Source organism: Narcine bancroftii, chromosome 1 (genome assembly GCF_036971445.1).
Source record: "Narcine bancroftii isolate sNarBan1 chromosome 1, sNarBan1.hap1, whole genome shotgun sequence".
Taxonomy (NCBI): Eukaryota; Metazoa; Chordata; class Chondrichthyes; order Torpediniformes; family Narcinidae; genus Narcine; species Narcine bancroftii.
In genome coordinates this window covers 395,827,030-395,899,118 of record NC_091469.1, presented here as the reverse complement: position 1 = coordinate 395,899,118, position 72,089 = coordinate 395,827,030, and the positions used below count along the sequence as shown (strand labels likewise).

At 39.5% G+C, this 72,089-nt stretch overlaps 1 non-coding gene across 1 annotated transcript; it reads right to left on the bottom strand.

The window, feature by feature from the left end:
• Nucleotides 1-45,856: 45,856 nt before the first annotated feature.
• On the bottom strand, nt 45,857-46,021 carry LOC138752041 (U1 spliceosomal RNA). The gene has a single exon (XR_011350333.1). It is a non-coding gene; the product is annotated as a U1 spliceosomal RNA (small nuclear RNA).
• Nucleotides 46,022-72,089: the final 26,068 nt, after the last annotated feature.

Here is a 72,089-nt window from a genome sequence, read left to right as displayed (position 1 = left end):
GTTGCAGCGGCTGCAGGGGAAAATTGGTTGGTTGGGGTTGGGTGTTGGGTTTTTCCTCCTTTGCCTTTGGAGTCTCAATTAAGAAGTCTTACTCTGCAAAATAATTTATTACTGAATATTTTTCCTGTACTTACACAGAGAGTTTGTTTACCTTTAGTTCTTTTATACACATATCATTTTCTTGAGTATAGTTTACACTATTGGTAAGTGGAAATTCTGCCTGATCTGCAGGGAAAAAAATTCAGGGTTGTAAGTGATGTGTATTCTGACAATACATTTAAGCTTGACAATTAATCAGCTTGGAGATTCAAAAAAAGCCAGAAGAAAAGTAATTTTGACCTTCTTTTATCAGATTAGCTGATCACCACACGTACAATTCACTTGTTGAAACTATGCACCAAAATCAATGTCATTAACAAGAAGATCTGCACTCTTGATCAGAAAATGTAAAAAAAAAATGGGTTGGATTGTCATTGGTTGGAATTAACTTAATTGAGATTTGTACACTTTAGGTCAACATCCATTTGACCTGATAGGTTCAGATAGTCTTCAGCCTTACTTAAAATGAGAAATGTTGGAGGAACTCAGCAGATCTCACAGCATCTACAGGAGGTAAAGATATATAACTGATATTTCAGGCCTGAGCCCTTCTTCAAGGTTTATTTAATCATCCAATCAATCTGATTGGTGATGAGTGCCTTCAATCTTAAATTATTATTCAATTTGAATTGAATAGTCTTCAATACTCTCCAGATGAGTTGATTGGTTCTAATTATTTCTATTTTTCTCTTGCGTCAAGCCTAATTATTAAATGGAAGCAACTACCAGTGTTCGTGGTGAACTGTCATCTTAAAAATGTCACATTAGCGGCAATGTTTCAATGGAATGACATCAAATATGTGGAACAAATTAAGTAATCTTACTTCAACTCCTTTTAATGATTAATCTTGCAGGGCGTTTTATTAAGAAGGCCAACTTGCTTCTAGCAATTATTCAAATAGGCAAATTTCAAAGGATATTCATTGAAAATTAAACAAAAGCAAAGCTTACATCTACGGAAAATGGATGATGAATATTAATAAATGGAGACTGACTGAGCGAAAGAACAAAAATAATTAGTTGATGAAAAGGTGCTGAAAAATGTAGGGTTAGGATCTTAGCACATTCCAGAAAAGCATGATTGTTGTGTACATTTAACCCTTTGTGGAAGTCTTGGCCACCATTATTTTAATATCATAGATTTCAAAGGTTTCCTTACCTTTCATCGTTCGCTCCAAAACATTGACTTTTTCCTCCTCATGTCTTTATTCTGGTCTTTTATTTCATTTTGACTAATACTTGTTCAACTTTTAAAAAAAAATTCCTCATTCCTTTATCATTTGACCATGATCTTCCTATCTTATCCCCAGTTCCTTGATTTCAACATGCTGAGAGGCCAGTTTTTCATAATCCTCTGGAACAAACCACCATCTAATACAGAATGACCCTCTCCTCGATTTTGTCTGTTTCAAGTGACCAATGTGTTCCTTTACAACTCCATTGTCTGACAGTAAAAAGTTGATGACAGTCACAGCATTCTTCAGAACCAATGCTGAAAATGTCTACACATTTAAATGGGATTAGTGCGAAGTGTTAAAAATCATTTTTTCAGGAATCAAATAAGATTTATTTTGGGAATGGAGCGGGAACACAGACAATGTAAATACAGAAATCAGGACTGACAAAAATAGAAATCCTATTCCATGTGCCACAAGGATAATTTGTGCTCTGGAATCCCCACATTCAATGACCAAGCTAATCCCTCTTACTCTGTGGATGGCTAGAGGGACCTTGCATTTGAAAGAGCTAATGAGCTGCATTGATGAGTTTATTTAGCACTGACCCCGATAGTAATGAAGTCAGTCGCTCGATAATCTCAGCTACTCTTTTGCTATTCAGGCAGACGACCTTCTCCACTGATCAGAAAATCAGAAATTATTATCAACATTACACTGACACCAAAAGGTAACTAAGCTTAGGTATAAAAAGTCATTTGGATGAATGAAGTCTTGCTCAGAGTAGGAGAGAAAGTAACCAGGGGAACTAGATTTAAGGTGAGGCTGGAGAGAGTTAACAGGAAATTGAGGAGTAAATATTTTACAAGGGTGGTGCGTGTATGGAACGGGCTGCTGGAGGAGATAGTTCAGGCTAGTACTACTTCAACATTTAAGAAATATTTGGATAGGTACATGGATAGGATGGGTTCAGAGAGATGTGGGCCAAATTCAAACAGGTGGGACAAGTGTGGATGGGGCATTTTGGCCAGCATGGGCAAGTTGGACTGAAGGACAGGTTTCCATGTTGTATAACTCTATATCTCAGAAGTCATCAGCAGAATGCTCTTTCTTGTCCTAAAGTCCATCTGGGATAACTAAAGATGTGCATCATTAACTGGGAAGCAGAAACCCTGTTGAGTGCTAGTGGTTAAGATTTTGCCAACATGAATAGGTCCTTAAATATTTTCACTTTTCCCTCACTGCACATTGATTTGGTTTGTGGAATAGGTATTGCATTGCAATATTAACAACAATCATATTTATTTTTTAATAAAGCACAGACATGAAGCCATTGTGCAATGTTCAAATACTGGGAGGATGCACAATTGAAGAATACGAATAAAATTAGAACAGGAGATGGACACCAAATCCTACAAACCCTCTTTGCCATTTAATGTCACCTCTACCAGGCCTCCATTCTTCCTCTGTGCTAAATTCTCATTGCCCCGCCCCTGGTTTTATTGGTGTGCAGACCTGCATCCAGCAATATCATCGAGGAGAGCAAAGTTCAAGCGGTTTCCCAATCATGTTAACAGTGTGTATTCATATGGCAAGATGGCTACTTTTCCCAATGATATTGCTATGGGCTTCTGGCAACTTGCAGTTGAAAGACTCACACCAGGCTGTGGGCTGCAGGAGACTGGCTCATGGGAACTAGATATCGGATCCAGGATTCACAAGGGAACTGAGGGTAAGAAAGGTCTCCTGAATGGCCTTGGGCATTGAAGGCTACCTGATCATATTGGAGGGTTGGACCAGGATCTCGGGTTGCAGGCATACTGGTGAAAAATCCTTGGACACTCAATGCCTCTAAAGGGAATCTCTTTTCCTTCTCTTTCTCTTTTTGTTAAGGACATCAGGCAATGCTCATAGTGACTCTTTGTTTGCCTTACGGCAAGCAAAAGTTGAAGTATATCATATATATTACATTTTTTATGCATTATTATGTGACAATAAAATGAACCTTGAACCTTAATATTAACAATGTGTACTTTTGCATCATAAGGCAAGATGGCTACTATTTTTACATTTGGAGTTTGTGAGCTTTCATCCAATAGTTAGAATCCTTTCCTTTGTATATTGTGGCTGCAGATGCTCTTTCATGCCATAATATGAGGGAAGCAGATGTAAATGCATAAATGCTTAATGAGGCTATTCAAGAGAGAAGCAAAGCAATCCTCTTTGTAGAAATGGAACCAGAGACATGCAGTGCACTGACCAATTTATTTATACTTCAAAAAGCAATTGATGTGTCCTTTGTGGAGGACAAAGAGATTAAAGGTGCACTTTAATCCAGCATCATCAGAGTTAATTGAAAGCTGTGGTTTCAGAATAGAAAATCAAGAGCATGGTGATTTGATTAGCAATTATATTGCAGCACTAAAGGACCTTTCCTTGCATTGCGACTTTGGTGACTTCCTTAACAGAGCTGTAAGAGATAAGCTTGTTTCTGGAACTGATTGATGAGAAGATTCAATTCATATAACTCAGCGTCCGAGCTTTTGTTTGAGCAAACCTGTAAGACTGTAACTTTGATGGAAATAGCAGTGTCAAATGTAAAAGTGTGAAACACAAAAGCCAACAGACACTGTGATTGTAGTAAAAATACAGAAATGCTGGAGGAACTCAGGTGGTCTCGCTAAAAGAGCTTTATCCATGCCAAATGGACAATGAAGTATGTAGTAATTGAGCAATTGTGCAGACAACGTGGATAAAATATTCCTAAATCATTTTTTTGTGCAAATGAAATGACAGTGAATATTAATGTAACTTCAATCTGGCCATGTGTTAGAAATGATTATAAAAGGATCAGATTACAACAGCTTGTAAGTTTTAATTTTAATGATATAGCGTCATAAAAGGCCCTTCTGGCCTATGAAACCCATGTCACCCAATGACACGCAATTAACCAACCAACTCCCCTGTATGTTTTTTTGTGGGGTGGGAGGAAACTGGAGCACTCAGAGAAAACAATGCCGGTCACTGGGTGAACGTACAAACTCCTTACAAACAGTGCTGATTTCAAATAGGGTTTAAATGCACTTAAATGAAGACATCCAGCAAAATAACAGGCTTTTTTGACCCATGAGCCAATGCTGTCCAATTAACTTACAACCCCAGTAGAGTTTTGAATGGTGTGAGGAAACTGGAGAACCTGGGGAAAACCCATGCAGACACCCAGAGAATGTACAATCAAGTCATGTTTATTGTTATCTTATTGTACAAGTACAACCTGATGAAACAGTGTTCTCCAGTCCTCGGTGCAAAACACTCAGATATACATAACACACATGCAGACAGCAATACATATTGCAGGACAAATATACTGAAGGGTTTTTACAAATATGTAAATAGTAAATGGAGAGTGAAGGATAAAATCGGTCCCTTAGAGAATCAGGGTGGACAACTGTGTGCGGAACGAAAAGAGATGGGGGGATATTGAACTAGTTCTTTTCTTCGGTATTCGCTAGGGAGGGGGACATTGAATTGTGTAAGATAAGGGAAGCAAAAGGGGTAATTATGGAAAATGTAGGGATCAGGAATGAGGGGGTATTGGAGCTTTTGAAGCATATAAAGATGGATAAGTCTCCAGGTCCCAATGGGATTTTTCCCAGGTTCTTGAGGGAAGTCAGGGATGAAATAAAAGAGGTTCTGACAGTGATTTTTCAAAAGTCATTAGAGAGGAGTATAATGCCAGAGGATTGGCGTATCACACATGTTGTTCCTTTGTTTTAAAAGGGTTCGAGGAGTAAGCCTAGCAATTATAGGCCTGTAAGTTTGACATCGGTGGTTGGTAAGCTAATGGAAAGTATTCTTAGAGATAATATATAAGTATCTAGAGAGACAGGGTCTAATCAGGAATTCTCAACATGGGTTTGTGCATGGAAGGTAATGTTTGACACATCTTGTTGAATTTTTTGAAGAGGTGACTAAGAATGTTGATGAGGGTAGATCAGTAGATGCTGTCTCTGTGGATTTCAGTAAGGCCTTTGAAGGTTCCACATGGAAGGTTGGTAAAGAAGGTTCAGGTGGTAGGTATTAATTTTGAGATAGTCAAATGAGTTCAACAGTTCAACAGGTAGATGCCAGAGAGTCAAAATGGATACTGTCTGTCAGGAAGGAGGCCAGTAACAAGCAGTGTACCTCAGGGATCGGTGTGACAATGCTTGTCCTTCTACCGAACCAGACAGACTGTGGTCTTTCGACTAGGATGTCTAGAATCTAATTAAAGAGAAGGGTGTGAATTCGAGTGAGGACACCTTCTCCACTAGCTTCTGGGGATCTATCCTATTAAAAGCTAAGCTGAAGTCAATGAACAGCAGCCTGGCGTATGAGGCATCATTCTCCAGGTGGGTCAGGATGGAATGAAGGGATAAGGTTACAGCATTATCTGTGGAATTATTTCTTCTATAGGTGAATTGAAATTGATCTCTGGGAGGCATGCATTGATGCATTCCATCACCAGGTGTTCAATGCATTTCATAATGGTGGAGATCAGTGTCACAGGCTGTAGTCATTGAGACCTGTTATTGGGTATTGGGATGATGGTGGCTATCTTGAAACCTGCAGAAATGATGGACTGCTGTAGTGAGGTGTTGAAGATGTCCTTGAAGACCTCTGTCCATTTCTCTGCACAGACCTTCAGTATCCGACCAGGTATGTTTTCTGGTCCCACCACCTTGTGTGGGTTCATCTTGGATAGAATTCTCCTCACCTCGGCTGCGGCACAGAATTTCTTTGGTGTCATTCTGTTTTTCTCATCAAACCATGCATCGAAGATGTTCAGTCTGTCAGAAGGAAGTGCGTATTCTTAATTCACAAGGCTGACATGTATTCCATTATAGTCTTGATCCCTTGCCACATGTGTCTCGTGTTGCCGGTGTCGCGCAGCAAACTGTGAAACTTCAGTGCATACTCCTGCTATGCCTTCTGGATTGAAAGGAAGAGATCTGCCCAGCTGATCTTAGTGCCATCCTATACCCTGTCCTGAAGGCAGCATCTCGAGTTCTGAGAAGGGCTTGGACTTCTGGATCCAACCAGGGTTTCTGGTTAGCCCTGGTTGTGAAGCATTTGATCTCGGTGACATCCTCAATGCTCTTGCTGTTGTAGCCAATCACTGAGCTTGTGTACTCCTCTATATTTACATGTATTGTAGGTGGCTGCCTTCCTGTAACAGCTCCAGTCTGTGGTCTCAAAGCAACTTTTCAGGGCTAACTGCTTACAGAGACTGTCAAATTTGAACCCTGATCGCCGGTTGTGCTAACTACATTGCTAACCATGCTGCTGGGGTTGTAATAACACTAAAACCAAACCAATGAAACTGCCCACTGAAAATATTAAATTTGAGTGCATGGAACTGGATAATTATAAAGGAACCGACTTTCGTATCATATACTCTGTTAATGGGCAAAAACTAAACTAGGTGGACACAGATTTCAGGACAAATACTCTAATTAGAATATCTGTGACATATCAGAACATGGAAATGAGGAACTTCCAATCTCTTTGCTTGACTCTCCATTATTCTCGAAGAGTTGACTCCCTGATTGTCATGAAAGAAAACTCCCCACTATCAAGAAAGTCAATATTGAACTCTGCTGTTGGAGAGCAACAGCAATCATCAAGGATCCGCACCACCCAGGACCTGGTCTGTTCTTACTGCAGCCATCAGTGGAAAGGCATAGTGCCACAAGACTCATGCCATCAGTTTCAGGAACAGTTGCTAACCCTCCATCATCGTACTCCTGACAACAAACTCAATCTTAATCTCATTTAAAGACTCTTATTTTGCACATTTAGTTTTGATTTTTTAATATACATTGCACAGTCAGTTTGTTTACATTTTTCTTTGTTTATATTTCTCTCTTTTGTATTCATATATTTCTTATGTACAGTTTACAGTTTATTATATGGAGAAATTCTGCCTGGCTCATGGAAAGAGAATCTCAAGGTTGTATGTGATGTCATGTATGTATTCTGAAAATAAATCTGAACTTTGTGTATTGATAGGAATATGGACACAACTGTGGGCTGCTCAATTATAGCCAAGCCACTCATTCACACTACAAATACCACATGCCCAGCTACCTAAAGCAATGGTGTTTACAAAGCTGAACCTCACTATTTACCAGAAAACCAAGAATACTTGATGAGCTGAGTGCTAGCTTACAGTTCCATAAACGGTTGTTTCTTGAAATATTCCACCACAGGTAATCTTTTTTACAAGGAATCTTGAGCAACAACAAGAGCTTTCTTCTTTGATTATTTTTAATTTTATTAATTTTTTTTCATAGTAGCAGGCTGTGACTGGCCAATGCCAAGTGTCATGGACAAGAAGAATCAGAATCAGAATTTATTGTCATGAACAAGTCACAAAATTTGCTATTTTGTGACAGCATCATTGTGCAAACATTCATATTATAATCATCTTACCACATTACTCTGAATTTAAAAAAAATTAAGTCCACGAAAAGTAAGGCAGTGTCTTTGGTTCCTCGATTATTCAGGAATCTGATGGCAGAGGGGAAGAAGCTGTTCTTGTGCCACTGAATGGTTGTCTTTAGGCTCCTGCACCTTTTTCCCGATGGTGGTAGAGTGAAGAGGACATGGCCTGGAGTGATGGGGTTCTTTGAGGATAGAGGCTGCTTTTATAAGACACCGCATCATGTCGATGTCCTCGATGGAGTGAAGTCTGGAGCCTGTGATGTCGCAGGCTGATTAACGACCCTCTGGAGTTTATTCTTCTCCTGAGGGATGGGGTCTCCATACTAGGCAGTGATGCACCAGCTAGCTACATTTTTAAATTTGAGAGACTGAAGAAAAAATTCTTCAAATGATTAAAGTACATCAACACCAAGACTCTAAAGAGCTTCATCAGAACAATTGTTCACTTTCAGAAGGACATCGCTTTACTTATGCTGATTGGTCAGAAACACTGGAAATCAGTCACAATAAATCTGCCTTTCCATATTTAACATTTATTCTGCACAGTCCTCACACTGAAGACCAAGACTTTTGGTTAAAAAAAAGACTGATTTATGAAGGCCTTTTTATTCAGGCTAAATACTTCTCTTTATGGGTGACATAATTTTAAGCCTTAGTAATTTAAGACATCCCCTTTTCACAGTTCTTTTTTCCCTTCCCATGCAAGTTTATCTCTAACTTAATTTTTAAACTTCGATAATCTTTCCAAATCTCATCATTGCAAAAGGTCAGAACAAGGAACAAGATGAGTTCTTGTTGCTTCTCGAAAATGTTCTTTGAGCACCCTTGACTTTATAATTCAACGATCAAATCTCTGATGAATCATCTGACACAATTTTCTCCTTTCATTGTGCCATCCTCATCCTGTTTGCTTGCGACAAGATCGCAAACTATCCAATATAGGGATGTGTGATGTCCAATCACTCACACAATAAAGATATTTTAATGGTGTAGGTTAGATTACACTGGACAATGAAGATTTTACTTCCTGAACACTTTTATGTGTATTTTATTGATTTTGGGCTTCTGATCATAAAAATCACTATAATTTTTCTATCACTTACCTATTTTTGTGATTTATTGTCACATTTTATCATGCATCAAGCATACAAAACCATGAAGAGCAACGTCATTGAAAATTTATTTTCTGCATTCGCACTTGGACGTCTTCCCTGCTGATCTTGATGGAGTTAATGATGAACATGGTGAAATGATTCACCAGGACAATCGCAACCATGGAAAAGCAATGTCAGGGTAACTAATATTGGACACTGACACAACAGGCATCAAATGTGGAGTACAAACAAAAATTAGCAGCAAAATATTTTTAGATCAGTTGAATTAATGTAATGTGTTTAATAATCGCATCATTATGCGATTAAACATGCTAAATTCATTAAAACTTTATTTAATGTTTCTCCAATTTAATACTTGATTCAAATTATCTTTGTGTTCAGCTTGAAGTCGTCTTCAATGACTCCCAAATCTTTTTCAGGAAGCAAGCCTTTTCGAAAAAATTGCTGTCCAGTGTTGTCAACAATTTTTCCTCTGCTGGTTAAACTTGAAAACATCTGATGTGCACAGACACAGCTACACCAGAACCATATTATTCTCTATGTGATGACTTCTTACATTGTTACATAGTAGGGGTCCAGAGCAAAAGCTTATGTTTGTATAAATGTTGGCTTTTGGATCATTTTTTTCCATTTTACAGTGTGTTTGAAAAGTTCAGCACTGACCCTGGGTGCTCCACAACACATTAAATGATTTTTTTTGGTAATTTTGTTTCACCATGAGTTATTTGTGCTTGTTTAAGGCTTAACTACAGTCTGGGCTCAGCACAAGGGCTGCCCCCGAGCAGGGAGTTACTCATTCACATAACAGTACTGGCAGCCAGTGAAGTTCATTTTAAGACTCACTAGCAATTAAAACTGGAGCTACAGACATTCACAAACGATTACCACACCCTCTTATATGCTTACAATACTGTGTCATGGTCGTGTACTTACTTTCGTCTGGAGCGGTGCTATCTGCCGCTGATGATGTAAGTGATGGGAGTAATCGCGTGCATGCGCGGGTGTGTTAAGTGTCAATATATGGGTGATGAATCTCAGGTGCAGGAGTGAGAGTTTCCAAATCACCATGAGGCAGGAGCAAATGAGAAGGTGAGAGATGTTTAGTTGGGTGGTGTTTTGGGGAGTTGTGTCTATTGAATAATAAAAGTAATTCAACTTCATGATGTGCTGAAAGAAACACGTGAGTGTATTCCTCATTTGTTTGCAGGCTGTGGTAAATCAGTACTGTTACAACTGCAACATTTGTGAAAAATGAAAACACATTTTTTGCATTTAAAACATTATCATGGTATATAACAGGTTAGAAACACTTGAGACTTGAATAAATAATAAACAAAAATTGGTCTCAGCGATATTTGATTTGGGACAGCTGTTCTCATTTTAGTTGTAACTCAGCTCTCGGGCCTATCTCATTGGCCTGGAGACTAGGTGGCGGCCTGATGGCGACTCGAGTCTCCGCATCGTCTTCTGGAGACTAGCCGGGTCTCCGGGGAGTCGCAGGAAATTCAAAGATGTTCGATTTTTTTGGAGACTTCTTCCAGTCTCCAGCAGGTCTCAGAGACGTCTCTGCGACTTCTCCATAAGTTGCAGAGACTTTGTGGAAACTAATTTTGTCCGCAACTGAGGAGACGTCTCTGCTACATGTCTGCGACATCTCCGTGACATCTCCGAGACCTGCTGGAGACCAAGAAGACTGAGGAGATGTCGCAGCGACGTTGTGGCGACAATACGGCGACGTCTCCACGACAGTGCTTGACTTAGAGACCACGTGATTGAGCACATGCTGGCATCATCGAGATGCCTTCACTCCTGGTCCAAGTCACAGGTACATCCCGGTCAAGGTCTTCATCATCTGGTACTTGTTCCTGTTGCTGCTGCTGCTCCTCCTAGTACTGCCTTGGAAGAGGCCCCACCAACTTGTCTTGCCAGGGGACAGCTCCAACCCCAGAGAAGTACTGGGTCAGGTACTCTCTCTGGTTCTTGGCAACAGACGGCATGTTACTTCCTCCTCTTTGCATCCCCTCCAACTGGTTGGTATGCTGTCTCAACTCTCCAGGGCCAACTTCATGGGTGTGTTGGTCCTCTCTGTCAGCTGAGAGTTTGATGTCTGTCATCATGTTGTGGAGTGTACAGGCAGTAAGGACCACCTTTTCAACCATCTGTGGGTGGTTTATCATCATGGTATGGAAGCATCTGAATCTGGAAAGAAAAAAATGTAAAATTATTCATTGTATTTGCTGTGTTTACAATCTGGCAAATATGACTGTCTGTGTGGCAGGAAAAGAAAAGTGCTGCACACCTGTTTGCCAAGATGCCAAAGCTGTTCTCCACAATAAACCTAGACCTGGACAGCCTTTATTTGAAGATTCTCTCTGCATGGGTCATCTGGCGCTTGGAGTAGGACTTCATCATCTATGTCCTCAGGATGAATGCATCGTCACCAACCAAGAAGTAGGGGACATCTTGATCTCCACCAAGAAAGGGTTCAGGAGGTGGCAGGTTGGCTTAACCTTCATCCAGTGACTTGAACAAACTGCAGTCCCTGAAGATGCGAGCATCTGAGTCAACCCCAGGAGTACCAACATTGAGGTACAGGAACTTATAGTCAGCATCTACAATGTTGAGGTACATTAACTTATAGTCAGCATCTACAACATGGGTGCAATCTTGCGGACACCCATGGCGACCTATCGGCGACATCGCAGCAACTGCCAGAGACGTTGCGCCAACATCCCCGCGACTTCTGGGTGAGTTGGTTGTCACCTTGTCTGGACACATCTCAGGTGTCGCCCTGGCGTCGCCTTGGTGAGACTGCAAGCCATTTCTTGGTCTCCCGAGTCACCCAAGTTGCCGCGACTGATTAGTCGCGGCAGTCGCGGCGACGTCTCCGCCAATGAGATAGGCCCTTTAGGCTCAATCAGTTGATTTTCCAGCCTGAGTTGGAAGGCCTAAAGAGAATCTGAGAGCTTTGTTCAATTTCAAGGAGATTATCAGAAGGTAGGGCCCTCAAGGCAGGAACACCATCACCTGCATGTTCCCTTCCAAGTTGTACACATTCCTAATTTGGTAATATATCACTGTTGCTTCAGTTCCTGAATATTGGAGCTTGCTATTCGATGATATTGTCAAAGGACCCTCACCAAGATTGCTGCAGTTAAGGAACGTGGCTCACCACTATCTTCTCGGAAGTAGTAAGGGATAGATATGGAGTGGTGAAACTAAAATAGAAAATACTGAAAAACTCAGGAGTTTAAAGCTCATCTGTATGCATTAATGCTTCATGCCATCCTGAAATGCTGAGTGATTTCAGAGCTTTTTGATTCTGTTTTAGATTTCCTGCACTTGTCATTCTACTTTTGATTGACAGGCCCTTACTAAATGTACCCAAATCCTGAAATATGAATACATTTTCAAAATTTGTGATTGTGTGGTCAGGAAGGGTTAGATTGTTGTAGAGTCAGTTTACATCAGTTAGCACAACATCGTGGGCCGAAGGGCCTCTTTGGTGCTGTAATGTTCTATGCTCTCTGTCCACGCCTGTGGTTAAGTTCTGGATTTTCAAGTGGAAATGTAGGTTTATCCTGGCATTAATGTTTATTTGGAGTTCAAATTTCCAGGACATTGCAAAAAAATATTGAGTTGATTTTGAGAAAGCTTGGAAGTTTGCTTGAAAATAATTTTGTTCTCTCACTGCCTAATTTATCATCTTTAGTTGTTCTTCACAGAACCTGTCAGGTTTTCATTCTAGTAAAATCAATGATTTGAGCAGCAGTCATGTTCAACCATGGTTAAGCTATTTGTTCAGCTCAACCGCATCACTTCTAAGCACTGAAGATATATTAAAAAAAAACCTCCTAGAATATCACACGTTACTGTCACAGTGGAACAATCCTGTGGATCACTTGGGCTAACATTTTGACTGTAAAATACTGCATCTATTGGAATGTGTGAGCAGAAGTAAACCAATGATACATGAACTGTGCTCTGAAATCAATCACAGTTAATTGGTAGTTTAATCTCATTAGAAATAGGAAGAGAGGACACAACCCCTCAAATATGTACTGTTAGATCATAATGGTGTGTGATCTAATTTTATATATCTGCTTTTGTCTAATTTTCCTTTATATATTTTAGTAAAAAAAAGATTAATTGATCTTATTTGAAGCTAATGATCAGAAGGAACAACAGAAGTTCAGCAAGGCAATTATCATCTGTGGAGAGAATTGACATGTCAATGTTTATGGTATTGATTCTTCATCCTGAAATAGAGAAAGCTTATGCAACTGAATCATACAAGACATTCAAACACAAACAGAACCATGAACACATGCTCCCTCTCTATTTATCTATGCTTGTGCACACACCCACACACACACACACACACACACACACACACACACACACACACACACACACACACACACACACACACACACACACACACACACACACACACACACACACACACACACACACACACACATGCATTCCCGGCAAAGGGGGTATAGCAAGTCTGATAAATGAAACATGAACAAATGAAGAATGTTAATCGTTACGGAAGCAAACGATGTCTGGCTGATACTCTAGTATTTCCGTGCAAATACTGTACATGTAAGTTTTAAGGAAATGAAGCCTTCAGTTTTAAAAAGCTTGAGATTGCATTTGCATGATGAATTTCATAAAATAATTGCATCGTTTGGACTGTGGAGTAGTTCATAAGGAATGAATACAACATCCATATGCAGGAATGCACAAGGAATGGCTTAGGTGAGATAAATATTTGGAATACTGGACAATGCTGACACAGAAACAAGGCAGTTTTATTCAATTCTACTTAAAAATAACTGCACTGATTTACCACCGTTTACGAACAAAGAATACACTCACTCATTTCTTTGAGCACACTATGAAGTTGACTTTCTTTTATTATTCACTAGTCACAATATTGGATTGTTTAACTCCCTAAACACCACCCAGCTAAACTCCTCTGACCTTCTAGTTGGCTCACTGCCACACAGGCAATCCTTCACTTCACAGGCAATCTGCTCTGGAAGACGATTCACAAGTAAACTCTACTTTGTCTTCTGATTTCTCACATTGATGATAGAGAAACGTGCTTCTAGGATCCGAAATGATGCTGGTGTATTATTAATGAAAAGGACAGGAATCTTTAGTTTGACCTCCCAAACTGCTCCTGTAAGGGGTTTATCCACATCATTATCCATTTTAAATTAGAAGGTGCTGTGAATTCACCGGGTCAACACTTGTAACAGCACTAATTTGCCACAGCTCACAAACAAATAACAAATACGCTCACTAGTTTCTTTCAGCACACCATGAAGCCGACTTTCTTTTATTATTCACTAGACACAACATTGGATTCTTCAACTCCCTAAACACCACCCAACTAAACTCCTCTGACCCTCTACTTGGCTCAATTCCACACGGGTGATCCTGACACTCACTCTCCTCCTCTCGACAAAGGAAATCACGCATCAATAACTGTTTACTAATGAAGCATTTTAATGATCATTATGTGCTATTCTCTTGTGTGCTTTATTGTTCAACCTTTTGGTTTAAATGCTGCTTATCATAATTATTTCTAGTCTATATAGAGCATCCTGACTGGCTGCATCACAGTGTGGTGGTATGGTTGCTGCAGAGAAAAAGACCAGTGGTCATAAGTGCAGCAGAGAGGATCACTACAGTCTCCCCTCTCCCCACCCACCCTTTTATCCATGATCTGTTGGGATCATTGGCTCAAGAGGGAACACAAAAATCATTGAGGACCCTTTCCAACCATCACAAAGAACTTTTCATCTGCTTCCATTGGGAAATACGTTTAGGAGTATCAAAGCCAGCACCACCAGGCTGAGAAACAACTTCTTCCCATGGGCAGTGTGAATGCTGAACGACCAAAGGAACTGCTCACAGTAAAACCATCCGAGAATCTCATATTCACAAAATGAATTTATTTATTTATTTTTTTATATTTGAATACTAATCCTGCATATATAATGTGTATGAGTGCTATGTGTCTGCGTATTTTGTCGGGTTGTACTTGTGCAATCAAATGACAATAAATTTGAATCGATTAGTTAGAGGACTGCACACGTTCAGACAGGATTCCACATACAAGGAGAATTTTGGTGTGAATGTCAAATGCCATTCTTCTGGCATATTGGAATATTTCTTCAATTCATGTACGGAGGCACCAATGACTCAGATCATCTGCTTGATCAGATTCCAAGGCTACAATTTGCCCTGCTCAACTTGCAGCCCCATTTTGCCAAGTGACTGGTCATATTCAGGTTGTTAGGATCCATGGTCGAAGCTAGTTATCTTCTCTACATATTTTCTGTTCAGCCACCACACTAGGTTGCATTTTCCTTCCCTCACCATTATTTCTGAACATTTGAGAAGCTCTCATTGCACATCTCTAAGACATTCCTGAAATCCCATCTCTGCGACTGTGCTTTTAACAATTTTCTATAACAACTATCCACAGACACCTATTAAAAAACACTGACTCCCAAAATTGTATTATGTCTCTCTTCACTCTGTTTCTTTTAAGGACACCATCACTTTCTCCCAATTCCTCTTGGCCCACCACATCTGTTCCTGAAAAATGCTACCTTTCCTTAATGAACATGGATTCAATCCCCCAACCTCCTTATTTTTTTTATACTTCCACTATCCTCCACAGACAGAGAAAGGTCAGTCCCTCTGGTCCTCACTTTTCACCCCATCATCCTCAGCCCTCAGCTTCCAGCATATTATCTTTGGACATTTTTGCCAACTTCATTGGAAACCCACTGCCAGCCACATCTTTTCCTTCATTCCTCTATCCTTTTTGTGGCAGGGCTCAGACTCTCCAAGAATCTCTAGTCTGTTCTTCCCTCCCCACCCACCCTTCCACGTGCTTAGGTACTTCTCCTTGCATAAAGTGCAAAACTTATCCCTCCATCTCCTCCTTTCCCCATGTCCACCACCAGTTACAAGAAATTTAAATCAGGTTTGGTGGGTTCACAGAGAAGCAAATCCAGACATAGGCTAATAAACAAGGGATAATCTTTTTTGTACACATGAGGAAACCATTATGGGGAAGACACAAAACAACTCTGATACCAAAACAATATATGCATTCACATTAGATACAGTGATCTCCAATAACAGTGGTCACCTACTATCTCTCTCTCTCTCTCTCTTTATTACATATGTGCATTAATATTCAGTAACTAGCACATCCTTACAAAATAGGGACTTCAACATACACCGCCGATTTCCTGTACCAATGTGATGCGGCTCAATGTTAAGTATTCCCATACCAATATATTGTTTTGTTCCAAGTGTATCTTACTAATGACTGTTACAAACTAACAACCCTTTTAATTTTGTTAGAGACTCAAGGGACTTTGTTTGCACTAACAAAGGAACAGCAATAGAAAATTCACCAGATAATGGTAAATTCAAAATAATAGATTTTTTTAAATTAAATTATTAATAATAACATTTCTTACTTATCTCTAAACTTAAATCTAAATTTAACCCCACCATGCACAAATGTAAATCAGAATCAGAATTTATTGTTATGATCAAATCATGATATTTGGGGTTTGCAGCAGCAATCATAGAACAAACAGTCATATTATGACCATCTTATGACATCACTATAAAATAAAATAAAATAAAATAATAATAACAATAATAGATCACAAAAAGTAAGACAGAGTCTTTGGTTCATTAATTATTCAGGAATCTGATGGCAGTGGGGAAGAAGCTGTCCTTGTGCCACTGAGTGCTCGTCTTTAGGGTCCTGTACCTTTTTTATCGATGGTAGCAGCGTAAAGAGGGCATGGCCTGCGTGGTGGGGATCCTTGAAAATAAAGGCTGGTTTTTTAAGATACCGCCTCTTTTAGAGGTCCTCGATGGAGTGATATCTGGTGTCTGTGATGTTGCAGGCTGTGTTAACAATTCTTTGGAGTTTATGCCTGTCCTGAGAGATGGCATCTCCATACCAGGCAGTGATGCAACCAGCCAGAATGCTCCCCATGATACACCTGTAGAAGTTTACAAGAGTCTAGGTGACATACCAAACCAACTCAGACACCTCACAAAGTATGGCCACTAGCAAGCCTTCTTTGTGATTGAATCAATGTGGAGTCACCAGGAGAGATCCTCAGAGATGTTGACATCTGAGAATTTTAAGTTCTTGATCGTCTCCAATACTGAGCCCTAAGTAAGGACTGGGTCATGTTTCCCTAACTTCCTCCTGAAGTCCACAAGCATCTCTTTGATTTTGTTGTCATTAAGCACAAGGTTGTTGTCATTATACCATTCAATGAGCTGATCTAGCTCCCTCCTGTACACTTCCTCATTGCCATTTGTGATACTGCCGACAACTGTGGTGTCATCAGCAAATTTGTAGATGGCTTTGGAATTATGCCTGGCCACATAGTCATGGGTGTATAACGAGTAGAACAGTAGCCTTAGCACACATTTTTGGGGTGAGCCTGTGTTGATGAGGAGGAGACATTGTTTCCAATTTGTACTGACTGTGGTCTTCCAATGAGAAAGTCAAGGATCCAGTTGGAGAGAGGGATACAGAGGCCTAGAGTTTGTAGCTTTTTGACAAGTTCTGAGGGAATCATGGTATTGAAGGCTGAGCTGTAGTCTATGAAGAGCATCTGTATGTATGAATTGCTGTTTTTGAGGTGATCCAGAGCTGAGAGGAGAGCGAGCGATATTGCATCTATGTGTGTGTGTGTGTGTGTGTGTGTGTGTGTGTGTGTGTGTGTGTGTGTGTGTGTGTGTGTGTGTGTGTGTGTGTTTGTGTGTGTGTGTGTGTGTGTGTTAAAGTCCACAAATTCTAAAAAGTCTATTTTTAAATCTTCAGCATCATTTTAATTTTGCTTGAAGGTCTTAAATTTTCAGTTCAGAAAGAATCATAAAGCAACTTTAAACATCATACCTCAGGCTTCTTTAAACTCACAATTCTTTCGATGAGTTGTCCTTGAGAGATATTCTTCAAACAGAAGTGACCATCTTCTGGGCCACAATGTATCTCCTGTGAATAGGATAATACAAGTCCTGTCTCTCCAGGAGGTCAAATCTTATTCTTTTGAATGAGGACTTTGGAATCTGTCTTCCCAAATGATGAAGCTGCCTTCTTTATCTTAAAGAGACAGTCAGAAGTAGGCTTCACTAAAAATATATATTTATTCTGTATCCCCCTTTTATTAGCATTAACACATAGGTAGCTTTTAACCTTTTCCCCTCTGCAGGAAATATTGCTGCTGGTCACTCCTGTCTGAGCAAGACAATGAATTTCCTTCAACTCTTTGTCTTGTTATGGGCCCAGAGGGCCCCAAAACACAGCAGCAATAGAAATTGATCAAGACAAATGGTTTCTTAAACAAAAGTTGTCTTTAATTATCTTTAAAATTGAAAGCAGGATCAAACTTTAATTTAACCCCATTCTAAGTCTAAGCGCATGCATGTTATGTGTGTGCAAGTTCAGAAAAGTTATTTAACTCACAGTCCATTCTCAGTTCTCACTCCTTCAAGTTCAGTGGTTGCAGGCAATTCTTACACTGTGCACATAATTTAACATTTATGAATTTCACCAGGCTTTGTTGCTTGAAAAGTAAATGGCTACTGCTCAGGGAGGTTTTGTCGGTTTTCAGAGAGAAAACTGTTGCTTTTTGGACACCCACAACTGATTCCATCCGATCAGCCACTTCAGTGTCTTGCCAAAGAAACATGCCCCATCAGGGTTTTCCAGATGATAACCCCTTTCTTTCAGGTCACCACAGAGTTCCCTTTTGTTTTCCTTATTTCAAGTGAAACATTATGCAGCCAGTCCTCTCCTCTTGTATGGACCACAAAGACTTTGACCAGGCTGAACTAAGAACTCACAACCCATCTTCAAAGTGGGGGTTTTCCACCAGCTTGCCAGCTTGTCCTGTTCCAGTCCCAGCTGCTGCTGCTGAACTGTAGAACTGAATTATCTCTCTTTCTCTCTCTCTGTCTGCTCTCACTCAGAGAAAACCACACAACCCTCTTAGAGCAGCCAACTGCACTCAGATAGACTACGGCTCAGGACCTAATCTTCTGAGTTTGTTCATCTGTTGCTTTCCAAAACAATAATCCATTACTCCACAACATGTCCAATTAACACCTACTTGTGAAGTTCTTATAGACATCCTTCAAAGTTTTTGCAAAGGCACCCAGAGCCTGAACTGTCTGGGTTCAGCAGAGCTCCGGCATTTTAAATGAGATCTGTTTTAAAGAGTTTGTATCGGTATGTGACCTAAACTAAAAAAAAACCTGCCCCAATTTATCTCCTTTAAAACATATCTATACTTAATATAATATATAACATAATCTGTCACAGTCTCAGATTTCAATAATATATTTATGGCAAATCTTTCATGTCACAAGTTATGTGACATAATTTCTGTCTTTGAAGTTCTGATGTGCTAAAAGCATCTAAGTTCACTTACTCACGGAATCAAAGTAATTAACTTTGTTGGATGGTTCTCTACTGGTTCTGGGTTGTCTGCCCACATGGACACAGATAGGCTGTACATTTACACAGGTGCCTCTGAGATAATAGACATTATTTTCAGCATCTCAAAAAACCATCATAAATCCTTCCATCTCTTTGGCTTCAACTGCAGAAGCAACCATTCCATCTTTCAAATTGGCTTCTGGCTTCCATCTCTAAGAACCACATGTGTTTAAAATACTTTGTGCAGAAGCAAGCTAAGAGCTGCAAAGAACCATGTGTCTGTAGAATAAGGCCTGTCCACCCAAAACTAACTTAATAAACAATATCTAGATAAAATATAGTTTTAACATTAAACTAAGGATTAATATTAATACAGATCTGATATATGACTCCTTCAGCAATGCCCACAATTCACGACCTGGCATAGAGTTGTATTCATAGTCAAGATTAAGGACCAAAGGGGATCAGTTGCTGCACGTGGTGAGTTTTTAAAGTGAAGTAAGCTGGGGAATCTGGCACAGGTAATCAGTAAGTGATTTAAAGAGTCCAATGGCCATGTGTGCTCTAATGGGTGGGCAGAGTCCAACCTTGATTGGCAGGTGATGTGACATCCATCTAGGCTCCAGTCAAAGAGCTCATGTGACCATCCACAATCCACACTACATTCCACCCCTTGGATGTCACACCACTTGCTAATCATCTATAAACATGATCAACTACATTATTTACAATGGTTAGCAGAGAGAAAATAAAACATTCACTGACACGTTACAATATTTATACTAAACTATGTGTACGCAAACTGTGCAAGTCAAAATGTACAATAAATACAGAAGTAACACAGTGCCTTTAAAATGAGGGACAAGGAACATCAGCAGGGGAAGGTGATGTTTCTGGAAATGATAACGCTCCACCAGATCTTCCACTGAATGAACAGGTTCATTGTGTTCCCGATGGAGTGGCGGGCTGCGGGATCTGCTCCCCAGCGAGAGAGTGGAGGAAAGAAATAAAAAATTAGTTCTCTGACTCACGTGTTGTCTCTCTGACTTGACCGCCGTGTATGCGCACCTCTGCCATCAATTTTAGGACCAGGGCCATCTCCATCTGTGAGCAGTGCAGTGCCCCATAGCCCTTCCTTTACCAGCATCTCCCATTCATCTGGGTGGTCCCCACTCATGGTGAGATACTTAGCCCAGATGTCAACTGCTGTGCCATCCCATGGGGAAGCAAAGGTCAGCTCAGCAGGCATGCATCCATTGCGTGCAGTTACTTCCCTGGGAGTGCCCACATTCTGGCTACCATATGGCACCTGGATTCTGTTCTTGATCACTTTCTCACTGTGGGTGGACCAGTGTCTAATGAAATAAGTGCCATATATTGCCTGCTCTGCCTCTCTTAATGGACTCACAGAGAGATTCAGGACTGTGTATTGTCTGAATTAAGAGTATTAAAAAAATTCAGATTGGGAGATTCCTTCACTGAAAACCTATGCTCTATTTATGAGTCGAAGCTTGAACATCCTGAAGCCTATCATTTCAATTCCCATATTGGTATGTCTGTCTTCAGTCTCATTCAGTCCCAGAGTGACACCAAGAGTAAACCTGAGAAGTTATACATCATCATCATCCTCCTGGTCTGCTTCAAACCTAACACCATTAAAATCGATCTATTGTTATTTTAGTTTAAACTCACCCCCATTTGATTCCATCATTTCTTCTTTTTCTTTATATGCTCCTCTTCTGACTTTTCCTCTTATTTATCTCACCCCTCCCAATGGATTCACTCACTCTACCTGTCTCTCCATCTCTCCCAATTTTGTCCAATACCTACCTCTTTTTGGCCCTTCTCCAGCTTATTTTCCACTTCAAATGCATCATATCACCCTTTCTTACTTTAGTCTCAATAAAGCATCCCAACTCAAAATGTTGACTGGCCATTCTCTGGTGAGACCACATGGAGTATTATGCCTCGTTCTGATCATCTCATTATAGGAAGGATGTGGAAGCTATGCAGAGGGGGCAGAGGAGATTCACCAAGATGTTGACTGGATCGGAAAATAAGCCTTATGAGACAAGGTTAGCAGAGCTGGGACATCTCTTTGGAACAAAGAAGGATGAGGGATGACGTAATAGATGTCTACAAGGTTCTGAAAGCCATAAATAAGGTACAGCCAGCGCCTTTTTCCCAGGGTTGGAGTAGCAAACACCAGAGGCCATCTGTACAAAGTGAAGGGAGGAAAGTTTAGCAGAGACATCGGAGGTTTTCTTACACAGCATTGCTGGTGCCTGGAATGATTTTGCAGGGGTGGTGGTGAAGGCATTTAAGAGGCTCTTAGACAGGCACATTTATGAAAGAAAAATAGATGGTTACAAGGTCAGAAGGGTTTACTTTTTTTTGGTAGCAATATATAGGTTGGCACAATATTTCTACCCCTGGATACTGCTGGACCCAAGGATTTCCTCCAGCAGCTTATTGTTCTCTCTCGCTTCCTGCCTGGTTTTCACTGCCCCTTCTGAAAAGGGGGTCTGCTGCCTTTTATATCAAATGTAAAGCTTCTAATACTGATGAAAAATAAAAGCAGATCTGCAGATTACTGCACACTTCATGAACTATGGAATTAGAATTGCATCCATCTTCTACAGTGCCTTCTGAGTATCTCAAGCAAGATTACTCTGCAGTTAATAACTTCTCAATACATTTTCCCTCAAAGAAAAGATCACCAGCTTTCACTTAATCTTATCCAGCTCTCTTTTAATCGGCGGCATTCAGGCAATTTGTTCCCAGATGTGCACTTCAGTGCAGATGGACTGCTCAGCTCTTCAGGTCACAGCAGAGCTGATTTCTGTCTTTTCTTGTATTTTTTTTAACTCAGCAGAAATCAAACAGTCATCTAAGGCTGTCCTTTCTCGTCTCCAGTCAATTCTTTCCCTCCCCAAAGAACCAGGATTGCTGCCATTTGCCGACTGAATCAATCCTAGCTTCAAGGATAACATTTTGTAGTTTTCACCATTTTCTTTATGATAAACTGCCTTGTCTTTAGATAACTTTGCTGAGCCAATAGGAGGGACAACCTTCCCATGTCAAATAATGATAAATTATCATCTTTTGCTCTTCTTATTTAAACCTTTTTTTTGTGGGAAATGAAATCATTGCCTTCATTACAGATAAATGCTATATTGTAAAATCACAAAGCTGGAAAAATTCAGCAGGTCAAGTGTGTTCTTTATATAGCAAAGGTTAAAAAAACACACACACATAATGATGTATCAGGCTAGAGCCCTTCCTCAAGGTATGAAAAAAATGCCAGCAAGTGTCCAAACAAAAGAATAGTTCTTTGCTGTCCCCTCCCTCCTTTCTCCACTGATCACCTCCTGGCTTTCTAACCACACCTCACCCCCCTCCCTCATTCTTTTGTTAGGACGCCTGCCAACGTTTTTCCATACCTTGATTAAAAAAGCTCAACCTTTGTGTTTTTACTTCAACCACAGTGTCTACAGATTTTCATGTTTTACTTCTAGATATTATATTGTGCTGGGAACTGTCAACATGAGACCAATGCAAGATATTTTAATTTCATTTGAAAGCAACACAAATTCAAGGTTATTGTCACATTACTAAGATGTAGTGATGGAGATTGTATATAAATGAATTGCATCAGTTGAATGATCTGAAGTTTAGAGGCACTTCTATTTTTAAAAAAAAATCTCCATTACAATTGAACTCATCTAAATTAAAAACTGTAAGTTTAAGGCACAGTCCATGGTTCAAGCACCTAATCCAAGCTGATGAACCAGTATATTATAGAGAGAATGCTAGTGATGGATCAGGTGAAGATTTGACCCCCCCCCCCCACCCTAACCTCACCACCACCTGTTCAGCTAAAGGTAAGAGATTCTATAACACCTTTGAAAAATAAAATCAGGAATATTCTGCCAACATTTCAAAAAATGTGATGAAACATTTAAGATTAGGGAAGGCATCTTTTATATTTATTGCTCAGTCAACATGGCTAAAACAACTGTTCTTGTCATTGAGCTGATTGGAGAAGTGACAAAAATGTTTGTTATGATTCCCATATTACAATCGGAACCACTCATTATTATGTAATTCATTCATTGTAATGCTCTTTGCCACTTCTGAATGTTAACAATGATTGGTAAGTCACAATGATTTTTTTTAATATAATCTAATTTGTAATGTGTAGTTTGAAAAATGAGTTGCTGCATTTGCCTAAAGCACAAAAGTAATGAAATACAGGTGAACCTATTAGGATTTCCTGCAACCATATCATAGTGGAATTTTATTTGTGATTTTTTTTTAAACTTTACTTTCTATTTCTTCTGCATTCCTGCATATGTGTTGTTTGACTGTATGTGTATTATGCCTGATTGTATGTATGTGTGTTTTGTACCAGGACCAGAGAACGCTGTTTTGTCAGGTGGTACTTGTACAATCAGATAACTATAATCTTGACTTAACTGAAAGAGTCATAATCTCAAATACCATAGATATATGCCCTTCAGTCCATCAAGTCCTTGTCAACCAATAACCATTCACTTATACTAATCCTTGATTAATCTCATTACATTCTCCCTATATTCGTATGAACTCCTCCCAGATTCTATCACCCACCTGCACTTGGGAATTTTAAAGTGGTTAACCCCCTGCAATCATGAATGTCATTGGAATGTAGGAGGTAACAGTAGCATATGGAGAAACCTACAGGGAGAACATGCAAACTCCACACAGACAGTGCCAGATGTTTGGATTGAACTATGTTCACTGTAGCCATGAGACAGTTGTCCTATTATGCCTTCCTTTCTATTTACCCTCTTTTGTTTCACCTTTTCTCTCTCTCTCTCTCTCCCATTTAATTCTCAGTAATAGAGTATTTCAGAATATCATTTTTATGTTAATTATTTATGAATTTATGAAAAATAATGCTTGAAATTTAAATGCTATGTACGAGACTACTTTCTCAGTATGGATACCTTGCATCCCTTTTCCCCTTCTCATGCTGGGCAATTAAGAGATCTGACACTGAAAATAGAAGAGTGATGGGTACTTCACTTAAATCTCTATTCACTGTTACAATTTTGTTTGACAGAATTGCATATTGGAAAATTGGATCTAGAGATCAGTTTATCTGGTTCACAATGCTCTCAATAGCCCCTTTTCACTGGCACCCTTTCCCAGGAATTAAAGGGGAATTAACCAGTTAAGGTCCAATAGAAAAGGTAAACAATAGCATCAAAATGACATCAAATCATGCCACAAATTGACAGCCTCTACCCCACTCATATCCTCAATGTCAGCTGACACCGGCATGCTGATTAAACCAGTGGAAAAAATACAACTTTCATCCATTCTATTCCATTCAAAGGTAGACTCTCCGATCCCCGGGGATGAGTTGTGTTCAGTGGAAAAGCAGTCAGTGTTCAGGTTAAAGGTGGACCAGTGGAAACAGCACAAATGTTTTCCTATCCTGGGACACTGCATGGCCAATTAATTGGGATGCCAGTGAAAAAAAGGGCTAATGTTTGAGTCATTCATTTTAAAATCAGAAAATCACAGATTGTAAATCCTGAATATAATGACAAGCCCTTCTGTGGAATGAAACTCCACACCATTAAAATTTTCTAAGAGAATATATCTATATGCAGTAATTCTTTGGTAGGTTTTATGGTTATCATAAACATCACACAAGCCTGGTTCCTTTTGATTTTGTTACTCTTTCCCCAAGGATAAGCAAAGGAAGTAACAAAAATTTAAAGACAGCTTTTAGGAAGATTTGAAAGATGAGAATATCAAATTGAAAACCCATCCAATCTAGGGCAATAATTCTTTCCACTAAAGTGAATACCACTAAATCCGCTGTGAATCATTTCTCTGAATTAGCCATTGCTCCTACAAAAAACATATTCACTGAGTTCAACACCTAGGGAAAAAGAAATAGGAGCACTTGTGTGAAGAGGCTGTGATGAAAAGTAACTGAGCAAAATCAAAAATGCAGAGCAATTTAAGCTCACAGGTAATCCATGCTCACAGCTTGCTGCAATCAAATCAAGTTTTCTTCAACCTCAACTCCAGAATTTCTTACTTTTCCATTGCACTCATGTCAATCTGGCTTACTCAATAAAAAAAAAACACTGCTTCTAGTCTTTCTCATAAGGTCAAAGAAAGCTAGAGGATAGAATGTCTCAGTTGCCATGACAAATTTAATAAATATTTACGCTTATCAGTAGTTACAGAATCACTCTTTAGTTAAAGTGATGTTAATTAAAATGATGAAATGAACCATAAATGAAGGAAATAGTAATAACAATAAACAAGGATTCTTATGGGTTCTGCCACTTTTCATAAATTCTGATGAGATTTTATGCATTTGTGCTTCACGGGATACTCTGTCACCCACAGACAGAACAGTCTGCAGTACTCTTGATCCCAATGCCAAAACTCTCAACATGACCTCACCATTCCACAATTCCGGAACATAACATTTCATAGCTATGAAAAATAAGGCAGTACCATTCTTCCAAATGGAAAAAAAAAGATGTTCTATTTTTACACCTTTTACACCTATTGTTGGGTTGTAATTTGGTAAAATTCAGGTTGGGTCTTCGGTAGAATTTGGGGAATATCTAACAAAATCTGTTAAAAATGTGGGAATATATTTTATTTAGACATACAGCACAGTAACAGAGCCATTTGTTCATGACCCTGTGCCACCTAATTACTACAACCCTGGTACATTTTGAACAGTGGGAGGAAACCAGAGTGCCCAGAAGAAACACATGCAGACACAGGGAGAACGTGCAAAGTCCTGCTTTGTCCAGTTATAATTATATAATTGGATGATAATAATAAACTTGTACTTGAAATTTATTCACATATATCACACAAACTTTTGCATAACATTGGAGAATATACAGTAATTTTTCTGTTATTTTTGATAAAACTTTATTGAGATAGGCTGATGTATTTAATTTGTATATGAAATTAAATTAATTTAAGTAACACTTTCACCTTTCTTCTTTGGCTTGGCTTCACGGACGAAGATTTATGGAGGGGGTAAAAGTCCACGTCAGCTGCAGGCTCGTTTGTGGCTGACAAGTCCGATGCAGGACAGGCAGACACGGTTGCAGCGGCTGCAGGGGAAAATTGGTTGGTTGGGGTTGAGTGTTGGGATTTTCCTCCTTTGCCTTTTGTCAGTGAGGTGGGCTCTGCGGTCTTCTTCAAAGGAGGTTGCTGCCCGCCAAACTGTGAGGCGCCAAGATGCACGGTTTGAGGCGATATCAGCCCACTGGCGGTGGTCAATGTGGCAGGCACCAAGAGATTTCTTTAGGCAGTCCTTGTACCTTTTCTTTGGTGCACCTCTGTCACGGTGGCCAGTGGAGAGCTCGCCATATAACACGATCTTGGGAAGGCGATGGTCCTCCATTCTGGAGACGTGACCCACCCAGCGCAGCTGGATCTACAGCAGCGTGGACTCGATGCTGTCGACCTCTGCCATCTCGAGTACTTCGACGTTAGGGATGAAAGCGCTCCAATGGATGTTGGGGATGGAGCGGAGACAACGCTGGTGGAAGCGTTCTAGGAGCCGTAGGTGATGCCGGTAGAGGACCCATGATTCGGAGCCGAACAGGAGTGTGGGTATGACAACGGCTCTGTATACACTTATCTTTGTGTTTTAACAAGCCACATTTTAAATAGGTGCAATCCCGGGGGGATGTTAATTTATGGACCAAGAACCCTGATTAGCCAAGTGTAACATCACCATAAATGCAGAACAAATTCAACCCAGCCTATCGCTTCCCCATCAGGCTACCTCCAGTCATAAGCAAGTTTGTGGAAGAAGTTATTAAAAGCACTATCTAATGCCACTTTTTACCAATAACCCATGCCTCATTGTTCATGTTCCATTCTGTCATGTCACTTTCACTCCAAATCTCACGGCAGTTTTAGTCCAGATGAAAACACAGAACAAGCATTCTGGAGGCGAATTGCTGCTCATTCAAGACTGTATTTGGTTGAATGTAGCATTGAATCCAAGTCAAACTATCACACTACAAATTCTCTCCCATAACAAAGAATATTACTGCACTTCATCCTTTGGACATCTCTTCTGGAGTTCCACAGAAAAGCCAGACTAAATTATCTTCAACTGCATCAGTAACTGTTCTTCCCCCATAAAGTGAGAAGTATGGCTTGTTACTGACAACTGCAGCTTTGATGAAGCTACCATCGCAGCATGCAAACCTTCCTGGAGCATTCTGAGGGTTCAGAGAAATAAGTGCCAGGCAGCAATCCCTCTTCACATTCAATCGCTATACATTCAGTTCAGGTCACTTCATTATAGGAAGGATGTAGATGCTTTAGGAAAGGTGCAGAGGAGATTTACCAGGATGTTTCCTGGATTAGAGCATATGTTTTATGAAGCAAGGTTGACAGAGGCAGGGCTTTTCTCTTTGGAGTGACGAAAGATGAGAGATGAATTAATAGATATAAGATTACGAAGGGATGAGAATGGGTGGACACCCAGTACCTTTTTTAATGGGGAAAAAATAGTAAATACCAAAGGTCATCTGTTAAAGGTGAGTGGAGGAAAGTTTAGAGGAAATGTCAGAGTTATGATTTTCACATAGAAAGTAGTGGGTATCTGGAAAGCATTGCCAGATAGAATTGAAGGCTGAAACATTCAAGACACTCTTAGATAGGCACATGGATGGAAGAAAAATAGAGAGTCATGGATGTGAGGTAGGGGAAAAAATAGAGGATTGTGGAACAAGCTTACATAGGCCAGCACATCATTAGCTGAATGGCATGCACTGTGTTCTAATGTTCAAAGTCATGTACTTTCTGGACATCAGAGGTTACATGTTCTGCAATTATTCACAATTTTTTTTTATCTTTAAAAACTTTTTTGAAGATCCAGGTCAGAAATCTAGTGGAACATGCTCATATCACTCAGGAGAATGGGCAATGAATTGCACCCTTGTTGTAAAACCTTTATAATTGCCTAAGATATTTTCTTCTATAATTGAGGCTGTTTGCCAAACTACTGTAAGCCATCTGTTTGTTCCAATAATATGATGTGCTAGTTCTGGATTACTACTGATGCTTGATATCCCACCACTGTGGAACAACAATTCACGGCAAGTTTTCTCTCACTCATTTACACCTTTTAATTCTGAAGTTGTTGCCTGAATCCGTGAAACTTAACTCTATTTATTTTCTCTACTGGAAATGAGACCTCTGACTGGAAATTCTGCTTTCATTTACAGTAATGGGAAGGACCAAATGATAGGGTAAAACTGTTCCCTATGTGTATGCTGGAGCTCTTTGGAAAGGAAATAGATGTGAATAAATATTGTCATAGAATGCAGTGAAACCCCAGAGGTTTTTAGTTCATGTTTATGATGAGAAGTTAGAAATGGAAATAATGCAACTGGAAATAATGGAATTTTTAAAAAATAAATTTTCTTCTTTTAATTTGTTACATTAAGGCACATTAAGAATCAAATTCTTAGTTTGTAAGAACTGAAGGGAAGTGGAGTATCAATTCACACCATTTCTGCCTATGAAAGTTTACTGAAAGTGGATTTACTGATGATACCTTTGTGGTGTTGATGTAGATAGAGAGGGAAATGATTCCACTGATCTTCACCGATACCCTCCCCAGAGAAGAGTTTGAAATGTTTGACAGTAAAGAGCTGACATGATTGCATTTTGTAGTATCCAGAGGGCTGGGCAATGAATATAGAAGAAATTGACAGATATAAGCATGGAGGCCAAGGATAAAGGTCCCAATGGATTCCTTTAACCAGAATTTCTTCAAATGGCTGGTTTGTCTTCAAAATCCTTGATGATAGATTTCTCACCAGTCCAAACCTTACACACAATCTTACAGATCTTTTATTGTTTCACATGCATGGCATACAGCAGCAGAGATCCCATCGCCCATTTAAATCTGAGTCATACACAATTACATAAGAGCTATACAATGAAATGTTACTTACAGCACGCATAGCCCAAGTAACTAAGACATAATTGGAGGGATAAACAGAATAGTATTGAGACATTATTTTAACTTGAAAGCTTGACCATCTAGGAAGCTTCCACCAGCCAAAGCCACACCATCTTTCTTCTGGAAAATAAGATGTAGAACGTTTGCCAGGACATAGATTTTTTTTTCTTTTTCTTTATCTTTTGAGATCTGAGTGTTGCTGGCAGGGTCTGCATTTATTCCTCATCCCTAATTGCCTTTGAGGAGATGGGGTGAAATGTTTTCTTGACTTCCTGTGGTCCTGCCACAACTTTATTGGGGAAGCATTTCCAGGATTTAAACCCAATAACAATGAATGAACAGCCTGATATTTCCAATTCTGGATTGTACATTATTTGAAGGAAATCCTACATAATCACTTACATCCAAGTCACTTAGAGTTATAAAATTATACAGCCAAGATTCAGGCTATTTGGCCACCCTGAGCTAATTCCATTTGTTTGTACTGGACCCTTTATCCATCTAAACCTTTACTATCAATGAACCTGTGCAAAAGTTTTTAAAATGTTGAATTTGTACCTTTCTTGACCACTTCTTGACCACAGCTCATCCCACTTAGCCACAACATTTTGTGTGAAAACATTTCCCCTCAGTTCCCATTAAATATTTTCATTCTAAACTTAAACCTATTCTCCATAGAATTAGACCCACACTCCAAAGGCTGCAACCATCCACCCTGCCTATCCTCCTCATTACTTTATGAGAAGGGGGCATCTAACCAGGAGCTTGGGATGGGCATTGTGTACAGAACATGGGTGGTCTGCAAACCAGTTGCCTAGACTAGGCTTGGTCCTGCCTATGTGGAGAAGGCCATATTGGGAGCACCAAATAAAATAGATGAGGTAGAGGAAGGTGCATGCAAATCTTTGCCTCTCTTAAAAGTCGTGTTAAGATTCACGATGCTGATGAAGTGTATAATTCAAGTGTGTAACTACTGCAGTTGCAAGGGAAAGTTCTAAGGGTAAGGGAGGGATAGGTGGGGAGGGATGAATGGACCAGAGGGTCACAGATTGCGTGGTCTTTGTGACAAGTAGGCTTGCTATCTGAAAAGGAGGGTGGTCATAGGTTACCATATATATATATATACAGTGTGTTTGCGTTTGCTGTTTTTTTGCAATACCATTTAAATCTTATTAAAAATATATATTTTTAAAAAACACTATATATATGATAACCTATGACCAGGTTCTCCTTTTGGACTGGCTACCCTAGTGACCAGTGGAAAGGGGTGGGGTGAGAAAGTTGTGGCTAGTGGTTGGATCTTGTTGTGGCTATTGGAAATAACATGGATGATGAGCTGGATATGAAGTCAAGTAGCTCTATCTCTTTTCTACTTGGAGGGAGAATAGGTGTGTGCAGAAGACCAAGATATGGAGAGAGACTTTTTTTTTCTGTATATTCAATCATTGTGTACATAGAAGATGTGTTCATTAAATGAGAAGAAGGTGATGAGTCACTTAAGTACATTTTGAGATTAGCTGAAGTCCTAATATTAACTAATAATTATTTCATGTTTGGATCAAATTACTTACCTATGTGTTGTGCTGTTAAACCCAATTCAGATGCAGTACCAGAGCTTAACATTTTTGTTGTTTGCAATTCGTACTGGACTCAGCATGTTGCTAGAATGGATAAATAGACAAAGTTTTCTTCCCTCGGTATCTAAATCTTGAGCGTTATGAAAATATAAATGTGACTATTCACTTTATATCAATGTTAAAGAAGAATCTGAATTAAATTGATAAATGTTCTCACCTCATGAAGCCTCTGAAGTAAGTCCCCATCTGAAATGTTATTTATCTTTTCATGTTTCAGATCCTCAACACCTTACAAATAATTCCAACATTTTCTGTACAAGCAACTTTATATAAACAATAGAAAATGGTAAAATGCTGCGAAGTTTTGATAATAGCATAGAATTCATGCAGAAATCCTCAGGGAGATTTGCTCAATATAATTATCACTGTAACTTAAATTGGAGTCATTATAGTTTCATGTTTACTACCAGCTACGACCAACAATGCTCAAAGTAAAAATATTTCCAATATCCATTGGGAGCAGAAATTGTTCTAAAACGGATTCATTTAATGGCTGGTACATTGGATAATCTGACTCAGCTGTCAGAGGATGCTTATAGTACGATGAGTTCCCATTATTCTCTGAAGGATAGAAGACAAAGAAGGATGAGCTGACAAAAGGTCTTTGCACCTCCAACATATCACTAGAGCTCTCCAGAGAACTAAGGATTTAATAGAACAGTAAAGCTACAGAGTTGTAAAATGTTGCTTCTACAAGATTCTGAATTGGCAGCATATGTCCTAGCGCAGTCACTTTGAGTAAGGGAAAGAGAGTAGTATGTTCAGAGTTACCAAAAGGATTCATTGAATGAAAGGATTCATTCAAAATTACTTTAGAAAGGTTATGAAAAAATCATCCAATGAGAACTACATTAAATGGACAGATTATGTGGCATAATTTTAAAACTTTGAGATTTTCTTTACATATAGAACTAAATTTGTTTTCTGATAAAATGAAAGTGATTGCATTCTATCAAGTGGTCCTTTCCATCCTGTGAATTTCAGCAAGATGACACCCAAAGTTTTAGAGATATTTTCATAAAGAACTCTAATGTCTAGATGAGCTGGTGTAGCAGCAGTGTTGCCACTGGGGCAGACTTGCGGAGAGCAAGGGAGAAGAGATGCAGTGCTCCCGCGGGATCCAGCCACCCAGTCGACTGCCATCAGCTCCGCACTGGCTTTGGATAGCCCATTGATGGAGGCGACGGTGGTTTTATTTGAAATCCTGCAACCAGTGAGGGGGGCTTTGCAGCTGAGGGAGGTGGCTGGTGACTTGAGGTGAGGAAACCATGGAAGCAGTGGGATGCCTTAGACTATTGTCGGTGTGAGACTCGCGCCAGGCTCTGGACTGCTGGAATCTGGCTCAAACTGGCTGGAGGTGTACTAGGTATTGGAAACAGGATGTGAGGAGGTGCTGAGGGTGCTGAAGTGTTCCTGATGATGTCAGAGGTTTGGATCTGGAGCTTGGGTTGCCAATAGTTTGGACTTGACTGTGGGGGCTGTGGAAGTGCTGGAGGCAAATCTACGGACACTCGCCTGGTGACTCCGGGTGGGGGGGGGGGGGTCTCTCTTGTTTCTCTCTCTCTGACTGTAAGCCTGACTGTATGTCTGTCTGTAAGAGGCACTTAGGCAATCCCTGCCCATGGTGAATCTGTCTGCAGGCAAAAAGAAATTTCATGTAATACAACACTGTTTTATCACTATGATAATAAATTGAATCTTATATCTTGAATCTTCATGGAACAAAAACTAGAGCAATTTTCATTATCACTACCTCAGCAGTGCATTGCAAAGTGTCTAGCCCATGATCTATCTGGCATAGAATGATTACTATATGCATTAGCCTGAAGTCTAGAACATAGAATAAGGCCTTTGTGCCAACTTATATACTCCTTCCAAAAATACTAAGCCCTTCCTACCTCATAACTCTCTATTTTCCTTTCATCCATGTGTCTGTTAAAGAGTCTCTTAAATGCCACTAATGTTTCAGCCTCCACCACCACCATGTGGCAAGGCATTCCAGGTGTCCACGACTCTCTGCGTAAAAAACATTCCCCTGATGTCTCCTCTAAACTTTCTCCCTAGACTTTGTACAGATGCTGTCTGGTTCCTGGAAAAAACTACTGGCTGTCAACCATATCTATGCTTCTCAGAACCTTGTACACCTCTCTTAAGTTTCTTCTCATCCTCCTTTGCTCCAATGAGAAAAGTCCCAGCTCTGCTAACCTTCCTTATTAGATATTTTCCAATCCAGACAACATCTTGTAAATCTCCACTGTACCCACTCCATAACTTCCATATCTTTCTTATAATGAGGGGACCGGAACTGAGCACAATACACTAATTTGGTCTCAACAGAGATTTGTAGAGTAACAACATGACCTCTCGACTCTTGTACTTAATTCACCTATTAATGAAACCCAGGATCCCATTGACCTTTCTAAAGATCCTATCAACCTGTGTGGGAGCCTTCAGATGCATGGATCTGGACCTTCACCTTGTATCTGACCATTAACCCTGTATTAGGCCTTCTGATTTGACCTTCAGAAATGATCCCCCACCCTCATTTAAAACAGATTGAACTCCATCTGCCACTTTTCTGCCCAACTCTGCATCATGTCTCTATCCTTTTGTAACCCATGATAATCTTTAGCACCATACACAATTCCAACCTTCGTATCATCTGCAAATCTGTTCACCCATCTTTCTGCTTCTTCATCAAAGTTATTTATAACAATCACAAAGACCAGAGGTCCAAGAACAAATCCCCATGAAACTAGTCACTGACCTCCAGGCAGAATACTTTCTGTCTACTACTACTCTTTGCTTTAAACAATAAAGCCATTAAAAAAAATTGACCTACATGATATTAAATGGAATTTCATGATTGTGGTGTACTTCTGCATTTTTGGTGTACTTATGTATACATTTGTGAAATGCTTAGAGGAGAAATTCAAGTCATCAGGCAAAGGATGTATTCACCATAAGTGGTGAATGCCATTGCATTCAAATGAAGATCCTAAGCCCTGTCATTGTTCTTGCAAGTAAACCTACTAAACTCCAGCAATATACAAGATCTTTAGGATTCATTATAATTGATCATGAGAATCAGAAAAAGTAGGAAAGATTTGAGAAAAATGTGAAAAAGTACACTCAGCATTGCATCTTTAGACACAACATTCTTCCTTATGAAGTTCATTGAAACCCCTCAGCTGCAAAATAAAAGCAGCACATAGAACCATAGAACATTATAGCACAGAAACATGCCCTTTTGGCCCTTCTAGTTTGTGCTGAAACATTTTTCTGCCTCGTTCAGCTGACCTGCATCCAGTCCATAGCCCTCCATATCTCTCCAATCCACGTACCTGTCCGAATTCTTCTTAAATGTTAAATTGATCCTTCATTTACTGATTCAAGTGGTAGCTCATTCCACATTCCCACCATCTGGGTGAAGAATATCCCCCTCATTTTCCCCCTAAACTATTTCTCTTTCACACTTAACCCATGTCTTCTGGTTTGTATCTCATCTACGTTCAAAAGAAAATGCCTATCTACATTTACTCTGTTTAGACCCTACCTAATTTTAAATATCTCAATCAAATCCCATCTCATTCTTCTATGCTCCAGGGAATAAAGTCCTAACCTGCTTAACCTTTCCCTGAAAGTTAGTTCCTGAAGCCCAGGCAACATCCTATTGTAAATAGGATGCACTCTTGTAAACTTAAGTGACCAAAACTGCACACAATACTCCAAACTTGGCCTCACCAATTAATTTTCCATAGCATCCCAACTCAATACTGATTTATGAAGGCCAATATGCCAAAAGCTCTTTTTTATGCCCCTATCTACCTGTAATGCCTCTTTCAGTATCTGTATTCCCAGATCCCTCTGTTCTACCACACTTCTTAGTGCCCTATCATTTACCATGTATGTCCTTCCTTAGTTTGTCCTTCTCTTATTCAACACCTCATACTTGTCTGCATTAAATTCCATCTGCCATTTTTCAGCCCACTTTTCCAGCAGGTCTAGATACCTCTGTAAGCTTGCTGATCCAATTTATCATATTGTCATCCAGATCATATTGCTATAGTTGAAAAATAGCAATGTTCTCAGCCACTGCCGGTGCTGGGAGATGGGAGCATTTGCAGAAATTGCTCCCCCCCCCAAATGAGTTATTGTGCCCATCTACCTGCAATACTAATGTCACTAGCGTCACGTGGCTTTGTTTCCACGTGCTATAAGCAGTGCGTTTGTTATATTGGAGGGAGGGGGAAGTGTGATGCTAGCGTACGGTGGAGATTCATGGCAGGTATGGCACCCACCTCCCCCATGCTAAATGAGTTTTTGAACATAATTTTTATGTCCCCGTCCCCCCCACCCCCTGACCCTTCCAAGCAATGTCTAAAGTGACACAGGGTCAGGGATATTGTAAAGGACATGAGCATCATGTGTAGGAATTTTTTTCTGTTAGATTTAAAATAAATTCCCCTTTCTGAAGCTTTTGTGCCCTTTAACTGTTGTTGAACGTATAATGCATTGAAGTAGCAAGCATCCAAGCATTTCCCAAACAGCTCATCCTTGAAGAAGAATCAGTCAGGACCCTGCAGCAGTGGCTGAGAGCTTCAGGTAAGTCATTACAAGTGAGATGGAAAAGAGTTATTGGAAAATGGATCAAGTAGAGGCATGTGGTGGTGAGGATTTGATCCTGCTGGGTAAGATGAATATGTGGAGAGTTGTGTTCAAGAAGATTGAATCACGAGAAAAAGAATGGTATTTATTGTATTGACTGAACCTGAAGGACAATCCACCTTTCATTATAGTAAATGATCATTTACAATCTGAAAATTGTCACTTTAGCAGTTATCAAGTACTGTCAAGCATGTATTGTTTCATGCAGAATAATTAAACTAACAGCATCCTTTACAAAATACAGATCAATTAACTCTGGAAATTCTTCAAAGTACAAATGAATTAATTGCTTGGACTGAAAGAAAGCAATATATTATTTAGAATTTACTATTTGATATATTTTCGAAAAATATATTTTACAATAGTAGTTAGTGCAACACTTATTACATCTGCAGCGAATTGTGTTCGAATCTGACACAGTCTGCAAGGTGTTTGTATGATTTCCCTGTGACTTGTGGGTTTTCTACAGGAGCTCAGGTTTCTTCTCACCCTCCAAAGTGGAGTTAGTAGGTTAATTGGGTGTAATTTGCTGCCACGTGTTTCATGAGCTGGAAAGACCTTTGACCTGTATCGCTAAAATTAAAACTAAAATAAAAAGAAAATTAATGCAGCCATTAAAATGCACTGGAGTCTGAGTTTGCCAATAATTCTATGTCTTACTAGTTCTCTGTCTTTATATCATTTTGAGAAAATGGCTCAAGCTACTTTGGATTTGAGATAGTATATGTTAAATGTAATGAAATCTAAGGCAAAATAAAAGTGAGATTTGAAGTCATATCTTTATAAACTAATTGGACACCTTCCTTATGCTGCATTCATCAAATAAAATCTATCACGAGTGCGATTCCAAAAGAGAGCATTTCTTTACGAGATGATAACATTGAAATCTTTTCACACACTATCTATCTTCCAAAATAAAAGTATCATATTACACCATTAACCATTACAAGCATTCAACTATCTAATAGTCAAACCAAAGGCTGTTGGATCACAATGAGATTTCTGCGACTCAGGAAGCCAAAACTTAGCTTATTTGTTTTAAGTTCTTGGTTTTTAAATAAAGATTTTCAAATATTTTATTTTCTGAATTATTGTGTTCCTGAACAGTCTTCTGTTTATATTCCTCTCCAGCATCACTTCCCTATATCATCAAGTATAAGACAGTGGTGAAGAGTATTTCTCAAATCAATTAGTTTTCTGATCAATCCATTTGATCATTTTTAGTCCAAGAGAACTTCATGCTATGGTAACTAAGAGTATTGTTTTTAATCGTGGGAAAGAGGATTTTTTTTTGTGGAATACTGACGATTTTACCAGTGGGATTTAATTTTGAATCCAGACCAATGAAATTATTTTAATCTTTCTAAAGTTGTCTTTACAACTAAGTTTATGCCTTGTAAGCTAGTGCAGTATAATCCTCCTAACTTACTATAAATCAGTTCCAAGCAGCAAAGTTGGCTCAACATAAACAACTACTGCAAGGAATTAGAAAATGCTTTCCTTCTGAGGATGTCCCTTACCCTTGGCAGTAAAAACACAATGCTGGAGAAACTCAGCAGGTTAAAGAGTGTCCTTTATAGAGCAAAGGTAAAAATACATAGCCAATGTTTTGGGCTTGAACCCTTCGTTAAGGTATGGAAAAATGTCAGTAGGTGTCAGGATAAAAAAGTAAGGGGAGTAAGTTGGAGAAAGGAGGGAAGACACAGCAGCAAGTGAGGGGAGAAGGGATGGCTAGGTGAATAGAGAGGGAAGGGGGTGAAGAGCAGAGGGAAAGGAAAAGGAGAGCAGGTTAGCAGAAACTGGAGAGGGCCCAGATGCCACTTGACTGGAGAGTACCCAGATTACTCTCTTACTTCTTTATTCTTGGCAGTGTTTGGCATTGGTTTTCCAACACTAATTTTCCATTGCTATCAAATAAATCACTTTATTTAAGAAAGACACACATATATAAATAATTTTCAAAATTCAATAATGTTAAATTTCCCTTCAGAAATGCAGATTTTCTCTATATTCTTCCAGTCACCCTCTTTTGATGTAGTTTGTGTGTGATCTTCCTGAAATCATAACAGCATGCTTTTTACAAGAAAATAGTTGTACTTCTGGCTTAACAAAAATGAGTAGAGTAGTAATGCAAAAAGCCACTTCAAAGAGCTTGTACTTTAAAGGCATTAAGGAACTTGGAATGCTTTTCTCAAGCTTATTAACTACACACACTGGCTACCTTTCTTTAAGAGTGTAAGCAAGATCATTGTTGAAGTTTTAAAATTTAATAATTCTGAAATATTGAATTTAATTACAGCTCAGAAACATTACTCAACTTTGACCTCTGCAGCTTGCTGGCAATTTTTTTAATTTAAATGATCAAGAAATTAAAAGGAAAGTGAGGTAATTAATGCAGAGATAATATGATTGATTTTTACATCTCAGTGGCTGGCACATCTTATCAGTATAATGCAGGCGGTCAATAAATATAAAATATTGCATACAAATTAATAATTGATTTCTAAACTGTAGCTCAATGAAGCATTCAAAAATGTAATTTAGTCAGGCCGAAAAAGTTGCAAACGAACATATTTCTTCGTGGTGCTGAAGCTTTTAAATTATGTTCATTTAAGTTAGAAATCAAGCTGGACTGAACCAATTACATTAGAAATTCTGAAAGAGATTAAATTGCACGTGAAACAGAGTGACATTTGAAGATATGAACAAAGACTTTGTTCATCATTCTAGGTATATAAAACCTACAGAGTAAGACTATGTTGTAATAAAACAACTCTTTAAATGATGAACATTGCAATGAGTGAAATATTATAGTTTAAATTTGAAAATTCCCCAGAATTTTTGGATTATGTTAAAAGAAATTCATCTGAACACAGACACAGTTCCATGACAGTGTGAAACACTATGGTGATTATCTCTATGGTCTTCACAGCTGACTGTGGTTAACTAGATTGCAAAAGCAAGTGCTTTGGGGGAAAAATCCTGAATTATTTTATTTAATTACAAGCAATCTCATTTGTAAAATTTAAATGGTTGCCGAGTTCTTCTTTCCACACGCCTCAAAAAAAGAGCTTGCCAAGAATAAAGAAGTAAGAGAGGTTTTGTTTCATTCCTTGACTCAGCAGAAAAAAAAGGTCAGAAATTCTCTTGGCTCATCACAGAAGGAAAAGGGTAGGTCATTGTTAAATCACTTTGAAGAGGATGTTAAGCTTCATGGTGTGGGCAAATTGGAAGTTTCTTGGCATTATGAGGACATACCATTTGTGCTTAGTGACCTTCACATAATACACAGCTCACTCTAGTTTCTGGTAATGAAGCTGTCTCGAAGCCCACTGTGAAGATACTCTTTAAAACTCAACATTTGTACACATGCATTTTCCTGGAAAATCTCAGGGTATTACTTTGTTACAGTAGCTCATTTTTATTCTTCTCACCTTCATGCCATTGGGACAAAATGCATTAATCAGTCCGTGTTAGTTGAGTTCATCCTTCAGGACTAATGAGGTGTTAAACCAATGAATCCTCTTGGAGCTGCTGCTGCTCCCTCGACACGGAACCACCAAATGAGATTTTCCTCATTTTTCCAGTTAAACCATTGCCGCTTAACAGCGCCACCCTCACAGTCCAACCATTCGCCATATCAAGCACCTCGTTCCCCATTAGTGGCTGATTCTGCAGCTCCTGCATTTGCCTCGTCAGCCACTGCAGAACCCATTCTGCTCAACAACTATGTGTCACTCTAATGAATCATTCTTGATTGCAAGGGACTGCCAAAGAAAAATAATTTGTCAAAGGCTATACTAATGTCCACATAGATCAGCCATTCTTAACACTGGCCCTACAGTCCCCACAGGGGCCATGGCATTTTTAAGTAAAACCCTTGTTTTCTTTTCACCCTTATGTAACATAATTTTTCAATTTTTTAAAAATATAGTTGGTTGGCAAAATGTATGGAAGAATCAAAACTTGATTGTTTCATAGGGGGGGGGGTCAATAAACTTTGAACAGTGTGCTAAGGGGGCCATTGTTGTAAATGATTTGGATGAGGGGATTATTAATAACTTGAGCAAATTTGCAGATGACATGAAACTGGGTGGCGGTGTGAGGAGGATGTCAGGAAAATGCAGAGGGGCTTGGACAGGTTGGGGGAGTGGGCTGCTGAATGGAAGATGACGTTCAATGTAAGCAAATGTGAAGTTATCCATTTTGGGGGCAATAATAGGAAAGCTGAGTATTATTTAAATGGAGACAAGCTAGGGAGTGGGGAGGAGCAAATGGATCTGGGAGTACTTGTTCACCGGTCACTGAAGACTAGCATGCAGGTTCAGAAAGCTGTGAAGAAGGCAAATGGCATGTTGGCTTTCATAAAGGAGTATAGGAACAGAGACGCCTTTCTGCAGTTGTACAGGGCCCTGGTGAGACCCCACCTGGAGTATTACGTCCAGTTCTGGCCTCCAATTTTGAGGAAGGACATACTAGCTATAGAGGATGTGCAGCGCAGATTTACAAGGTTAGTTCCAGGGATGGCGGGGTTGACATATGCTGAAAGGCTAGAAAAACTGGACTTGTATCCGATGGAGTTTAGAAGGATGAGGGGGGACATGATTGAGGTATACAAAATCATCAGGGGGATAGACAGGGTGAAGTCAGATTACTTGTTCCCAATGATGGGGGAGACGAGGACTAGAGGGCATAGTTTAAGAATACAGGGTAGGCCCTTTAGGACGGAGATGAGAAAACATTTTTTTTACCCAGAGAAGTGTGAATCTGAGGAATGCTCTGCCATAGAGGGTGGTAGAGGCAGATTTGCTGATTATGTTCAAAAGAGAGTTAGATAAGACTCTAGTGGGCAAAGGAGTTAAGGGTTATGGGGATAAGGTTGGAAAGGGGTACTGATGGTAGTGATCAGCCATGATCTGTAAAATGGCGGTGCTGGCTCGACGGGCTGAAGGGTCTACTCCAGCTCCTATTGTCTATTGTCTATTACTAAGGAAAAGCTTGAGAATGGCTGATGACGACAACATCTACCATCCTGCTTACATTAATTTTCTTGGTATCTCTTCAAAAAACTCAACCAAATTAGAGAGACACATTTTTACACACACACAAATCCATGCTCATTATCTTTAATCTGTTCTTTCCTTTCCAAATTAATGCAGATCCCGTCACTCAGAATATCCCCAGAACTGTTGCTAAGCTCACTGGCTGTAGGTCACTGACAGGTCCTTGTAGTCTTTTTAATTAAAAGCACAAGAGTAGGTATCCTCCAGTATTCCAGCACCTGACCCAAGTATCTCCTGCAATTTTTCCCAGCTTCCCACAATGTCCAAGGATATACTTGATCAGGCCCCAGGGGTTTATTTACCTGTATGCATCTTCGGCCTCCAATACCTCCTCTTCTGTAAAATGGCCTCTCTTCAAGGCATTAGTATTTACTTTTAAATTCACTGAACAATTCTGTATTCCTCCACAGCGTTTTAAATAAGGAGTTCTAATATTGAGACAGATAAATCATGAAGGAATGTTGACATATTTCCAAGATGGGAAAATGTATGATGAAGACGTCGCAGCTGGTGGTACCTGCCTGCCACCTTTGATTTTGGGTGCAAGTTTGAGCACTACTTTGAAGAAAATTTATCAGATTCTCACAGTGCATCTTGTAGATTGCAGCACTTCCACTTGTCTCAGTGTTCAGAGTTGCATTCGCCTTAGTCTACGTTTACCCATAGCGTAGTTCCATTGTAAAAGCATAAAGAAGCACATTTCTTTCAAATATTAACTACCAATGCTCAATTTGTGTGGAGAAAGCCATAAAACACTCAAAATATTTAGCATGCAATGAGTCCGCACGATAGTTTCACTGATAGTGTGAAGATGTGCTTCCCATTCTCTGTTGCATACTCCCTATTTTAGTGAAGATTAGGGTTGCATTTATTTTCCTGCATGAAGCAATAATTGATAAATGCAAACTATGAAAGGGATATCTGTGAGTTGTCACCTCTTATTTCCAGTTGAAGTATAATACATTAACATTTTAAGTTGACTGAAATATTCTAACTTGGGTGTGCCCCGAGAGATTAAAATTATTAAAGTAAGAACCAACTTTTGGGACTATCAAAATCATCCTTAAATGGCTATTTCAAGCTTCCATCAAATGTTTATTATTCCAATTATAATCCTTCTCAAGAATTGACAAATGGATCTCGCATGTTTTAAGCTTTGCCGTTTAGGTCCACTGGGTTTTAGTGTCACACATTTTGCAACACATTAATGGAGTGGAAAATGTGTGAGGCAGCAAAGGTGCCTCTGGGATATCAGAGCTCAGGGAGCAACTCATTTTAATATAGTGCAAATAATAAAGGACACCAATTTTATCTGTTAATAGCATCTTACAGAATCAGTAGAACTGTCAATATTTGGAGATGTGTGAGCATCTTAATATTCAGCTGCCTGGAAACTTGATCCTTGCGGTTTTTCATTCCTTAATTCTTTATTAATTGGCACTGGAGGCATTGAAGCCTCATGGGACATTTTCTGCAGTTAGCATTTAATGAAGTTACTGACTACTACTAAAGTTTTTTTTATATATATTTGTTCCCCAACAATCTGCTGTGCATTTAACCCATTGAGATCTTGGGCCTTAAACTTTTTCCAAATTGCTTTTCATAAATGTGAAGCAAAAATAATCTAAATAAATTAAAGCTCTCAGCACACTGCCATGCTGATTTATGAGCATCAACATTTAAAAAAAATGCCTTTATATCATATTATTTATTTCTTCAAGATGTCCTAGAGCACCTTCCAACCAATAAATTGTTTTCAAAGTATACCTCTGTAATCCTGACTATGGGCATCTAGTGATGAAACCTCAGTCACATCTCTGTTACCTCCAGAGGACAATTCAATTGTACTCATGACCACCATCCATCTTCTATCCACATTAAAAATACTGCTGCCAGTGTTGTGGCTGCATTCAATCAGCTATGTTTAATCAGTAAGTCCATTTCACCATTAATCCTTGTTTATGACTTGGAACACAAACAAGCAACAAGTGAGGGGCAAAACAAATTGGTTCGAAGCAGATAAATCAACAGCAGGATCAGTAGGTGTTCTTTTGAATCTCCCTATTGGCCAATTAGTTTGTGCCAATAAAGGAAGGGGAAGCTCAAGTGAAGCAGCAGTGGGAACCTAGTGTGGGAGCAGCTCAGGGTAGGAGTGGAACTTTGAGGCTTTAGCTCAAGAGGCTTCGGCTGCGGAGAAGATGCAGAAGTTGAGTCAAGGTAAGGACAGGAATTTTTTTCTTATTTAATAGGTACTGGGAATGGCAGCCAGGGCAGAGACATGCTACTTTTGCAGGATGTGGATTGTTAGAGAAGCCACCAGCATCCCTCACGTCTTCAACTGTGAGAAATACATCCAACTGAGACTCATTACAAATGAAGTTAGGGAACTGGTGCTGGAGTTGGATGAACTCCGGATCACCCGAGAGTCAGAGGGTGTGATGGACAGGAGGTACAGGGACACTGTCAGACTTAAGAGACATGAGGAAGGTAGGTGGGCGCAAGTCAGGAGAGGGAAAAGGAACAGGCAAGGCATTTGATTAGGACTCTATTCCCTGGTGTGTAGAGGAATGAGAGGGGATTTGATTGACGTATTTAAAATTAGGTGGAGTATAGACGGAGTAAATGTAGATAGGCATTTTCCACTGAGGGATAGGTGAGGTACAAACCAGAGGATATAGGTTAAGGGTAAAAGGGGAAAAATTCAGGGGAAACATTAGGGGGATCTTCTCCACACAGAGAGTGGTGGGAGTGTGGAACGAGCTTCCAGCTGAAGTGGTGATTGTGGGCTTAATTTTAATTTTTAAGAAGAATTTGAACAGGCACGTGGAAAGGCTATGGTCACAGTGCAAGTCTGTGGGATGAGGGAAAATAATAGTTCGCCATGGAGCAGAAGCCCGAAGGGCTTGTTTCTGTGCTGTATTTTTCTATGGTTCTGTGGTTCTATGACCTATGTTGAGACTTAGTTAACCTGGAGCCATTGTAAAAGTTCTCATCCATTTAGTTAGAGGAATCCTTGCCACATTAACTCCCTTCTTCTCTTTGCTACATCTGCCAGCAGTATAACCTGAGTGAATCTCGGTGATCCTCCACTTCTGGCCTTTTCCTCATGCAGGATTTTCATCACTACATCCTTGATGCTCAGTTTTTCAGATGCCTTTGATATGAATTCTGAACTTAGCACCCTTACTGACTTTCTTGTCTCATTAACTCTATTTTCTTCTTTAAATTGGCTCCTCAAAATTGTCAAATGACAATGAGAAAAAATAATAAATTTGTCAGATCCTTCATGTCTTTCTAGTCTTCTCCCAAAAGTAAATTTAATAAATGTTTGATCAAGAATATTTAGAATTTTGTTTCAACAGCAGATTTATGGAAGATTAATGTCACTCTCTTATCAGAACAGTTTTGGGTTCAAGCCTCAGTTCAGACACTGATTTCAGATTCATTGTTAGAGTACATGCATGACATAACACACAATCCTGAGAAAGTAGAGGCACTGACGTGCTTCTTTCACGATGCCATTGATGTGTTGGGTCCGGGAAAGATCCTCTGAGATAATGACTCCTATGAGCTTGAATTTGCTCACCCTCTCCATCCCTGATTCCCCAATGATCACTGTCCCTTACTGAAATCAACAATCAATTCCTTGGTTTTGATGACATTGAGAGTAAGTTTTTGATCTCCCTCCTGTATGCTGACTCATCATCTTTAAAAAAAAATTTATATATATATATATATATACAGCCTACTACCATATTGGTATTGTTGGCAAATTAGTAAATGGTTTATTGTCGAAGCAAGCTGCACAGCCATAGGTGTAAAGTGAGTAGAGCAAGGGGCTAAGAACACAGGCCTGTGGGTGGTGATCCTGTACTGATGGAGATTGTGGAGAAGATGTTCTGACCAACCCTCATTGATTGTGATCTAGAGGTGAAGAAGTACATGATCCAATTACACAGTGGGGTGTTGAGCCCCAGCACTTGGAGTTTTCTGATCAGTTTTGACGAGCTGATAGTGTTAATTGCCAAACTGTAGTTGATAAAGAGCATCCTGATATAGTCATCTTTGTGACAATGTGTTCCACACCTTTGTGTAGGGTCAGTGAGATGCCATCTACCATAGTCCTGACAGTATGATAGGCAAACTGGAGCAGAACCATGTCACTGCCTAGACAGGTGCTGATATGCTTCAACACCAGCCTTTCAAAACACTTTAACACTGTTGATGTAAATGTTTCTGGTTGATAATCATTAAGGCAGGTTACTATGCTTTCTTGGGTACTGGTACAATTGACGCCTGTTTGAAACAGGTAGGTACCATGCCCTGCCAGAGTGAGATACTGAAGATATCTGTGAATACTTTGTTAAGTTGATCAGCACAGATTTTTAATACTCAGTCGGGTACTCCGTTAAATCTGGATGCTTTCCTCAGATTCACTCTCCTGAAGGCAGTCTGCATGTCATCCTCAGATATGGAAAGGATAGGATCATCAGGGGACATGGGGTTCGTCAGGGTTGTTCTTCCTTGATACTCCAGTCAAATCAGGCATAGAAGGCATTGAGTTCCTCTGGGAGTGATGCTTTGCCATCTGCTACTGGATCAGATTTGGTTTTGGAGCAGAATATGTCATTTAGGCCCTGCCACAGCTGTCAAGTGTCCTTCATTGTTTCCGTTTTCATCCAGAATCTCCACTGGAACACAAAAGTTTGCATTAATAGTTCTTTGCCATGTCGAAGAAGATCTGCACAGCTGGAGATGTAGTAGCAGAGATATTACTCTTTTTAGGTGGATATAAAAATAAATCCCATTACACTATATTGACGTTTAAGTAGTGGATTTTAGTTTAATCCTTAACTGTTCCCCAAAAATCACACAGATTATTCTGTCATGATCACATAAATTCATGTGAGAGTTTGCAATATATGACTTGATTACATTTCCTACATTACAAACAGTTCCTGCACTACAGAGGTTCTAATTAAAACATTTTGGGATGCAATAAAAGCCATTAGGTAAATGCAAATTTTGCTTTCTTTAATTACCTAAGCTTTAATTTCCTAATCAGTTTTTTTTCAGGGGAAAGCATGAATGCAGTCCCCCACTACCACTAATTTTGCGGATGAGTATCCCTCATTTGGGGACATCACAGGCATCAGGCACACTCGAAGTGCAATGGGATAGCCTCATCCTGGGAGACCAGCCATCTTGACCACCCATTCTCCCCTGGCAGGTAAGTATTATCACTTTAATTATTATTGTGATCATTCAAGAATTTTGATATAATTCCATAATCAGTGAAGCCAATCTATTGCTCTTTATCTTATGATAATCTTTCACTATTCTGATTCCTTGCGTGTCCTGCTGCTAATTTAGAATCCTATCTTCCCACACCATCCACCATAGCTGTAATCTTAATTTCTGCGGCATCCTATTGATTTGTGAGTTTTTCCCTTGCTTTCATATCCTTATAAATATTATAGTCCAATAATATCATCCAAAATGGCCCAATGATGTGAACACAGCCTGAACACATTCTGTATCCAGAAACAAAACCAAGATCTACAATGCCTTTTTTTTAAGGATCTTACCTCTTCTTTTTTCAATATTTTTATTGATTTTGTCAAATAAATATTCCAGAGGTAATAGAATATTAACAAATCTTGTATAGCAATACAAATAGTATAATAGTAACCTATGTTACATTATAATTATCTTATCTCTTAGTGACCTTTAGTAATGAGGAGCCAACATACAGAGATGAGGTGCAATCACTGACAGACTGGTACAGAGCCAACAACCTGTATCTGAACGTTAATAAAACAAAAGATGGTTGTCGACTTCTGGAGGGCCCGGGGGGACAACACTCCGCTGATTATTGATGGCTCCACCGTTGACGTCATCATGAGTACCAAGTTCTTTGGAGTGCACTTGGCGGAGAATCTCACCTGGTCCCTTAACACTAGCTCCATAGCCAAGAAAGCCCAGTAGTGCCTCTACTTCTTGCAAAGGCTGAGGAAAGTTTATCTGCCACTCCCCTCTACCTCCCCACCCCCCCACCCCATCCTCACTACGTTCTACAGAGGATGTATTGAGAGCATCCTGCGCAACTGCATCACCACATGGATTGGAATCTGTACCAAGAAAGACCCTGTAGAGGATTGTGGTCAGCGGAAAAGATCTTTGGGGTCTCTCTTCCTAACATGAAGGATATCTACAACACACAAATAAGGCAAAAGATGATAAACATGGTGAAGGTCTCCACAAACCCCTCATGTAAACTGTTATCCCTTCTGCCATCTGGTAGGAGGTAACATAGCATTTGGCGCCTTATGTTTTTACCCCCAAGCCATCAGGCTTCTGAATTCCCAGAATATATGTGGATAGTGTACTATGGACTTTTACTGTATACGTCTTAATATTTTAATGTGTTTAACTTTACTCTAACTCACATTCTCCGTAGTCCTGAAGAAACGCTATCTCATCTTTACCATGAGAGCATGCTATGAACAATAAATGAAGGTGTCTTGACACTTGACTTGACCCATGAACCTTCACACCAAATTGCCCATTCAGAAAGTGGATGATGACAGGAAGGAGAAAAAAGTGGCCTCCTGTCAATCCAGTTGTTTCCAGATGTATAAAAATTGCTGCAGTTCTGGCAATCATGGCTCTGAAGCAGTCCTAAATCAAACAAGAAAAAAAATCTAATTTAATTAGGTTTGTTAACGTATCCTTTGACAGCTTCAATATGAATGCTGGCTGATTTTTTCTGACAATTGACAACCTCTCAAGTCTTTCAAGTGAGGCGACACTTCACTTATGTATCCACAGGACTGATTTACTGCACCTGGTGCTCCCTTTGTGGCCTTCTCTGCATTGGAGAGACCGGTCGCAGATTGGTAAATGATTTCACTGAGTACTTCCGCTCCCTCCACCACAACAAAGACCTCCCAGTAACTAACCATTTCAATTCTGAGCTTCACTCCCATGCTCACATATCTGTCCATCGCCTTATGTACTGTCCAACCTTGACCACCCGCAGATTGGAGGAACAACTCATTTTCTGTCTGGGCATTCTCCAGCCCGATTGCATTAAAATCGACTTCTCTGCTTTCTGCTAATCTGCTCGGCTTTTTCCCCTCCCCCTGTGGTGGTACACCACTGGCCTACCACAGGGGGAAACCTCTGTACCTGCAGAAGAGCACGGGGACAAGACAATAGACCAAGCACCACCCAGTTGGGTGTCAATCACCCTCCGGGATATAAGCCTGAGCCGGCCCTTTGAAGGTACTCTCAGAGTTTACAACAGCTCTCCTAACAGCTGGCTCTGTGGAAGTTCATGTCGAATAAAGCCTGTTGTACATTCTTTTGGTTTTGTGAGTTTGCTCCTGACTGACACCACACCCCCTCTCCAGTTTTCCCAGCTCTCCCTTCCCTTCCCCCTCCACCCACCTAACTAGCCCTCCTTACCCTGATCGCTGCTGTCTCCTCCCCTCCCTTCTCTACCTATCATCTCCTGCCTTTGCCACCCTATCTTTTAATTCAGGTGCCCGCAGATACTCTTTCATATCTTGAGAAGGGCTCAAGCCCCAAATTTCGGTTTTCATGATTTACCTCTCATAACCTTGTTTGCCTTCTTTCAATAATGTGTATTATGTTTAAGGTATTCATAAAAATTCCTTGTGGAAAAGCTTTCTGGCAGATTTGAGGACACCGAGTTCTAAAATCTGCTCTCAAAAATCCAAAGTCCAAAGAAGCAGAAACTCTGCTTCTCTTTATCTTCGCATTGTTGGCAGTCAGCACCAACATTGGAGTTGTCATTCTCCAGGGGAGATTTGTAGACCACAGCTACACAGAATTCAAATTCTTTTCATATAATTAATTGGCCTTCTTGTACACTTCGCTTTTTAGTTTTATCACTGAATGATGTTTTATGATGAAGGCTTCGCTTTCATATGCTATTAATATTACTGATAACATGTTGTTGAAATTCTGATGATTCAGCCAACAAAGAAATTGCCTAGCTGGAAAATGCAGGGCCTTGAGGACAGGAAATCTGATTTAAGAGATTGGGAGTGTGAAGTAAAGCTATTTCTGTTTGAGTTTTCATCCCTGTCTGTGAAGATAACAACTTCTGATTGTAGAGTCGTCTTACATTTATGAGTGGGCAGTAATGTTGCTGAGTTAATTTGGAAAACCTATATTTCTAGCTACTCTATAGCTAGTGGCAAATATATCATCCTAAAACTCAAGATGTTACTGGTACAATCCCCATAAGAGGCACATTAGTGGGGATTCAGGATTGGATTGCGATGCAGACATCCACTATCTCGGATTTGGGATAGGATTGCAATGTAGTCTCAGCCTAGAGTTTCAGTGATAATGGTGCAGAGAAAATCACAGAACAGTGAATAAAATGCAGCTTTATTCCTATTTTCTCAACTCTTTATTGGTTATAAAAATACAAAAACATAGATATTAAAAAAAATTATAGTCTATTAAGGGTTTTGCTTTATAATTAACTGAGCACTGTGTGAAAAGGTGTGTGAAGTGATTAATGGGCAGTTTGAAGAGGGAAATGCATTTTTTAAAGACATACAGCAAGGTAATAGACCCTTCCAACCCACAAACATATGATGAAACTTATAGTACCATATTTAACCTGAGGAAGTGCAATTTCATGGCTAGAGGTAATAATTTATTTACTTATTTATATCACATTTTAATCACCCAGAATGGTGCATAAACAGAATGTACTCCATTAGTTAACAGTGAGGAGTGGGAATCGATGATATTTTTTATGAGAATGGAGCTATGCTACTATGCTGGATGAGCTCAGAAAAAAGGCAATGTTAAGTACTGTGAAGAAGGCCTATCAGTTCATGTGTAGTTCCTGAGGACTGGAGGGTGGCTAATGTAACTCCACTTTTTAAAAGGGAGGGAAAGAGAAATCAGGGAATTATAGTCTGGTTAGCTTGACATCAGTAATGGGTAAAATGTTAGAGTCAGTTATTAAAGATGTGATTGCGGCACATCTGGAAAGTGGTGAATTCATTGGTCAGATCCACCATGGTTTTATAAAGGCAAAAATCGTGTCTGATTAATCTTATTTAATTTTTTGAGGATGTAACTAGTAGAGTGGATACGGGAGAATACGGTAGATGTGGTTTACCTGGATTTTCAGAAGGCTTTTGATAAGGTCCCACACAGGAGATTACTGTACAAACTTAAGGCACACGGTATAGAGGATATGGTGGATATAGAATTGGTTGACAGATAGGAAGCAAAGTGTAGGAATAAATGGGTACTTTTCAGAATGGCAGTCAGTTACTAGTGGGGTACCACAAGGCTCAGTGCCAGGACCCCAGTTATTTACGATCTATATTAATGATTTAGATGAGGAAATAGAAAACAGCATGTACAATTTTGCAGACGACACGAAGCTGGTGGGATTGTAAGCTGTGTAGAGGCTGTTAAGAGTGTGCAGGGTGACTTGGACAAGTTGGGTGAGTGGGCAAATGCATGGCAGATGCAATATAATATGGATAAGTGTGTGCTTATCCACTTTGGAGGAAAGAATGGGAGGGCTGAGTACTATCTTAATGGTATCCAATTAGGAAAAGGGGAGATGCAAAGAGACTTGGGTGTCACTGTGCATCATTTATTAAAAGTGGGCAGGCAGGTGCAGCAAGCAGTAAAAAAGGCGAATGGTATGTTGGCATTCATATCAAGAGGATTAGAGTTCAGGAGCAGAGAGGTATTGATGCAGTTGTATAGGGACTTGGTGAGACCTCACCTGGAGTCTTGTGTTCAGTTTTGGTCTCCTTATCTGAGGAAGGACATCATTGCCATGGAGCGAGTACAGAAAAGGTTTACCAGATTGATACCAGGGATGGCGGGACTTCCATATGAAGAAAGGCTAGAAGGACTGGGCTTGTACTCGGGGGAGTTTAGACGATTAAGAGGAGATTTAATAGAAACGTTCAAAATTCTTAAGGGATTTGACAGGCTAGATGCAGGAAGATTGTTCCCAATGTTGAGCAAGTCTAGAACCAGGAGTCACAGTTTAAGGATAAAGGGGAAGTCCTTTAGGACTGAGAAGAGGAAGATTTTTTTCACTCAGAGGGTAGTGAACTTATGGAATTCTCTGCCACAGGAAGTGATTGAGGCCAGTTCCATAGGAGAGAGTTAGATTTAGTTCTTGTGATTAGGGGGAACAAGGGGTATGGAGAGAGAGCTGGAACAGGGTACTGAGTGGATGATCAGCTATGATCAAAATGAATGGTGGTGTAGGCTTGAAGGGCCAAATGGCCTACTCCTACACCTATTTTCTATGTTTCTATGTGCAAAACACAAAAGTGCCGGGAAAAACTCAGCAGGTCATGCAGCATCTATAGAAAGTAATAGGCTCAAGCACTTCTTCAGGAGAGACAAAAATCAGGCAGTTGCCTGTGTTATAGATAGAGAATTTAGGTTAAAATGGCTTAAGTTAAAATGTGATGATTAATCATAAAAAGGGAAGCCAGAACGGACAGGGAGCTTACTAGCAGCCAAGGACAAAAGGTTCTGCTGAATATGTTTTTTTAAACCTATCTTTTCATGGTCATAGTGAGAGACATGCAAGAGACAAAAGATTGATAAGAAGGGTGAGAAACAGAATTTAGTGTATGTAGAGTTCACAGCGTACGTAACGAACGTGATAATTAAAAATGCAGTTATACTTAGAATGCTTTTGCAATACTAACCAATTAAAACAGTATTAATAAGAAGGGGAAGGGCAAACAACAAGGGTATAAAAATCAATGCACTGTATGTATCGGGACTTAACTGGTGAGAAGCCAGTTGAGTCCAACTCTGCAGACTTGTAAATAAAGCTTGTCGTGTCATCAGTTTTAAAGAGACTCATGTGTGAGAAGTTTTATTTCTGACACCTGAATAGAAATGTGTGTGTCGGGGTGGGGGGGGGGGGTGGATTGAAAGCGAAGGGGGAGAAGGGTGAGGGAAACATGCCAGCAGGTAAAGGTAATAGGTGAATACAGGTGGGAGATCAGAAGAGAAAGAAGCTGAGAAGTGATAGGGGAAAAAGACTAAGAAAGATAGCTCTCTGATAGGAGAAGGAATAGAAGGGATCAGGAGGAAGGGAAACAGAGGGATGAGGGAAAGAGGGAGACCAGGAGAGGGGAAATAACAGAAATAGAAGGTTGATATTGATGCCATTTGGTTGGAGACTGCCAAGATGTAATATAAAGTGTTCCTCCAATTTGAGGGTGCACTTAAATCAGAAGTACATGAACCCATGGACAAACTTTTTTATCTACCCTCACCCCTGTACACACCTATTACCTGTTTGCCTATTTTCCTCCCCCTTATCTCCCTCCTAGCCTCATCATCCCACATGTATATATTTAGATATCTGCCTGATTTTCAGCAAAATGGAGGAAGTGCTTATGCACAAAGAATCGATTGCCTATTACTTCCTTTGGATGTTTCATGACCTGCTGAGCTCATCCAGCATCTTTGTGAACTGCACTAGACCCTAGTATCTGCAAATGTTCTTGTTTACCTCCATAGTTCACATAAGGTATTTTGTTCTGTGGCAACACTAGATTCAAATAAATATTATGAACCTATTCTATTCCATTAATGATTAAGTTGCTGGACATTGAAAAACATATCTTAGCTTCTATGATAAACAAAATTGCATTCAGAAAATTGTGTGAGTGCTTGTGAATTCTATACACAAAATTGCATTTCTACAGGTAAACAGTGAAGTGGGAAGAAATACTATCTTGTGCTGCTATTTCCACCAGCCTGAAGAAGTCATGGTCTGGAGGACAGTTTAGAATGTTGGGATTTCAAAAAGGATGAACATTCTGAAGGCAGCCAGAAGGATCCGGACCAAACCAGTTGTTCCTCTCTCTGTAAGCAACACAAGACAAATTCAAATTTTGCTCTCTCTCTCTCTCTCTCTCTCTCTCTCTCTCTCTCTCTCTCTCTCTCTCTTTCTTTTACAAAGGGGGGGGGTTTGAATTAAAATTTGAAGGTCATTTTTTTTGTTAATAAAGTAATTGTTCATCTTTACCCCTGTGTGATATGCTTTCTTGTGGTTGCTGGTTTGATCTTGTAACAATAGTGTAAATCCAGTGAAATTGAAGGCATAGTCATAGCCACAGTATCTGGGCACACACAGAAACAAAATATGAGACATAGGAAACAACATAAAGATGGAGAGAGATTCAATTGTAAATGATGTGGCACTAAACATGCATCCAAACAATGCCCAAGCTGTAATGTGCAAAGATTAGAATCACTATGCAGACCAATGTTTTTCCAAAGGGAAACAAGACAGAAGTAAAAAGGTACACACAATTGAATAAACTGCTCTCAGAAATACACTTTTCATGGACATGGTGGAAGTGAACAGAGTCAAGCAGTATAAGTGGACCGTGTCATTGCATGCCATGGGACAAATATTCTTTTCAAGCTGGACACAGAAGCAAAGGTCAGTTTGATCATTGAGCGTGACATCAGGGCAATGAAGTTAAAGCCATACATCCATGCAAATCCTGTGCTGCTCAAAGCATACAATGGACAGAGCATCGACATGACAGGTAGCTGTCAACTAAACACGAAAGTTAAAGATAAAGAGCACCACCTCAGGTTTGCAGTAGTCCCAAATGAACATGAATCACTGCTTGGTGACAAAAGATGTGAAAACTACAGCCAAATCAAGAAGGTGTACCACATTAACAGTGCCATTGCATGGAACAGCGTAGAGTATTTGGAGTTCTACCATTCACCATTCACTTACGAGATACAGTTAAAGGAGGATGCAGAGCCAGTAGTCCATGCCCTGAGGCAGTTTACAGTGCAACTAAAAGAAAAGCTCAAGCAGGAACTCAACATAATGATGGCACTCGGTGTCATAAAGAAAGTGGAGGAGCCACAGAATGGGTGAATTGAATGGTGTGTGTCAAAAAGAAGAACAGTGACCTATACGTGTGCATGGACCCGAAAGGCACGAATGCCAATATAAAGAAGGAACATTATCTGATTCCGTCCAGGGATGAAATTACAAGTGAGATGGCTGGCACATAGTTTTTCACTAAATTGGATGCATCCCAGGGCTTCTGGCAAATAAAACTGCATGATGATAGCACAAAATACTGTACATTTAATACACTGTTTGGCTGATACTTCTTTCTGAGGATGCCTTTTGCAACTTCCTCAGCTCCAGACATGTTTCACAGAACAATGGAGCACATCATAGAAGGCATAAATGGGGTACATGTGTACATGGATGACATGATCCTTTAGGATCCACACAAAAACAACACAACAAGAGGCTCATCAAAGTGCCACAACACATCCAGAAGTATGGATTAAAGTTAAACAGATAAAAATGTCAGTTTGATGTGAAGGAAATCACCTTTCTGGGAGATAAAGGTGTGGATAAGGTGTGGAAAAAGGTGAAAGCAATTGTAGAGGTGACCAAACCCACTGACAAAAACGTTATATTGAGAGTGCTGGGAATGATCAATTTAATTGGTAAATTCATACCAAACCTATCTTCCATAACAATGATTCTAAGGAAGCTGTTACAGAACAAATGTGAATTCAAGTGAACAGACAACCACGAAGAAGAAAGGGGAAGATGAAGACCATTTTAACTATAGATCCAATACTTTTGACGCATCCAGAAAGATGAAAATATCTACAGGTGCTTCAAAAGATTAAATAGGAGCTGTACTACTTCAGGCTATAGGAGAAGATTGGAGTCCAGTAGCATACACATGAAAGACAATGACACCATCTGAATATTGATATGCACAAATTGAGGAAGAGTGTCTAGGTCTAGTTTATGGACTCAAGAACTTCTACTGTTATGCATATGGTCTATCAACATTCATGGCACAGACAGACCACAAGTCATTAATAGAGATAATTTTGCCCTTCAGATTGCATGGGAAATGTCATGGCAAATCCAAAAACTGATGATGAAGCCATTATGTTATGACTTTTCAATTGGTGTATACAGCAGAGAAACTTATTATGTTAGCTGATATGTTATCCAGCACAGCCACACAGAGTGAAGCACACAATGAGAGTTCCACAAAAACAGATATGAAGCTCCACATGAACCTGATCACTGAATCTCTTCCCATACCTCAAATGAAATCCAAGCAGATCACAGCTGAAACAGAAAAGGACACATTTCTTCAGAAGGTCATCAAGAATCTGAATGAAGGTTGACCAAGAGGTGAATGTCAGCCATACTACAACATCAGAGCTGAGTTGAGTGTTGTCAATGGGCCTCCACATAGATAGGAAAGAAAAGTCATTCCTCAATCACTGCAACAAGAGATGCTGAAAAAGGTGCATGAGGGACACCTTGGAATGGAACAATGCAAGAGGAGGACCAGAACTGCTGTTCATTGGCCATGGATAAATGCTGACATTGACAGGATGGTATCCAGCTATGAGACTTGTTTGAATCATCACGCAAAGCAGCCAAAGGAACCTATGATAATAACTGATATACCAGCAGAATTATGGCAGAAAGTTGGGATTGATCTGTTCCCCATGGATGGAACGAATTACTTGTTGGTTATTGATTATCTTTCAAGCTAACCAGAGATTGCACTGCTTCCTAACATGTCTGTTACTTGTGTGATCAAATCTTTGCTAGACACGGAATTCCTCAACTCGTCTACAGTGATAATGGACCATACTACAGTTGGAGAGAGTTCCAGAAATTTGCAGAAGAGTATGATTTTCAAAATATAACTTCAAGTCTTCTGCATCCACAGTCAAATGGCATAGCAGAGAAAGGAATTAACGTTGTTAAAAAGTTGCTCAAAATGCATTAGACAGTGGCTCAGATCTGTATCTAGCTCTATTGAGTTACAGAGCTTCACCACTTGAAAGTAGCATTTCACCCGCTGAGCTTCTAATGGGACATAGACTAGGCACAACATTTCTCTACTCTGCAAACCAAAACAAGAACAGAGATGTCAAAGATGTTGAACAGAAACAAAAGTGTCTGCAATGGAGACAAAAGCAAACTATGATAAGTCAGTGAGAAGCTTAGGGCCACTGGCACAACACGACACAGTGAGACTCAGAGATTCCAATGCTTGGGACCAAAAGGCCACTGTTCTGGAGGAAGTAAATCCAAGATCCCACACTGTCAGGACAGAGGAGGGTCAAATACCAAGGAGAAGGCATTGAAGGATCCTACTGAAAACACCAGAGATGCTGCAGGAACAGATAAATATAGAAGATTCACCCTGCACAGCAACAGAGGAAATGCCACTCATACTAGACAGTAATGGACCTGCAGAATTGATACCAACACCTGCAGAGTGAACACAATCACCTGTGTTAAAAATATCCATGAGTTATCAAAGCCCCTGACAGACTGAATCTATAAAAGAAAAAGAACTGCACACTTAAAAGTTTGTGCTGCTGATGTTCGTGTTCCATTTGGATTGAACTTTAAATTCAAAGAATATTGTATTAATGTGTCATGTTAGACTAAACATCTCAAGGAAAGGGGATGTAGTGATAGAGTACTACCATCAGGAGGAATCAGAGATGGAATGTGTGGCATCTGAGGAATGCTGTTGCATCTTGGGCAGATTCAAGATGGATGCCTCCACATGAGGATCGACCTGTGTTTGTTCTGTTTTAGGGCTGTTTGCTTGAGTTAATAAATCAAGTTGTTTAAAAAGAACCCAAGATTCTTTATTGTAATAAAATAAACATCACAAATACCTCCAATAATTGGTCTGTGCAGACCTTCACTAGCTGACCATGTATGTGGTCTGGTGCTGCTGCTTGTTTGGGATCACGTTCGACAGGGATCTCTTTCCTTTGGCCACAGCTATTTAGGGGCTCTCTTTCATCAGGAAGACACGGAGCTATCTTTGACGTCAGCTTATTCTTCTCATCAATCTGTGCATTGAGAAGGATCAGTCTGTCTGGAAGTGAGGCGTCATCATCTTTAACTCACAAGGTTGACTTAGGATCTATTATATTCTTGATCCCTTGCCACAGGCGCCTTATGTCACTGGTGATGCACAGCTGTCTATGGATGCTCTGTATGTAGCAACATTTTGCCCTCCAGATTGCATGGGAGAGTTCAGCGTGGCTTATCTTGGTGCCATCCTGTCCTCTGTTCTGAAGACAGCATCCCAAGCTAAGAGGAGTCTGGACCTCTGCATTCAACCATGATTTCTGTTTAGCCCTGCTGTGAAACATTTGATCTCGGTGACATCCTCTATGCACTTGCTAATGTAGCCAGTCACTGAGCTTGTGTAATCCTTTAATTTTACATGACCATTGTAGATGGCCACCTCTCTGAAACAGCTTCAATCCATGGTCTCAATGCAGTCTTGCAGCGCTGCTAAAACCCCCACCCTGGCTATATCCTGATTTCCCTGTGAATTGGCCGAGTTCATTTTTGAACAGTCTGTATTCCAGAGTTAGCAGGACGGATATGTAATCTGAGTAACTAAGGCTGGGCGTAGGGCAGTCTTGTACACACCATGGACATTGGTGTACACTCGATTCCACTACTTCTGCCATCCTAGACCTAACAGAATTACAATTATAATTGCCATAATTATACACAGAGCATAGAATACTACAGAAGGCCACAAAGTTGTGCCAACTTATAGTGTTTATACCTACCAACAAAACTAAACCCTCCATTCCTCATAACCATCTATTTTTCTTTTATCCATGTGCCTAAGAGTCTCTTAAGTGTCCCCAATGTTCCAGCCTCCACCACCATCCCTGGTAAGGAATTCTAGGCACCCACAACTCCCTGTGTAAAAATAAACCTATCCCTGATGTGATCTATTTTAACAGGACTTGTGCTAAAATATCAGTGATATAATTAAGCCTCAAAACAAATAGCTGACATCTTAAGAGAAAATGCCCTAAGATTGCAGATTTGAGTTGCATGGGATAGTCCAAAGATTAATTCAGAAGACCCATGGTGAATCCACAAAAAGAAAATGCCTGAAGTTATGATTCAATTTAATACCGCTGTCTATCTTTTAATGAAGTTGTTTTGCATGAGAATTAAACATCCACAATGCACTTCCTGCTTAATTAATACAAAGAGTAAAGATATTACAAAATTAACTATAAGGTATATATATTTGGCATTATTCACCTTTAAATAGCACCATTGTTCATATCGAAATGGCTGAAAGCTACCTGTAATAATTGACAGTACCATTTTTATGGTTTGGTTGAGCAGCATACCTTATCAGTCCACTGCAGATGGCCCATAAATATAAAATAATGTACACAAACTTCATTATTATATTGGGAAATGCGAATCAATGTTGCATTTAGAAATATAATTTAGTAATGAAAAAGTACTTATTAATGTTGTTTTGTTAGCATTTTTACCATGCTGTTTTGAATGATTTTCATCTCAGGAAGATAGAAAGCATCACTGAACACAAATGTTAAATTGCAAAACAAAATTGTTTCATGAACAAAATTATCATCCCAGAACATGGTAAAAGGTTGATTGCTTGTGGTATTATGTAGTTTTAAATCCTCTTAGACTATACTTACTGTTCTTCTATAACTGATGGTTGATTAAAATTTTGGATTATCAGTGAGTTCATCCATCAGACAAAATCTGCTTCCATAAGATGTTCTGAGCACTACCTTAAGAGATAATGTTTAAGCAATGAGATCAGAATTTTGATTGTTTTACAATAATCTGCAAGAAACATTGGGATGTTAACTGCCAAGAAATCCAAATAAAGGCTTGAGATTATTTGATTTGCCTTTCCAACTAAATTTGGGGACAGGTAATTCTAAATAAGTTCTCTCGATGATCTGTTGCATGTCCTAACAGAATTTCCAAAATTCTTCAATGAAGTTTTTATCCCTTTAGAAGTTTTTAATTCCTGCTGAGGTGTAAATAAACAAGGATCTTTAAACTATCCTTGGAGGATTATTCTCCAGTAGTCTCCATTGATTTGTGTGAGATGATATTGAAAGAGTTCATGAACTCGTATTGAAACTGATCCTAGCTCCATCTTAAGAGTTAAACAAAAAAATCTCAGATGCTAGAGTCTAGTGTAGTACACAAAAATGCTGGAAAAACTCAGCAGGTCATGAAGCATCCATAGAAAGTAAAAGGCAGTCAACATTTCAGACCTGAGCTTTTCTTCAGGGGTGCCGAAAATCAGGCAGATTCCTGAATAAAAAGGTGGGTGATTGGGAGGGAGGTGGTGGTGGATAGGGTGGGGTGGGAGACAAAGGGAATCAGGAGGAGCACACACCAAACTCTTCAATTCCACATCCCATTGCCACACTGACATGTCTGTCCATGGCCTCACATACTGTCAAGTTAAGGCCACCCACAAATTGGAGGAACAGCACCAGATCGAGGCAGTCTCCAAACTGACGGGATCAATATCAACTTCTCCAATTTCTGCGAAGCCCTGCCCTAGTCTCTCTTTTTCCCTCATCTCTTCCTCCAGCTTCCATCCCCTTCCCTTCCTTGTACTATCAGAGACCAATCTTTATTAGCCCTCGGTTCTCTCCCCAATCACTTCTCAGTATCTTTCTCTTCTACCCTTCCCTATTCATTTGTGTTCCTCTCCCTTTCCCCAACCACCCACCCCCCCCCCACTTTTTTTATTTAGACATTTACATGATATTCAGCATTCCTAAGGAAAGGCTCAGGTCCAAAATAATAACAGCCTATATCTTTATATCAAAACTACGTGACCTCTGATTTTCCGCAGCATTTATGTGTCTCCACTAGTTCTGTTTTAACTTGTCATTCATACACATGCACAATTCAACTGGAGCCAGGAGCTGGAATTCTTTTTGATTAGTCCACCCCTGATCCAAGAGGAGTCAAAGTAATCGTAGTGCCACTGTTCCATCAGCTCTGATCAGAGGGATTTAGCATTCATTGGGAGTTAGCTTGCTTTATTCCATGATCCATTAATTGTATTGGATGAGCAGTTAAAGGAGCTTAATTGTGTATTTTCTTTTACAAATCAAGTTGCAATTTGATATTAAAATACAATGCTGGAGAAATTCAGTAGGTCATCAGATTGGAGAGAGATGGAGAAAGTAAAGGAACATGGACAAAGTAAAAACAAAAGTTTAAAAAAGAATTAAGAATGGAGGTAATAAAGTCAAGTGCAAAAAAGGCAATGATTACCAGATTTTAAAAGGACAATGGGGATAAAGGCACTTTAATTGAATGCCCATAGTATTCAAAACAAGGTCAGTAAACTTGTGGCACAAATCAGTCCAAAGGAGTATGATTTAATGCCCATTACTGAAATGTGGAGAGGATTGGGAATTAAATATCCATAAATATCAGGTAATATGAAAGGACTGGCAGGAAGACAAGGGAGGTGGGGTAGCAACTCTTACTGAAGGGAGTAGTGAGAGATCCAAGAAGCAAAGTGTTGAATCCATCCAGGTAGAGATTACAATAGACAATAGACAATAGGAGCTGGAGTAGGCCATTTGGCCCGTCGGGCCAGCACCGCCAATTTAGATCATGGCTGATCATTACCATCAGAATAGTAAAAGGGGAAAAAAAAATCACTATTAGCCATTGTCCATAGGCCATCCAATAATAACATTACAGTGGCACAGAAAATAAACCAAGAAATATCAGAGGGCTGCAAGGATGGAACAATTATCATGTGGGACTTTAACATGTACATAGACTGGGTAAATCAGGTTGATTGAGGCAACCATAAACATGGTTTTATAGAATGCATATGTGATGGCTTTGTTGAACAGCATATTGCTGAACCTACAAGGGAACATGCTACATGATGCACCATCAATAATCACAAATAACTTAAGTTGTGAAACAGATCGACTTTTGTTAACTATAGACTGGAACAGCCATCAACCTCATTGACTGATCAAGGCAGAGTGGAATGGGAAGCATGCAAAGGGCTATGGATAGGATGGGTCTCGGGAGGCATGTCCAGCCGGCAGCAGCCAATCATAGCATAACGGTGGTTTACTACACTTACAGCATCTTGGATCTGGTTCTGATCAATGAGAACATTAAAATTAGAAATCTTGTAGTTAGGGATCCTCTTGCAAAGAGTAATCACAGTATGAATGAGTTACTCATACAAATGGAGGGTACAATAGTTCAGTCTAAAACCAGTGTGTTTTGCTGAAACAAAGAAAGCTACAAGGGGATGGGGGAGGAGTTGGTCAGGGTAGACTGGGAATGCAAGTTATATGGACGGACAGTTGAGGAACAGTGAAAGATTTTCAAAGAGATTCTTAATGGTGCTCAACAAAAGTATATTCCAGTTAAAAAATAAGGACAGAAGAAGTGGGGACAGACAGCTCTGGATAACCAAAGAAGGCATCAAATTAAAAGCTCATGCATGCAAAGTTGCCAAGAGTAGTGGGAAACTAGAAGACTGCTAAAAATTTAAGAAACAACAAATTACCACAAAATGAGCAATAAGGAGTGGAAAGGTAGATATGAGGAAAAATTAGTATAAGGAGTGGAAAGGTAGATATGAGGAAAAATTAGTATAAAATATAAAAATGGAGTGTAAGATTTTTATAATTATATAAAGCGCAAAAAGGTGATATGTGAAGGTTGCTCCCTTGGAGGATGAGAAAGGGGAACTGATATTGGGTAATGGCGAAATGGCTTAGGACCTTAAAACATTACAGCACAGAAATAGGCCACTTCAGCCTTTCTAGTCTGCCCTAAACCAATTTTTTGCCTCGTCCTACTGACCTGTACCCAGTCCATAGCCCTCCATACATCTTCATCCATATACCTATCTAAATTCCTCTTAAATATTAAAATTGAGCCTGCATTCACCACTTCAGTTGGTAGCTCGTTCTACACTCCCACCACTCTCTATGTGAAGAAATTCCTAGTTGCCTAGCTAGTGGGATGCAGGGGGAGCATATTTTTCAAAAGTGGCACCTTTACTCCCCCCATCTGATGCCGCTGCCACCACCCTGCTCCAACACTGCCTCCACACTCCCCATGCTCTGTTATGGCCATCACCCTCCTACCTGCCCTGACATGGCCGCTACCCCACACGATGCAGCCTCCCTGCTTTGACGTGGCCTCGCCTGCACTGATGCGGTCACCCTCCCCCCCCCCCCCCCACCAAAGAATCAGTCATCCTCACCATCTGGTATGTGTTGTAGCACCTTTTTTATGTGCTCACTTCCCCTAACTTTGGAACCTGGATCCCCTGGAAGTTCTCTCTCATGTACCCCCTAAACATTACCCTCTTCATTATTAAACCATGTTCTCAGAGTTGTCTCTCACCTACTCTCAGTGGAAAGAGCCTATCTGCATTTACTCTGTCTATCCCCCTCATAATGTTAATTACTTCTAACAAATCTCCCATCATTATTCTATGCTTCAGCAAATAAAATCCTAACCTGTTTAACATTTCACTGTAACTCAGTTCCTGAAGTCTGGGCAACATCCTAGTAAATCTTCTCTGCACTCTTTCTATCTTATTAATACTTTTCCTATAGTTAGGTGACAGGGAGCGGGTTGGTGAGACTATAGGACTATAAATCGGTGCAGACCAGAGGGGCTGAGATGGCCTGTTTCCGTACTGTAATTGTTATATGGTTATATGGTTATATAAAATTGCACACACTACTCCAAATTTGGCCTCACCATTATCTTATACAAATTTAACATAACATCCCAACTCCTGTACTCACTCAATACTTTGATTTATGAAGACCAATATACCAAAAGATCTCTTTACAATCCTATCTACCTGTGATGCCACCCTCAGGAAATTATGTATTTGTATTCCCAGGTCCCTCTTTTCTACCACACTCCTCAATGCCCTACCATTTACCGTGTATGTCCTTTCTTGGTTTGTCCTTCCAGAATACAACACCTCATGCTGCCTGCATTAAATTCCATCTGCCTTTCATCATCCCATTTTACCAGAGGGCCCAGATCCTTCTTTGCTGTCCACAACACCTCCAATTTTAGTGTCATCTGCAAACTTGCTGATTCAATTTACCACATTATCATCCATATTACTGATTTAGATAACAAACAACAATGGTTCAAACATTGATCCCTGAGGTACACCACTAGTCACAGGCTTCCAGTCTGAGAAGCAATCGCCCACCATTGCTCTCTGGCTTCTCTTTTTCAGCCATTGTCGAATCCAATTCACTACTTCAGCATGAAAAGCTAGTGTCTGAACGTTCCTGAATAACCTCCCATGCGGGTTCTTGTGAAAGGCATAACTAAAGTCAATGTGGACAACTTTCACAACTTTCCCTTCATCAACTTTCCTATTAACTTCCTCAAAAACTCTATGATTGGCTAAACATGACCTACCACACACAAAGATACGTTGACTATCCTTAATCAATCTATGTCTATCCAAATAATTATATATCCGATCTCTTAGAACACCTTCCAATAATTTATCTACTACTGACGTCAGGCTCTTCAGCCTATAATTTTCAAGCTATATATTTTTAAACAATGGAACAACTCTCCAATCCTCTGACACCATATCTATGGCTGAAGATATTTTAAATATTTCTGCCAGAGCCCCTGGAATTTCTATACTAGCCTCTCTCAAGGTCAGAGGGAATATCTTGTCAGGCCCTGGGGATTTATCCACCTTTATTTGCTTTAAGGCATCAATCATCTCTTATTTACTCTGTGTAGGATCCATAATCTCACTGCTCATTTTCCTTACTTCCCATGAGTCTGTGCCCTTTTCATGAGTGAATATTGATGAAAATATTTGAAGACCTCTTCCATCTCTTTTTGTTCCATACAAAGCTGACCACTCTGATCTTCAAGTGGACCAATTTTGGACCTTAATATCCTTTTGCTCTTAATATATCTGTATAAACCCTTAGGATTTTACTTTATATTGTCTGCCAAAGCAACCTTGTGTCTTCTTTTAGCCTTCCTGATTTTTTCTTGCATTTTTTATACTCCTCAGGTACCTCATTTGCTCCATGTTACCTATACCTGCTTGACATCTCTCTCTTCTTCTGAACATGATCCTCATATCCCTCAAAAATCAAAGTTCCCTTTGCCTTCTAACCTTGCCCTTGATCCTGTAATGAACATACAAACTCTGTACTCTCAAAATTTCACCTTTAAAGGACCTCCATTTAGCTTGCATATCCCTGCCCAAAAACAACTTGTCGTAATCCACACATTCTAGATCCTTTCTCATTTCCTTAAAATTGGCCTTTCTCCAAATTAGAGTTTCAACCTGAAGCCCAGACCTCTCCTTCTCCATAATTAACTTGAAATTAATGGCATTATGATCACTGGACCCAAAATGTTCCTCTGCACATACTTCTGTTACCTATCCTGTCTCGTTCCCTATTAGGAGATCCAGTATTGTACTTTCTCTAGTTGGTGTCTATATTTTGATTTAGCAAACTTTCCTGAACACATTTGACAAACTCCAAGCTATCAGCCCTTTTACAGTATGGGAGTCCCAGTCAAAATGTGGAATATTAAAATCTCCTACTGTCACATCATTTTGTTTCCTGCAGCTATCTGCTATCTCTCTACAGATTTGCTCCTTCAATTCTTGCTGAGTATTGAGTGTGCTACAGTAATAACCCATGAGTGTGGTCACACCTTTCCCATTCCTCAGTTCCAACCATATAGCCTCAGTAGACCAGCCCTCTAGTCTGTCCTGCCCGAGCACAGCTATGATATTTTCACTGACCAGCAATGACACTCCTTCCCCTTTCATTACCCCACCCCTCCACCCCACCACATTCTATCACATCTAAAGCAATGGGAACCCCTAACATTGAGCTGCCAGTCCTGCCCCTCATGCTACCAAGTTTCACTAATGGCCACAATGCCATAATTCCATGTGCCAATCCATGCTCTTAGCTCTTCTTCCTTTGATGCAATACTCTTTGCATTGAAACAGATGCACCTGAGAATATTTACACCATATTCAACCCTTCTAACAGTGAATACAATTTTAGCATAATCTTTTCCCTCCTCCACTGCTCTAACTGCTATTGGACTCTAGTTCCCTTTCCACTGCAAATCTAGTTTAAACCCACCAGAGCAGCACTAGAAAAACCTTCGCCATTGTTATTAGTCACCCTCCAGTTCAAATGCAAACCATCTCACCTTCCCTGGAAGAGAGACCAATGATTCAGTAACCTGAAGCCCTCCCTCCTACACCATGACTTCAGCCATGTTTTAAGCTGCATTGTCCTCCTATTTCTAACCTTATTAGCACGTGGCATGGGTAGTAATCCTGAGATCACAACCCTGGATGTCCTGTCCTTTAACCTAGTGCCTAACTCCTGAACTCTTCTTCCAGGACCTCCTCACTCTTCCTACCCATGTCATTGGTCCCTACATGGACCACGATATCTGTGTTGCTCATCCTCCCACTTGAGAATGCCAACAACTCATTCTATGATCTCTTCAGACCCTAGCACCAAGGAGGTAGCTTATCATCTGGGGTGCTCGATCTCTTCCACAAAACCTCTTATATGCCCCCCAACTATGGAATCCCCTATCACTACAGCTCACCTCTTTTCCTCCCTTTCCTTCTTAGCCTCAGGACCAGACCATGCCAGAGACTCGATCTCCATGGTTTGTCCATGGTATGTCATTCCCCTCCCCAATAGAATTCAATATGATATACTTGTTATTGAGGGGGAATGGCCACAGGCATGCACCTGTTCTGCCTGCCTGTTCCCTTTCCCTCTCCTGACTGTCACCTATCTGCCCCCTAGGTGTGATAGTGTCTCTGTAACTCCTGTCTCTCAGCCCCTCTGCCTTCTGAATGATCTGGAGTTTATCAAACTCCAGCTCTAATTCCTTAACTTGGCTTGTCAGGAGCTGCAGCTGGATGCACTTCCCACAGATGAAGTCATGAGGCATACTGCTTAGGCTTTGAATGACTATTTTGCATCAGTCTTCACAGCTGTTATGGATGTGATGGGAGATGAGGACCTGCATGTAATACCCATCGTACTCTGAAAACATGAGGGTCTAAAGATAAATAAGTCCACTGCCTGGAGGAATGAATCGCATGGCAGAAATGACAAAAATGGCAGAAGTTATAGTCAAGGCTTTATTGATAATTTACCAAAATTCTCTGGAATCTAGGCATGGATTGGAAGATGGCAAATGTCATACCACACTATTCAAAAAACAATGCTGACAAAAGACAGGGAACTATAGGCCATTTAGTTTAACATCTGGGAAAATGCTTGAATATATCATTAAAGAAGAAATAACGAGGCATCTGGACCAAAATGGATCCAATAGGCTGATGCAATATAGATTCACCAAAGATAAGACCTGTTTGATAAATTTATTGGAGTTCTTTGAAGATATAATGTGCATGATAGATAGAGGGAAGCAGATGGACGTTGTTAATCTGAAGACAAGGTTGGATAGATTTTTACATAGTTTTTTTTTAAAAAACTTATAAATAGATTTAAGATACATACACACAACTCCCCCCTCCCCAAACCCCAACTAACTCCTCAAAGGGTGCAAAAAAAAAACATATATCAAATAATTGGATATGCTCTGTGATGTGTCAAACTTAGAGCACAAAAAAAAATTAAGATATTTCTAGACCCATAAATTTCAGATAAGGCAACCACATCTAAACAAAAAATGGTGATTATTATACAAGTTATACGTTATCTTTTCCATATAGATACAGGATCATTATGGCAAAGAGCCATATTCAATTCCACATTATCTTTCCATGTAGTCGCAATACATTTCTGCGCTACCACTAATGCCAAACATACAAATGCCATTTGATACTTGTCCAACTTTAAACTAGTAGTCAAAGATACAATACAAAAAAAATGGATCCAATGGTAATTTAATCTTAAAAAAATCTTCCAAAAAGATTTTAATTTTTATCCAAAATGGTTGAAGTTTGTCACAAGACCAAACTGCATGCAAAAGTGTTCCAGTGTGAATTCCACATCTAAACCACAAATCTGAATTACTAAAACCATATCATTTGAACTTTTCAGGAGTCAAATATAACTGATTTAAAATTTTATAATTGACTAAACTATATCTTGCATTAATCAATTTAGTCACACCCTCTTGACACATAACTTTCCATTCCTCCTGAGATATATCAAAAGATAAATCTTCCTCCCATTTAATTCTAGATTTACTTAAATCTGGTTTACTCATCTTATATTGTAACATGGCATACATGTCTGAAATAAATCCCCTTTTTTGATGTATCCAAAATTAAAGTCTCGAATTTAGTTAATCTAGGTAGCATTATTTCTCTTCCAAAATTATCTATCACTAAAGCTCGCAGCTGACAATATACAAATAAGGAATTAAATGGTATCCTGAACTTCTTCCTAAGCCTGGTAAAAGAAAGAAACTGTCCATCTTCAAAACAATCATCTACCACCTTAGTACCCTTAGAGTCCCAAATCCCTAAATACGGATTATTCATTAAGAAAGAAATAACTTTATTCTGATATAACGGGGTTTGAACCAATAATATAATTTCTTTCAGTCCAAATCTCCAGTAAATATTTTAAAACAGAGATATTATTCCCCTGCAACAAACGAGGACTCCACTTAAATATAAATTGATGAACCTGAAGCTCAGGAATACAAGCCAGGAGATTGAATGACATCAAACATCCTGTTAATGAATTTTAATTGAGCAGCCTCACAATAATTCTGAAAATGAGGCAGTTTGAAGTCCACCTAAAGCATACTTCCATGTCAATTACTGCAATGCTACCCTAGCTAAATTGCCTTTTCACAAAAATACCTTTGGAAGTACACATGGAATTGACTGAAAAAGATATTGAATACGTGGAAAAATATTCATTTTAATACAATTCACATGGCCTATTAATGTTTTAGGAAGATCTTTCCACTTATTCAAATCTGCTTTCATTTTTTTAAATAAAGGTACATAATTTAATTTATATAAAGATTGGTAATTTACATCAATGGTTACCCCTAAATATTTAATTTTATTAGGCTATCTCAATCGTGTAATCTGCTTACAATTAGTATAAACATCATCTGAAATTGGTAAATTGGTAAAATTTCACTTTTATCTCAATTAATTTTGTACCCAGACATTACTCCATATTGCTCTAAACAATCTTGCAAGTGTCTCAAAGATTGTTCAGGATGTGTTAAATATATCAACACATCATCTGCAAATAAATTAATCTTATACTCATCTTCTGCAATTTTTATTCCTTCAATATTATTATTTTGTCTAATAGCTTGAGCTAATGGCTTTATGACCAATGCAAATAAGGCTGGTGACAATAGACAAGCCTGACGGGTTGATCTCGATAACTTAAATGACAAAGACGTTTGACCATTTGTCACCACCCTAGTAACATGCATTTATTAGTTATATTAAGGAACATATTTTATCTTTTTTACAGATAAATACTAATTCGGTACAGAACAAGTTTGTTTTATGGGATGCCTTGAAAGCATATTTACAAGGTAAAAATTATTAGTTACTCTGCAAGAGCTAAGAAACAATTTTTGTGCAGAGAGCCTGACTTTGGAGAAGGAAATATTAATTTTAGAAAAAGATTTTCAAAGGAATTCTACTGAAGATTAAAAAAAAGCAGCTTTGACTAAATTGAAACTTCGTTATAATACATTACAAACATATCAATATGAAAGATTAATACAGAGATCTAAACAACATTATTATGAATTAGGGGATAGAGCCCACAAAGTGTTTGCTTGGCAGTTGAAGGCTGAGTAGGCTTCGAGAACAATTAATGCTATAAAAAAGAATTTGATGGTTACTTATAAACCTCAGGAAATGAATGATCAATTTCATTTATTCTATCAAAAGTTATATTTCTGAAGGGGTTCAAGAAGATTTTTACATAGTAAGGGAAATAAGGGATATTGGGAAAAGGCAAGTAGGTGGAAATGAGTCTATCACCAGATCAGCCATGCTCTCATTGAATGGCAGAGCAGAGTTGGCAGGCGAGATGGCCAAATCCTGATCCTATTTCTTACGTTCTTAATCAAACTGCATACTTTATAAAGCAAAGATAAAGATACATAACAAAAGTTTTTGGCTTGAGCCCTTCATCAAGGTATGAGTAACATGTAGGCAGATGCCTAAATAAAATGGTGAGAGGAGCACAGGCCCACAGGTAAGGTGGATAAGGGAGGGAGGGCACAAGAGAAAACAAGGGATGGGGGGATTTGTCTGTGAATGGAGATGGAATAGATAGAAGAAAGGAGATAGAGTGATAGGGAAGAGAAGGAGAATGTGAGTGGTCTAGTAGAAACTGGAGAAGTTGATGTTAATGCCATCCAGTGGAGAATGCACAGACTTAATATGATGTTTTGTTCCTCCAATTTTCAGGTGGCCTTGGTTTGGCAGTGCCTATGGCCATGTGCTGACATGTTGGCATGTGATGGGGGTGCAGAAATGGAAATTATGGCCCTGTCATTGATGCAACAGAGCGAAGGTGCTTAATGAAGCAATTTATCTGATGTAGAGAAGGTCACAGTGGAAGCACCAGATGCAGTAGATGACCTCTGCAGATTCACAAGTGAAATGTTGCTTCACTTGGAGGGACTGCTTGGGCCCCGAATAGTGGTGAATGAGGAGGTGTAGGTGCAAGTTTGTCACTTCCTGTGGTCACAGGGGAAGATACGAAGGACGCGACTAATGGGAAGGGATGAGTGGATGAAGAATTAACAGAAGGAGAAGTCCCTATGGAAGGGGGAGAGGGGAAAGTGTTTCTGGTGGTGGAATCAGGTATTTCCTGAACATTCATGACTGCATAACTAAGTTAGTTTCCAATTCAATCTATAAATTTGCTGATGACACCAATGCAATTGATCGAATAACTATTGCAAATTCACTTATGATAATTGTGAATATTTATTATCTATCCTTTGTATTTATTGTCTCTGTTTAATTCAAGATGTATACTATTATAATTGTTTTTTTTTAACAAAATACCTGGTCTGTAAGGAAGAATTTTGGTGTTTATGTACAATGTATAAAAAAAATTATCATTATTATTCCATTGATGTAAGAATTAGCTTTCAAAATGAAAGCAGCCAACAACAACATCTTTCTGGGATGAAAATGTCTTTGATTTTATGAATCCAAAATGAGCAAATAAATACATAAGGAGAGGACATGACAGGTCACCATAAGACATCAAAGGAGTTGGTTTAAAGAACTATCTTAAAGAACAATATTTGCATAGGTTTATCGGCCCACAGACTCCTTTGTAAAATAAGAACTCAGCATTTCTGTCATGAAGTTTGTTCTGTACTTCAAATACTCATTTCAAGCAGCCTCAAATATTTTTTGTTATATTTCTCTTCTTTATAATATTACATTTATTTCTTTTGTTGATGTATAAAGCAATGCCCTGGATTCAATAACACAAGTAATAATATTTGCTAACAGCGAAGTCTTTTAACATAATATTTTACGAACAAAAAGACAGCGCATTACTTATCAGCTAATTTTGCAGTTAAAGTATCTTATAGCACTAATTCTCTGCATAGAGTGTGATAGCAGCATACTTGGCATAGCTGTTAGTGCAACGCCTTGACATCGCCAGTAATCGGGAGTGGACATGGGTTCGAATCCCACGCTGTCTGTAAGGAGTTTGTTCATTCTCCCTGTTTCTGCATGAGTTTTCTCCAGGGGCTTCGATTTCCTCCCACTCTTTAAAAAAAAACATACCAGGGTGTAGGTTGATGGGGTGTAAATTGAGTGGCATGGACTCGTAGTACTGTTACTGTACTTCATGTCTAAAAATTTTTAAAAATTAAATAAAGTAAATAATAACATTTTCTGATTGAAGCATCATAGAATTAAACAACCATATAAAATAATATCTCAATATATATATCAACTGACTGATCTACCACCCAGGGGAATCACAATGGGTTGCAGATGCTGTGATTGTAGTAAAAGCACCAAAATGCTGGAGGATCTCAGCTGGTATTTTCAGCATCTACAAAGGAGACAAAGGTTATATTGCCAACGTTTCAGGCCTGAGCCCTTCTTCAAAGAAAAATCAGAAAAGCAGAAGCAGGATTATATAAGAAAGTCTTAGTATTCAAACAATGGGGGAGGAATCCAGATCAACAAAATGTATTAATTGGATGTGATAAAGGACTAGGTAGACTAGGTAGAAGGACTAAAGGCAGGGACTGGAGGGATGACGGGGGAAGCATGGGGGGGGGGGTGTGGGAGAGGGTGTTAACAAAAGCCAGAGGAGTCAATATTAATGCCATCCAGTTGGAGGCTGCCCAGTTGGAAAATGAAGTGTTCTTCTTGGAATTTATGGGTGGTCTCTGTCTGGCAGTACATGAGACCATGCACAGACATGTTGGCAAGGGAATGGGGTGCAGAATTGAAATAGGTGGCCACTGAATGACCCACACTACAGCGGTGGACAGAGCCGAGGTGCTCAACAAAGCAATCTCCTAATTTGTGTCCAGTCTCTCTGATCAACTGGCAAACTGTTGAGATAGAGACATCTATAGATTTTTGGTAAAATCATTCCTCTGAATGACAAACATGTTGCTGAACAGATTTTTAGATCGACCTTTCTTTAATATTAAAATTTCCTGAGCTAGCTATTATCAGACTGTAAAAAATAAATCAGATTGTTTCCCCCAACAATTTAGGGCCAATGAAAATTATTGTTGCAATATGAACAATGTACAACCAATTTAAACATAGGAAGCCTTCAACAAACATTACATGTTTTTTGATAATTTATGTGAATTCTTGATACTTACGGCTATTGTCTGGAATTCTTGGAAATATCCCCTCCCCATTCTTTGAAATTGAACCAACAGATCACACCTCTGACTAAACTATAAACCTCTACGCACTAAGCCAAATCTCTGGAGATGGACTTGAATCTATTGCTTGAGTCATGGTTGTGAATGAGCCATAATTGATACACGATAAATTATGTAATTTTTTTGTGCTTTGTTATGCCTTTGGGTTGCAGCAGGTAGTTATAGTTCACCTTTGCCATCACCATTGCATTAACAGCAATGTTAAGTGCCAATCTCTTCAAAAGCATGAGCTAATCCAAAAACACAAGGGGCACCCACCATGGACTTTCATTTCCTGTTGCTGTCTGTGAAATGCTGAGTGACAGAAGAAATGAACTGGGTAAGGATTTGTCCATCTGGAGATTTATAAAAGACAGGTGAGCTGTGCAGAAAATGCAGCAGATATTGATTTCATCCATTCAT